We start from the raw sequence: 60,948 nt of genomic DNA on the forward strand, positions 1-60,948 counted from the left end.
CCTGGCACACTGGCGCCAGGGGACACCCACCTGGCAGCGCCCACTGCCCCGTCACCCTTCGGGAGCCGAGCGTTCCCGCAGCGCCTGTGCCGGTCCTGAACTTTGGCCGCTGACGAGCCGCGGCTCAGCCCTTCACCTTTGCCATGGGCTGGGCCGTGCAGTGGGTCACGCTGCAAATTTGGGGTCAGAAACGGGTGGTGGGGGAGATGCATGCCCGATGGTGACATGTCTGCGACCCGCTTGTCTTCCCCGTAGCTAGTTGCTAAATCGTCTCCTGCTTTCGGTCCCACCCAGTGAAGCCTGGCAGCGATCTCCACTCGGCCACCTCTGTTTTGTAAGGACTCTCGGGCTGTTTTATTGCCCGGCTTTGGGGCGAGGCGGGTGCCTGCACCCCACGCACGCACCCTGTGCAGCCTGGGGTGACGTTTCAAAGCCAGGCTGGGTCCTTTGCTGCCGGACACGGGTTTCTTGTGGCAGGAGGACCCAAAATCCTGCTTCGGAGACAGCCTGGCGGCACATCCCAGCTGTGACTCGGGTAAATCCGGGATTGTTTTCCTCCTGACGCATTGTCTGTAAGTGCAGGCAGTGGAAACCCCCTAAATTTCCTTGTTCTGTGGAAAACTTGTGTCCAGCGAGGAGGCGAGGAGCCATTGCACAGGTCAGCCCCTTTTGCCCTGTGTGGGAGCTGGCTGCACAGCACCGCTGCCGGCAGCACCCACTCCCGAGCACGGCATCGTCCCTGCCTGGCTGGACACAACCGGGACGTGGGATGCCCCAACATGATGTGCCCAAGGCGGTGACGGCCGCCAGCTCCTGTGCCGAAGCGGTGGGTGAGCGCGGCCCTACCGCCGGCATCGCAGCGGGGAGCAGAGCGGGGAGGGCAGGCAACCGGGAAACTTGCACTGCAGGTCCCTGCGCGGAGAGCGTGTCGGACGAGATTGCGTCTCGGGGAGGGAAGGAGTGGCCCAGAGTTTCAGTGAACGCCTTCCTCCCCGCCTGAAACTCCCCGGCACCCCGGCAGGGATGTGGGGGCTCATGGCCATCATGGGGGGGATGAGGGGGAAGTTGCATCCCCCTCATGCCTGCTTGGAGGGCTCAGGGAGGGGTTTTGGGTTTGGGAGCCTTGAGTTGGGTCTCCCTGTCTGCCACCAGGCCCTTCCAGGGTGACATCCACCGTCTCCTGCCAGCCCAGGTGTCACGGCAGCGTCCTTGCGTGCGATCCCCAGGCACAGCTGGCGCCCACGGGTGCCTCTCCCTCCCCTGTCATGGCTCATGCACGCCGCTGCCCCGAACACGCCTGGCGATGGGTAATCCCGGAGCGAGCCCAGGCTGAGTCAGGGAAGGTGCGTTGGGTCTGATTCAGGAGCAAGGAGACGCTCAGCAGCCGCCTCCTGCTCACGGCGTCGGGCTGCACCCATCCGGCATCCCTGGTGTGTGCCTGCTGCTGGCGGGAGCCTCCTTCGGGGGGGAGGAAAAGGGAGCAAACCGCAATGGCATCCCACATGGGCTGGGGATGCCGGTGCAGGGGGGATGCTGGGGTCTTCGCCCACGAAGCTCCTGTTCCCCACTTCTGCCAGCGGTGGCCTTGTGTGGGGCACACGTGGCTGGGCCGCTGGCTGCTGGCGCTGCCTGATTAGCGATGCAGATGGTAACGCTTGTTCCCCCTTTTTGTCGAGCGTACAAAGGCTGGGAGGGAGCGTGTGTGCAGGGGAGAGAAACCACCGAGGACAAAGAGCGCGCCGGCCGCCTGCCTCCCAGCGCCTTGGCTCTAACCAGCACCTGCCTGGCAAGCGGCTCTGCTCCTCAGGGTCCCCCGCCGTGGACCCGGGAAGGGGTCCCGGCAGGCCCCTGCCTGCCATGGGGTCAGCGCAGGGTGCTCCTGGGGGTGCAGCCCTTTCTGCATCCCCCTGGCCACGCTGCTTCAAGGATGCTCAGGCAGCTGGGGTACCGGTGGCATGTGTCACAGCGGAGGGACAGGGACGGGTGCAGGTAGTTCTCTCCCTTCCATTGTCTGCGCTGAGGCCCCGCGCCACCGCGGACGAGCCGGTGGAGAGCAGCCTCCGTGACGGTGCGGCCACGGGGCCATTTGCTGGCAGCACCTGCTGCGGGTCACGGGAAGGAGCTGTGCCATCCCCGGGCTCAGGTCAGCGGTCACCCTGCAGCTGCTGTTTCTGGGAGAGGAGAAAGGGGCTGGCTTGTTTTCATATATTTTGGGGTCCTGCCCAGCCCAGGTCCTGGCTGTGGGTCTGGGCAAAGCACTGGGTGCTGCAGAAGAGGGCAGAACAGGCAGAGCTGCGAGGCTTAGTGGTGTGGGCAGAGCCGTGGCAGCCCCTCTGGCCGCGGGCAGGAGGCTCGGAGCTGGCAATTGCAGCCCGGCCGTGCTGCATGCCTGACCTTGTCCCTCCGACTGCTTGCCCTCACCACCTCGACCATATCATGCGCCCGGGGCCGGCGCCGTGCTGTGGCTTGCAGAGCTCTGCCCTTGCCTGCCTTGTGGCTGGGACTCTCCCAGACACGTGTGCTCCTGCCGTGGCCCCAAAGGGTGGCAGGCTTCAGGCAGTCCCCTGAACCCCTGTGGCTTTGCCAAGGCATGGCCGGGTTTCCTATGTCCCACTGAGTGTGCTCAGGGGTAGCGGGGACCACGTGCCCTTGCAGGGGGGGTGCCCCAGGCAGTGGTGGTGATGCAGCACTGATGCTGTGCTGGAGCCAAGGGGCAGCTTGGCATGGCGTGGCATGGCATGGTGTGGCATCCATGCACCCCCAGGTGCCCGCAGAGCCTGCACTGCCAGGATGGGCAGCGCTGCTCATCCCCACGGGCTGCCCAAAACTCATCCCCGCACCCATTGGAGAGCTCTAAAGCAGATGCTTCGAACATGGGGAGTTTTCCTGTTGTCCTTTGTGCCGAGGTTAAGTTCCTGCGCGGCTTCCTGCCCCGTTATATATAGCTGCCAGCCCGTCCCGCGCGGTGCTGCCGGCCGGCTGCTCCAGTTTGGAGTCGTTTATCCACAGCCCGAGCACTCGATGGAAGTTAGGGGGGGGCTGATGTGTACCAGTTGTCCTGGGGGTCCCAGAGCAGCCCCACGTAGGCCGAGGCTGTGGGTGCCCCCAGTGCTGGGTGCACGTAGGGTCTTCCAGGGTGGGGCCAGGGTTTCTGTCAGTCTGCGGTTTTGCCACCGGCTGGGTGCTCCCCACCCCCCCACCCCCCCCCGCCGCGGGATGCCCGAATGAAAGAGCGACTGTTCCTGGAGGTCACCGGCAGCGTCACGAGTTTCTACGTCGCCCTGGCTAAAATTAGACGCTTATCAGTGTTTCGGAGGGATGTGATTTTACAGGTTCCTGTTTATTAGAGCAGCCTTCACTTAGAGCCGTGTTTCCGGCTCCCTCCCCGGTGGGGACACTGCCCACGGCTGTCCCCTGCAGCTTTGCAGTGGCTGGGGCCGGGACAAGCAGCAGAGAGGCCTCTGTTTCTTCGACAAGGGGCTTTTGAACAAGTGGGCGAGATGCCTGTGGTGCCACAGCCGGCAGGGATGGGCGGTTTTGCCTGGGAAATGTCCATGCCGGTGGGAACTGCTGCAAATATAACGGGGATGCCTTCCTCCCCTGCCTGCCAGTGCTGCTCTGGAACGGCTCCTGAGCTGTGGGAGATGCTGGGGGTCTTGCCCGCAGTCAGCCCCGGTGCTGGCATGGGGATGCACAGGAGCGCCAGGCTTCTGGGCTTCTTCCAGGGCATCCCTGGGGGTACAGGGCCACCCTTATTGCATCCCTGGGGCTTGGTGCCAGCCAGGACAAGGGCACAGTGACCGGGGCAGTCTGAGAGCCCCACGGTGCTGCTGTCCTGGGGAGGGTGGCAACACTGGGACATGACCCCTGGGGCTGGGGGTGGCTGCTGGGTTGACCAGTGGCAGTGGCTGCTGGGGCGGCATGAGGGGTGGTGTAGTGGGTGTTGAGAGGGGTGGTGGGGTGGGTGTTGACTGTGCTGCTGTCTGATGAGACCCTTGCCTGTCTGTCCTTCTGCAGGCAGGTGGCCGTGCTGTGACCAGCACCCTGACCCAGCGCCCTGCCGTGGGGGCGAGTGCGCCCCAAGCTCCCTTCCACCATGTTCAACCTGATGAAGAAGGACAAAGAGAAGGATGGGGGCCGAAAGGAGAAGAAGGAAAAGAAGGAGAAGAAGGAGCGGATGTCGGCAGCTGAGCTCAAGAGCCTGGAGGAGATGAGCATGCGCCGGGGCTTCTTCAACCTCAACCGTGCCTCCAAGCGGGACTCCAAGACCCGCTTGGAGATCTCCAACCCCATCCCCATCAAGGTCGCCAGCGGCTCCGATCTGCACCTCACGGACATCGACTCCGACAGCAACCGGGGCAGCGTCATCTTGGACTCGGGCCACCTGAGCACGGCCAGCTCCAGTGACGATCTCAAGGTGGACGATGCCAACTTCAAGGGCTCGGTGCTGCAGCGGGCGGCCAAGTTCGGCTCGTTGGCCAAGCAGAACTCCCAGATGATCGTCAAACGCTTCTCCTTTTCCCAGAAGAGCCGGGACGAGAGCACTTCGGAAACGTCCACCCCCTCTGAGCACTCGGCAGCCCCCTCCCCGCAGGTGGAGGTGCGCACGCTCGAGACCCAGCTCGCCAAGCAAGGGCTCCCCCTAGGACACCCCTGCACCCCTCCCGCCACCTCCCTGCGTGCCAGAGTGCCGGAGCTCGTCGGCAAGAGGTTCCCCGCCGAGCTGCGGCTGCCCGCCTTGGTACCCCCACAGCCCCCTACCCCACGGCAGCTGGAGCTGCAGAGGCGCAACACCGGTGATTTCGGCTTCTCCCTACGCCGCACCACCATGCTGGACCGGGCACCCGACGGGCAGGTGTACCGGCGCGTTGTGCACTTTGCCGAACCTGGAGCCGGCACCAAAGACTTGGCGTTGGGGTTGGTGCCGGGTGACCGGTTGGTGGAGATCAACGGGCGAAACGTGGAGAACAAATCCCGAGATGAGATCGTGGAGATGATCCGGCAGTCAGGGGAGACGGTGCAGCTGAAGGTGCAGCCCATCCTGGAGCTGAGCGAGCTGAGCCGCTGCTGGCTGCGGGGCGGCCAGGGGACACGCCGTGCTGCCTGGGATGTGAGTAACACCGTCCCTGCCACGGGCCTGGTGCCCTGGGTTTCTGCTGGCCGCCAGCATCCTCGTGGTGGATGTTTGGGTTGGGAGGGGCAGTGGGAACTGGTGGGTGCCGGGGCTGCTCCAGCTGTGCCTGATGCACGGGGAGGAGCGGGAGGCTGTGGCTGGGATGCAGGGACGATGCCTGCCCGTGCCCTGGGACAGCAGAGTGGCTGCGAGGGCAGGTTTTGCATCAGGGCTTGTAAACTGGGACCGGTTGGTTTTGCCCCCCAAAATGCTCAGATGCTGCTGGGTTTGGTCTTGCTTCTGCTGGAGGGGCTCCGGAAGAGCCCAGCTCTCTGTCACCTGGGGGAGGTCTGTCCCCATCCGGTCACTGAGGCAGCACGGTCCAGCAGGGAAAGGAGCTTTGCACCTCGCTGCTGGGAAATCCCTAACGCTGCTTTGCAGGAGGGGTGCTGCCTGCCCCTCTGCCCGCCTCAGCCTCCCCATGTTGGGATCCCTCCCTGGGGACCAGGGAGGGCAGCGTGGCGTGTAGAGGGGACGGGAGCTGCTGACGGCGTGCGCAGCCCTGCGTGTGCGGCTGGCGCTGTATAAATAGAAACTTAATGGCTGGGTGACCCACATCTCTTGCGCAAGCTGCCCAGCGCTGCTGACCCTGCCGCAGGCTAACCAGCACCCTGGCCGGCTGGCGTCCCAGCGGAGGCCCCCCCAAATGCCGACAGCCTGCAGGGATGGACTCCCTCCGTGGTGGCAGCGGGGTGCAGCAGCGTGGCGTTGGTTTGGCTTATAACTGGGCTTGTTTAGTGTACTTTTAAGCCTTCCTTATGGAGAGGAGGGTGCCTGTGTCTGCGGAGCAGGTCGCCTGCACTAGAGGAAGCTGTGCTGAGCGTGGTGGGGCCCTGTTCTCATGGGGTGTTGACTGGAACGGAGCGAGGGTGGCCGCGGTGAGGCCATGGTGGTGGCCGTGGGGTTCCATGTGCTCCCCGAGCAGACGCCGGGGCTGCGGGGTGGAGTCTGCGTCGAGCTGGAGCTCTGGCTTTCCAGCAGCTCCTCCCCAGAGCCCGGCAGCGTCACCGGGCAATGCCGGCTGTGCTGCCGGGATAACCCCATGCCGGATAACCCTGTGGGGCTGGGGAGCACGGCTGCCGCCCTTGCTGCAGCACGCCGGCATGGGGCAGGTGCGTGTTCGATGACAGCACGTGGGGGCCGGCGAGGGGCTTGTGCCCACCAAGAGCACGGTGGTGTGGCTGGGAAAGGGGAAGAGGAGACGCCGATGTCCTTGGGGCTGCGGGGGAGAGGCCGCCGCATACGGTCTGGTGTGGTTAGATGGCATCAGCTGGAGGAAACCAGCCAGAGGGGTGGCAGCGACCGTGTTTGTGGCATCTTTGGGTGCCACTGCAGCACGAGCACCTCCCGGCACGGGATGCTGTCCTCCTCCTGCATGGTGCAAGGGTGCACCAGGAGCACGTGCTGCCGCTTTGCTGGTGCTGGGGAGCCGAGGCTGTGGTGCAGGGTACGGTCAGGGGTCCCTCACCCAGCGGGGCCACGCAAGGTGCCAGCGCACAGGGAGGCCCGGCTCTTCCCCAGGCCCTGCTAAGCTCCCTGGAATGTTTCTGGTCCTAATTTAAATAAAAATGATCCTTTTTGAAACAGGAAATTATAGACATATTTTGGGCCGTTGCTCTGGAAGCCCCTCCCCGGCTGGAGCAGGGATGGTGCTGGGCTCCCTGCGTACTGCAGGGGGTTTAACCCCCTCGGCGGGGTCTGTGCCAAACCACCCTCGTCCCTGTGGACCCTCACCACAGCTGGGCAGGGGCAGCACCCGCCGCATCTGGGAGGGGGTCTCAGCTCGGTGCTGTGGGGTGCATGGGGGGCCAGCTGGCAGCACGGTGTGGCTGGGCATCAGGGACTGGGTGAAACCACCCCACCATGTCCCAGCCTTGCTCCTGGCGTGGGGCAGCCGGACTGGCTCAGCTCCATGCTTGTATTTATTTATTTACCGGTGAAATTCCTCTGGCAGGGCCCAGGCATGCGTTGGCCGGACAGAAATATTCCGGAAACGCCTCCGGCTGCTCCAGCGCTTCGGTGGGACCACAGGCATTCCGCAGCCGCGCTGGCAGACCCCATGGGCCATGCTTGCCTGCTGGCCATGGGCACCCTGGTCCCCAGAGGTTGCTGTCCCCAGGGTGCAAGGTCACCATGCCATGGTGTGGCTGGGTGCCGGCTCTTTGCCATGCCCCACGTCCCACAGGGGGCTCCATGGGGACGTTGGAGGTCATGGGGTGGGGGCTGTGGGACTCCCATCGTGCCAGAGGCAGAGGTGTGTTCTCCTTTTGTCCATGCTTCCTCCAGGGGAAGTTCTTGGCTTGTCTCTTCCTCTGCCCTCACCGTAGGGATGGTGCTGTTGGGGTGTCCCCAGTGTGGGCGTCCCTGAGGGGCTGGAAGGCTCACCCGCCGGGTTGGTGCATCTCCACCGAAGTTCCCGGTGGAGGAATGAGAGGAATCTGCTGGCCAGGCAGAAACACTGCCTTGACTCCAAGGCCGTGTCCGGTGGAGATGGTCTGCGAGAGCCAGGCTCCTCCCCAGCTCCGTGCCCTGCCTCGGGGATGCTGGGGACCCCCTGGAAGGCAGGACCACTTGCATCGCCTGGGTCTGTGAAGGTTTGGCTCGCCGTGGAGGGGGCTGTGGTGGCTCTGCATGCCGGGGCTGGGCTGGTGCCGTCACCGAAGCCTCTTGTTCCTGCTGTCAGGGGATGTGACTGCACCTTTTTGCTAACAACCCAGTGGCTGCTGCCAGCGCGACCTGGGGACACTGCGGGGACCCTTGACTGCGTCGTGCCAGCCCTGCCAAGGGTGTTTGCCGTAGCCTCTCCCTGGTGTGTCCCTGGTGCGGAGAGAGGCGCTGGGGCTGCTGTGTAGTGCCAGCCCCAGGGTTGTGCTGCGAAACCTGGCCCTAACTTGGGCCGGGAGGGACGTGACCCGATGCCGGCGTCCCCAGCATGAGGTTTTGCAGCCTGCCATTGGCACAGCCCTCCCCATCAGGCTGAGACCTCCTGCTCCTTCCAGGAGTGTTTTTTGGCTCTGGGAACATCTGTGTCCCTGGGGTCGAGCAGGGATCTGCTTGGGTGCCGGCTGGGGTGCCCGCCATGCCGGTGCCCAGGCGGTCACTGCCTCTCCTCCACGCCGCTGGCTCCCCGCCACCGGCCTCCTCCCGGCAGCCCCCGCGCGGGGAGGCCCCCGGCCCCTCACCCTCCGCCCCGCTCCCACTGTTTCCAGGGAGACCTTGGACCTCCAGAGGCAGCTTTGCGGTGAAAGTGGCTTTACCGTGGGCTGCCATGCTGGGCCGGGGGGCTGCTGGGCCGGCACGCATCCGTGGTGTGCCAGCCCTCACCTTGGGATGGGGGGCTGTCCGTCCCCAGCAGCGTTTTGGGGGGGCTGTTGTGTTCATGAGAAAGCAAAAGGAGGAGCAAGCGGTGTCAGAGCTGCACCGCCCCGCACGATGCCGGACACCCCGCTCCGACACCAGGCACCCCGCCGTGGGACCCCGGGGTGTGGGAGCATGCAACCCCATTCCTTGCGGTGCAGGATCCCCCCCTGGTTCCCCCCAGCCCCACAGCTACGCTTGGCCTAGGGGTGTCTTTTCCTGCTCCCCCCGGGGCTGGCGGTGGGACGGAGGCCGAGCAGTTCCCCCCGCGGCAGCCCGTGAGCCCACATCACTTCCTCCGGCGGCGGCAGCGGCGGCGGCGGTGGTGGCGGTGGTGGCGAGGCCTCGCTGCCTGTGTGTGTCCCCCCCAGCGCTCCCTCCAACTGCTGCGCGCGCCGGCGGGGCCCTCGCATTCCTTGGCTATTTTTAGGGTGGCCCTATCAGCCCAGCTGTCCCCGCGCCGCCGGCTGCCGCCCCGTTAGTGCCTTTCCCACCGCGCTGTGCCACGCTCGCCCCGGCGGAAACTCCGCTCCCGGCTCACCCCAACCCGGCGGTAAGGTGGGGACCCCCCGGCGTGACCAGCACGGCATGGGGGAGCACGAGGGGGGCACGTGGGAGACAGTCCCGGCACCGGGGTCAGGGGCCATGAGGCCCCTGGGGTGCTTTGGCGATCAGGGGCTGTTTCTTGCAGCCCACCGAGGACCCCAATGCCGATGCTCTTGGGGGACCTTTGGGGTAGTGCCAAGCTGTGTGGAGGTGGGAGCGCCGTGGGCAGAGAGTTTGGGGGCTCTGACCCACAGGCAGGTTCGTCTCCGGACCCCCATGCCCAGCCTGTACTCTGGGTGCTGACGTTTCAAATGTGGTGACGGGGGGGTACAGGGGACCCCTCGGGGCTGGGGCAGTGTAACCCCAGAAAGGCGGGTTAGTTCAGTGGCTGGGTGCTCCTCTGCACCGTGCCTGGCCCTGGGAGGGGGAGTACTCCCCAATGGCCCTGGGCATGACCCCCCCGGATTTCAGAGTGCGGCGCTAGCTGGGGCGGTGGGTCCCCACCAGGGCTGCCCAGTCACTGGCACAGGCTCAGGCTCAGAATAAACCCTGGCTGTCCAGGCAAGCATGGTCCTCGGGGCAGAAAATATCCCTTCCCTCACCCTGGCATTTGCTTACTGCAGCGGGCTGGCCCGCCCAGGGGAGGAAACTGGGGCACGGTCCTGTGGCCTGACTAAAGGGGCTTTTTTTTGCACGATGAGTTTTGTTGGGTCTCAGCCTGGCCACCTGCCTGTCCCCAGGGCCCTTCCTATAGGCACTGCCTGTTCATATGCTGAACGGGGCCAGGTGGGCTCAGACCCCCATTCCTGAGGGTCCTGGGTTCCCAGGGCCAGTGGGGAAGGGCATGTGCTTGTACACTGTGCCGTGGTTTAGCATGCTGGCCCCGGCCCGTCTCACCTCTCCCTCTCTCCCCAGCCAGGGCTGCGGCTCCATGAGACATCGCCATGGCGTTTTCATCCCGGTTTGCATTCTGGGAGCAGAAGGGAAGTCTCTTGCACGTTTGCCCTCACCCCGCATTTGGGTCACGCTGCCGCAGGCTGCCATCCAGCTCCCCCAGTTTGCCCAGTGCCAGCACCACGTTCGGAGCGGTGCTTCCCGCCTCTCGCTGCGCTGCCACGCCGGAGGCTTGCGCTGAGCAAATGGGGACCTGCCCCGTGCCCCACTGCAGCATGGCTGTGGTCACCGACGCGGCCACGCGTGCGATTGCTAACGCCGTCACTAACGACCGCTTTGCGAGTGGCTGGTGCAGCCTCTAACACGGTGTGAGCCGCGTCGGTGCTGCTGGCCAGCCCCGAGCGCTTGCAGGAGCTGTGGGATGGCGAGTTGTGTGGCCACGGCTGAGCCTTGGAGCTCAGAGGCATGGCCCAGGGCAGGGGAGGGTTTCGCTGCCCACCGCCTCCAAGACCCCTGGTCGCCCAGCTCAGCAGGGAGCTGGCATGTCCCGTGGTGTGGCTGCCACAGAGATTAGCTGGTGACACTTAAAACGTGCTGTGACGCCCGGCGGGGTGACGTGCAGAAAGGCAGAGCCCCCGCAGAGAGCGGTGATGGGGCTCTCTGTACCAGCTGCATGCGAGGAGGGGGCCTGGGCCAGGCGGGCAGAGTGCTTTCCTCTCCCACCTTTGGGGTTTGCGATAACCAGGGCACAGCTCTGTGCTTCCCTCCCTTTTTTTGGCTGCTGGGAAGCCTGGAAGGACACATGTCCTCATCCCTGGGGCAGCAACGGGCTGCAAATTTGGGCTGTTTCATGCAGAAGCCTCCTGCCCCCCTAACACGGAGTGCTGGCCCCGGTGGCTTTTCCCAGTCCCTGTGGCTTTTCTGGCAGCATGGCCCCGCGGTGGGCTGAAACACGTTCCTCTTGTTTGTCTGACCCTCAGGTCAAGGACGAGGACAAATCCTTAGCTGTGAAAAGACCCGGGAAGGAGGATGGGGCTGTAAGTGTCGCAGGGCACGGGCAGGGTGGAGCTGTGTCGTGGATGGGGCTCACCCTTGGTGGGGACAGACCCTGTGCCAGGGCTTGGGGACATCACAGAGGGTCGTGGCCTCAGCATCTTCCCCCTGCCCGGCACCCGCCCTGGTCCCTGGGGAGTGCTGGTGGCCACTCCAGGACAACGTGTGGAGGGTGATGGGTGTTTTTGGTAGGGGTGCCTGGCTGTCGGCACACGGCGATCTCTCCCCCTCCATCTCCCTGGGGCTTGTCCCTGCCTTGCCCACCCCGGCAGGATGGTGGGTCGGTGCCTGCCCCACGGTTACAGTGGCATCTGCCCACCAAAGCTGTTGGTGGAGGAAATCTTGCGGCTCGCCCTGCACGTTGCAGAGAGGCTGCTGGTGCACCGAGTGCTGAGTTTTACCCTCGTACTGGCAGCTCAAGGGTCAACGGGCCCCTGCGTGCGCGCCTGGGGAGGTCACCATTGCTCCCTGCCCTGGGGTCTGGTGGGGGGCTGTAGGCTGGCTGGGGAAGGGGACTGGGTGCTGCATCCCTCGGTGTCGGGGTCAGGCTGGGAGCTGCCCTCCCGTGGCCGGGCACGAAGCCTCGGGCACCGCCATGTCCCAAGCAGCGGGTGCTTGCGGTGGCAGGCACCGCACCGCTGGACTTCCACTCACACCAGTTTCGTTGTGGCTGCAGTCAGAGAGCCCGAAGGATGGGGCATCTGCACCCCCGAATCCTGAACCCCCGAATCCTGAGCCCCCGAAGAGCCCCGAGCCTCCCCCTGGGCGAGGGAAGAGCCCAGAGCCAGTGCTGAATGGGGCAGCCGTGAACGGGCTGGAGGGCCCAACTGCCGAGGCTCAGGGGGACGATGGCCAGGGGCTGTCCCGCCGCAAGGTGGTCCGGGTAGTGCGCAAGGTGGTCCGCAAAGTCCTGCCAGGGGAGGACACTGGCAGTGCCAAGGAGCTGGGGCGAGATGCCAAGTCTCCCGAGCCGGTGCCACCTCCCAGGAAGGAAGAGACGGGCCGTCCCGCCATCCCAGCTCCTCCCGCAGCGCCGCCTCCCCCTGCTGTGCCGGCAGCCCCCGCCAAGCCGGAGCCCAAGGATGAGATCTCAGCGGGGCTTAAAACCCTCATGGCAAAGGGCAAAACCAAAGAGCACCGGCTCCGGCTCCGGCCAGGGGACAGGCGGGAGGAGAAGTCCCCCGAGCCGGCTGGGAGGGACACGAAGCTGTCCCTGTCCCCGGGCACTGAAGCCAAGGCAGAGCCGCTGGTGCAGCCTTCGGGAGGGAAAGTGGAGCCGGCAAAGGTGGCCGCTCCGAAACCCACCGCCCTGGAGAGGCACAAGGTACCGGTGTGTGCACGGTGGGGGATGCTGTAATACGGCAGCGGGGTTGTGCCGCCCGGCACAGCATGGTGTGAGCTCACCCGCATGGTTTGCAGTGGTTTTGGGGTTTGCGGTGCTGGGGCGGGGGGTCACTTCTCAGGGCACTTGTGTGCGCTGTGGCCACCCCGTCACACTGCTCCTTGTCTTCCTCCCCCCGGCTCATGTGGAGAAGAAGCTGCAGCCTGGCGAGAAGCGGTCAACCGCCGCGAAAACCACCCCGGCACCCCCCCAGCAGGTGTGTGGGAGCAGGGACCCACGTCCTCGGGCATTAGGGGTTATGCACCGGTATCCCGGCTGTGCCAGCCTTGGCACCGGTGGGTCTGTGCCAGCCTTTGCCCTGGTACCCACCCTGAGCGCCGGGGGGCTGCAGGGCTGGGAAAGCCTTTGCGATAGCCCCTCTGGCACCTGCGTGTTGCAAGCGCTGGGGGCTGCGGGACGGCCCTCCTGGTGCTAACGGTGCTCTGCCTCCAGGCTGCCCCCGGCCCCGCGTCCCAGCTGAGCCCGTCGGAGGAGGCACAGCGCCGGCTGGAGAGGATCTTCACCGCTTCTGTAATTCCAGGGGCGTTGGTGCTCGCGTGCCACCCACCCGGGGACAGGGAGGCATGGGCAGCGTGCGGCTGCCCTGGCCGTGCCATCTGCTCCGCGTGGGGTGATTGTACCCCTGTGCCTGGCCACCAGCCCTGTGGTCCCTCTCTGGGTGGCACCAGGAGCAGGGGTTGGATGACCGGGGCTGCTGGTGGGTTTGGGGTTGCCATCTGGACCCGCGTGCCTAGCTTTGGGGAGCTGAGAGGCCCAGCAGCCCCCACTGGTGGGGCGATGCCCAGGTGGTGCCGTGGGGATTGTGGCCAAGCCGGGGCCCTGCGATGCGTCAGGGTGCTGCTGCTGCTGCTCTCTGCCTCTCACCCCCTCTCTTCTCCTTTCTCTCCTCCTTCCTCGCTGCTGTTAGCTGGACCCCGCCGCCTCTGCCTCGGCACCCAGCCAGGTACCGTACCCCCGTCCTCAGGAGCCCTCTGCCTCCGCCGGCGACCCCCCGCCGTCCTCTGTCTGCCGCTGGGCTGGCGTCTGTGCCCGCGCCTCATGCTGGAGTGTAAGGCTTTCCCCGTCCTGCCCTGCTCTGTGGGCTGTCGCGTCACCCACCGGGCTGGAGGGTGCCTCTCCCCAGTGGGGCCCTGCCGGGGAGCTGGGCATCCCAGGAGGGTGCTCTTGGTGGAGGTGTTACGGCTGGGGTGGGCAGGGGTGCGGAGCAGGATGGAAAGGTGGAGGGCACCCGGCGTAGGCAGGATGCATGGCTCGTGCCGAAGCAGCCGTGGCGCGCGGTGCTGGCAGAGCTCACAGTGGGTTGGCGCAGTGGCCCCCAGTCCCAGGGCTTTGGTGGCACAGCCTCGTGGCTGACGTCCTTCTCGGCTTCATGTGTCCCCAGCGTCGCGCTGGACCTGCCACTCCGCTGGCTGCAGCGGTGGCCGCGGCACCGGGAGTGCCCGCAGGATTTGGCACAGCGGCGCTTTGCCCCTGCTCGCTTCCCCACGCCGCTTTCTGTGCTGTCTGTGGGGCAGGGATTAAGCCTTCTCGCCTTCACCTCCGTCTCTCGGCCTCACCAGGGTCAAGCGGACGATGCCCCGGCAGCCCCCTTTGGCCCCGTCCTTGCTGCAGCTCAGGTTTGGCTTTAGGACTCGCTCTGCTCCTGGGTGATGGGGACGTCCCCGCCGTGCCGGCTGTGCCAGCCTGGCATTTCCCATGCCGCGGTACTCTGCCATCACTGTGCCATGTCCTGTGTCCCTTCATTATATCCCTTCAGTGTGTCGTGTCCTGTGTCCCTACGGCGTGTCCCTGCAGCATGTCCCACATCCCCACGGCATGCCCGGTGTCCTTGCATCCCAACACGTGGCTGGCATGGGTGCCTGCTCTCCAGGCTGCAGTTTGGGAGCTTGGCCTTTCCAGGCTTGCCCAAGGTGGCCGTGGTGAATGGGCTACCGTGACTTTATGTCTGCCCTGAGCCGTGGCAGTGCCCTGGTAGTCTCCGCAGCCCCAAGCCCACTGGGGTCCCTGGGGGCAGCGGCCAAGCTGGGGACACATGCTGGGAGGGCTTGGGGCTTGCGGCAGGTGGTTGTGGCTGCCCAGCACATGGCCCCGTAGCCAGACAGCCCGGCTCTCTCCAGCCCCAGGGATATGGGGAGGGGGTGAGATGGGGGGGCAGGTGACCACGACTGCCCCACATCCCGCCGTCCCACAGGCCAAGACGGAGGAGCAGATAGCAGCCGAGGAGGCCTGGTACGAGACTGAGAAGGTGTGGCTGGTGCACAGGGATGGCTTCTCCTTGGGTGAGTCATGGGTCAGCCCGGTGCCACCGGGACATGGGGCACCCCGTCCTTCCCGTGGCACAGCGAGCCCCTCCAGCCCGGCTGTGCTGTCCCCGGGGGGCTGCTCCACTGAGCACCCGGTGTCCCTCGCAGGCAGCCAGCTGCGGCTGGAGGAGGGCAGCCCCCTGCCTGAGGGCAAGGTGAAGGTGAAGCTGGACCACGACGGAGCCGTCCTGGAGGTGGAGGAGGACGATGTGGAGAAGGTAGGGCTGCGGGGTGGGGGATGGCGGGGCAGACCCCCCCCGTTCCCCACCTGACACTGCCCTCCACCTTGCTGTCAGGCGAACCCCCCCTCCTGTGACCGCGTGGAGGACCTGGCCAGCCTCCTCTACCTCAACGAGTCCAGCGTGCTGCACACGCTGCGGCAGCGCTACGGCGGCAACCTGCTGCACACCTACGCCGGCCCCACCATGGTCATCATCAACCCTCTGAGCTCCCCCTCCATGTACTCTGAGAAGGTGACCCTGCTGCCGGGGTGGGAAACCGGAGGGGACAGGCGTCTGGGAGCCATGCCCTGCGCAGAGGGAGCCGGTGGGGGGTGGCGGGGTGCTGACCCTCGCCCGCTTCCCCCCTTCTCCCTACCAGGTCATGCACATGTTCAAAGGGTGTCGCAGGGAGGACACATCCCCGCACATCTACGCGGTGGCCCAGGCTGCCTACCGCAGCATGCTGATGAGCCGCCAGGACCAGGCGGTCGTGCTGCTGGGCGCCAGCGGCAGCGGCAAAACCACCAACTGCCAGCACCTCGTCCAGTACCTCGCCACCATCGCCGGCAGCACCGGCAAGGTCTTCTCCGGTGAGTCCCCGGAGGGGTGCGGGGTCCCCGTGCCGCCCGTGCACGCCCCTTGCTTTGCGGTCACCGCACCCGCCAGCCGCCCGCACCCGGCATCGACCAGACACACGCCACACGGCGCACTTTCACTTTCTCACGCCGGTCCCTTTACCGCGCTCTCGAGGGCTGCCGCGGCGCGGAGCACGGCACAGGAGCAGCAGCGCTTGCCCGGCCAGCGGTGCCGGCTCCGGCCGCCCGCCGCACAGCCCCTGCACCCCACCGCCCCGCTTCTCTTCCCGCAGCGGAGAAGTGGCAGGCTCTCTACACCATCCTGGAGGCTTTTGGCAATAGCAGCACCGGCATGAACGGCAACGCCACCCGCTTCTCCCAGATCATCTCTCTGGACTTCGACCAGGCTGGGCAGGTGGCATCCGCCTCCGTACAGGTGAGGGGGCCAGGGTGGCCCCCCTTGGCACGAGAGCCAGTCCATCCTCACCGGGGCGGCTCCCCTTGGCGCAGTAGTCTGTCCATCCTCGCCAGGGTGTTTCCTTCTGGCAGCCCGGCCGTGCGCTCGGCTGCAGATCCCCGCCAGCTGCCCGGCCGTGCTCACAGTGCTCAGCAGCCAGGCATCCTGCTCTCCTCTTTGTTCACACCCAGACGTGCACAGATGAGATCGACTCCCTGGCCTTGCTGAGTTAGCCCCCGTATCAGGGTGTCTTTTTTCTGGTATGGTAACTGCAGAGCCCTTAAAATTCAAGAGAGCCTCTTCATGCTCCTGTAGTAGCAGACACCCCAGGAGAGGAGATGCTCGTGGGTTGCTTGGATGATGTTTGCATTCATACGATGCCCTGCAGTGGATGGGAGACCATCACGTCTCTGCAGGGACCCTGGGCAGGCAGCAAGGATGAGGCCAGGGTGGGCTGGAGGGGTTTCAGTGGGAGCAGGGCCCTCGGAGACAGTTCCCAACCCTCCCACCTCTGCCAGACGCTGCTGCTGGAGAAGCTGCGTGTCGCCAAGCGCCCGGCCAACGAGGCCACCTTCAACATCTTCTACTACCTGCTGGCCTGCTCTGACAGTGCCCTGCGGTGAGCTGTGGAGGGGCAAGGGCACGGCTTCTGGCCCGGGGAGCTCCAGTGTCTCCCACACAGGGCCAATCTCGGTGTTTATCCCCGCAGGACTGAGCTTCACTTCAACCACCTGGCAGAGAACAATGTCTTCGGCATCATGCCCCTCTCCAAGGTCACTGCTATGGGTCTGGGTGGGGGGCTGCCGGGGGGGAATGAGATTCCCTGGCCCATTCGGGTGCTGGGGGAGGCAGAGGTGGGCTCTCACACTGGTGGCTCCTGTTGCTCTCCGCAGCCAGAGGAAAAGCAGAAGGCAACCCAGCAGTTCAACAAGCTGCAGGCTGCCATGAAGGTGATGGGCATCTCCATCGATGAGCAGAAAGCCTTCTGGCTCGTCTTGGGGGCCATTTATCATCTAGGGGCCGCCGGGGCCACAAAAGGTAATGAGCTCGTCAGGGCTGGGAGGCATTAACGAGCCAAGGCTTGGGGCTGATGGCTCCATGGGGTCCTGGAGCGATCACCAGCACCTCAACAGCTTGCAAACAGCCCCCCTGGTGTGGCCAAGCCCTGGGTGGGTGTTGGGGGCTGTGTCAGCTGAGAGACAGTGCCCTGCCACCCTGGGCGCTCTGGGGCACCCGGCTTTGCCCCCTCGGTCAGTGTGGTCCCACTGGCTGGTGGGAATCGAACACCCCCAGACCCTGGGCTCGCCCCTGCCAACTTGGGGGACCAGGGGCCTGGCTGGGGCTGAGGGAGTTGGGGTGTGTCCCCTGTCCCCAGCGTAACATCTGTCCCCCCTGTCCTCCCCGCAGAGCCACTGGCAGACGGAGCTGGTAATCGGAGCTGCGGGGGGGCTCTGCTCTGGGTGGTACCGTGCGGTGCTGGTTTTGGGGCTGAAATGGGGGCTTGGGATGCTGCTGGTGTGCCGGGACAAACCCTGACCCCCAGCTGGGTCCCGGCAGCCTCAAATTTGCCCGCTGCCCGTCAGGATCCCCCCCACCCGTTCCTCTTGGCACCATTGGTGGCGTGAGGCAGGGCTTCCCCGGCACCCAGAGCTCACCATGGGCTGCTCTGATGGGCACCAGCTTCGCTCACTGTCCCTGGGGGTGGTGAATTCGGCTTCGTTGGGTTGCTCTTCTCCCCGTGGGTCTTTCACGGTGCTGGAAGCCCCCATGGTGCTGCACGCTGGCGGGAGGGCCTGGGCATGGCACACCCAAAATGGGCACCTGGAGATGGTGGCTGCTGCACCGAGGGAATTTGTAGCCCCCCAGGGGAAAAGATGAGTCGGGGATGGGGAGGCAGAGACTGGAGGGGTCCCGGGGGCGCAGCGGGGTGCAGTGCTGGCCCATGGGGTGTTTCGAGGCACTAGAGGGCAGCAGGACCCCGCTGCAGCCACCGCGGTGGGATGCTCGGCCACCTCGGGAGCCTCTTCATGGGGGTCTGCTGGGGGGGAACTCCAGGTCCTGCTCGGGAGGGGGAGCATCCCTGCATCCTGCTCGGGGTGAGCATCCCAGCCCCAGCTCTGTGCTGCTCGTGGTCACTGGGGATGCTCAGAGCCAGCTCAGCCCCACCAGCCCCCATTTCCTTGGCCCCTTGACACTTGTACTGGGCTGGATCCAACAGCTGCTCCCCATGCTCCGGGGCAGAGCTGAGCTGCTCCCCCCCACTGCGCACGGTGACGGCTGGGGCTCACAGGGGAAGGGCCCCCCACGTCGGGTCACGGCATCTCACTGCAGCGATGGCTGGGGGGAGAGCGGGCTTGGCATGTGCGTGGCGTGGCGGTGCCTGCGCGTGGCGTGTTTCGGCAGGAGGGCGTCCCCGTGCCGCGTGTCCGCGCTGTCACGTGCCGTTGTTTCTAACCCCTGTCTCTGTTCGCATGGTGCATGCTGCCCTTTTGCAATGCAGACGCCGACGAAGGTAAAGTCTCGTTCTCCGCCCGTGTCTCTGGCTTCCCCCTCCCATGTGCCACCGCCTTCCTGCTGCCCTGTCCCTTCATGTCACCATTAACCTGCTGCCGCCTCCCCTGTCCTCCCCCCCCCGGCATCCATGCGCTTGTGTCCGGCAGCCGCGGTCTGTCCTGCCACGTTGTGGCGGGGCTGCTCGGTGCATGTGGCCAAGCAGGGACACGTCCCCGTGCTGGGGCAGCTCAGAGTCCCGCACTGGCGCAGGCCTCAGGGGCCCCCGGGCAGTGGTGGTGAGGGGTGACCCCCACTCCCCACCCCGTGGCGTGGCTCTGAGCTCAGCCCTGCAGAGGCACCAAGCTGTTCACCCCCCATCTCCTCTAAATCAGACCCCAAAACACGGCTCTCCGGTGCCAGCCATGTGCTCCCACTGTGCACAGCATCCCCAGTCCACTTTGAGGGACCCTGAGACCATCCTATGTCTGGCTGGAAATGCCCCCCCATTTGGGGGGATGCCCCGGCCGGTGCTGAGCTCCCTTCTCCACCCTCCAGCTGGGAGGAAGCAGTTTGCACGGCACGAGTGGGCTCAGAAAGCTGCCTACCTGCTGGGCTGCAGCCTGGAGGAGCTCTCCTCCTCCATCTTCAAGCACCAGCCCAAGGGCACCCTGCAGCGATCCACCTCCTTCCGACAGGGCCCCGATGACCCCCCTCTGGGCGACGGTGGCACAGGTAGGCTGAGGGACGGTGGGGACAGTGGGTGGCCCTGGGTGATGCTGGGCTGGGGACACTCAGGGTTGCCTTGGCCAGGTCCCAAGGTGACGGCGCTGGAGTGCCTGGAGGGCATGGCGGCCGGCTTGTACTCTGAGCTCTTCACCCTCCTCATCTCCCTCCTCAACAGGTACGTGCTGGGGGGCCGGGGGGAGAGCTGGGGGGGGGGGGGGGCCTGGCAGCACCCACTCACCCCGCTGTGTCTTTTTGTCTCCCACAGGGCGCTGAAGTCGAGCCAGCACTCGGTGTGCTCGGTGACGGTGGTGGATACCCCCGGGGCGCAAAACCCCGAGCTGGCGGGGCAGAGCCGGGGGGCCACCTTCGAGGAGCTCTGCCACAACTACGCCCAGGAGCGCCTGCAGCTCCTCTTCCACCAGCGCACCTTCGCCCGCGAGCTGGAGCGCTACAAGGAGGTAACGGGGATGCCCAGGGCTGCCATCGCCTCCTGCCCTCCGCTCCCTTCTCTGTGCGAGCATCTCCTACATTCCCTGCCCTGATTTCTTACCCGGTGGTTGCTCTGGACTGATCCACCCGAAGCAGCTCTGACACGACACTCGGTGCAGCAGGTTTTTCCCCGCCGCCAGCAGTGCCTTTGCCGGCAGCTCCGGCCCCAGCCGTGTGCAGCTTGGCCTGCAAACATGCCAAGCTGGGAGGTGATGGGGTGGCTGTGGGTGGTGGTGGTTGTGGGGAAGATTGCTGTTGCTGCTCCACCTCAGCACTGACAGCCCCGGGGGACCCTTTCATGTGTCCCGGTACCCCCTCAGCACCAGGCATCACCCTGTGCAGTGCTGGTGCAGCGGAGCGGTGGGACACCGGGAAAGTCCTGCCTCCTGCCTAGATCCCATTGAGATCAACGCCCTGACCAGTTCCCAGTCCCTATTGCTGCTCCCCCGCCGCAGGGGCACTAACTGCACCCCTCTCACCCCTTGCCAGGAGAACATAGAGCTTGCCCTGGCTGATGCCGAGCCCAGCTCCTCTGGCTCTGTAGCCGCCGTCGACCAGCCCTCGCACCAGGCCCTGGTAAGCACCCGCCACGCTTCCTCCTGGCTGCACCACAGCAGCTTGTAGAGTGAGGCAGCGGCTGGGCAGCTTTCCTGGAGGTAGGTAGGGGAGGGAGAGGGGCTGTCCTGAATGCTTGGCTGTGAGAGTGTGGCTGTGAGCCTGTGTGCAGCCCACATTGCTGGTACATCCCCCCTGTGGTGTCCACTGCCACCCTGGGTGCTGCCCGTGCTGCAAGGAGCCCTTGGGTGATCCCCAGCGTTCTCCAGTTCTGTGGGGTGCACCAGTCTCCAGGGTGCTCCAGTCCTTGAGGTGTTCTGGTCCCCAGGATGCCGTGGTCACCAAGGTGCTCAGGTACCCAGGGTGCATGGGTCCTCAAGGTTCTCCAGTCCCATAGGTGCTCTGGTGCTCAGGGTGGGTCCCCAAGGTGCACCAGTCCCTGGGGTGCTCCAGTCCCTGCTGGAGGAGGCTGCAGAGATCGAGGCAGGCTGCTAGCCCCAGGCTGCCCCGAGTATTATGTACCAACTCTTTCCCTGCTGGGTCTCCATTAAACAAGGGCCCTCTCACATGGTGCTGCTTTGCCTTGCTGCTGACAGCGGCCAAGGTTGCATGCTCCCCGGGTGTCCTGGGTCTCCTGTGTCCTCCCCTCCCTGCCCTGGGGAACAGCAGCGTGCCAGGCAGGGTGCAAGCCCAGTGTCGCCCACAGGTCAGGTCGCTGGCCCGCACAGATGAAGCGCGGGGGCTGCTGTGGCTGCTGGAGGAGGAGGCGCTGCAGCCGGGCGGCAACGAGGACACTTTGCTGGAGCGGCTCTTCACCTACTATGGCCCCCAGGAAGGGGGCAAGAAAGGTCAGGGGGGGCCTCGCACCGTGGGGCCGTGTGTTGGCGAAGCGCTGATCCCGTACCCATCGGTGCCGTGTCTCCCTGCAGGGCACAACCCGCTGCTCCCCAGCGACAAGCCCCGACACTTCCTACTGGGTCACAGCTCGGGGACCAACTGGGTGGAGTACGATGCCACGGGCTGGCTCAACTACGTCAAGCACAACCCGGCTTCCCAAAACGCCTCTGTCCTGCTGCAGGAGTCGCAGAAGTGAGTGGGGTCCCAGGGCTGGGTGGAGGGAGCACAGCGGGTGGGGCAGAGGTGGTTTTGGAGGGTGACGTCCCCTCCGTGCCCTGCAGGAAGGTCATCAGCAGCCTGTTTGCCGGCCGAGGTGGGTCGGCGCTGGTGCTGTCGGGTTCGGTGGCGGGGCTGGAGGGGGGTTCTCAGCTGGCCCTGCGCCGGGCCACCAGCATGCGCAAGACCTTCACCACCGGCGTGGCCGCCGTCAAGAAGAAGTCCCTCTGCATCCAGATCAAGCTGCAAGTGGTGAGTGAGGGGGTGCCGAGGCAGGGTCCCCAGGTCCAGCTGGGGCACTGCTGCGTGTCACCGCTCACCCCGCTCTCCCGTGCCGGCAGGACGCCCTCATCGACAGCATCAAGAAGTCCAAGCTCCACTTCGTGCACTGCTTCCTGCCCAAGGCGGCGGGGGGTGGCGGGGACCCCCGGGCTCTGCCGTGCCGGCGGGTGAGCGGCAGCGAGCTGGAGCTGCCGACGGAGCACTGCGAGGCCGGGCTCATGCAGCTGGACGTGCCCCTCCTGCGCGCCCAGCTCCGCGGCTCCCGCCTGCTCGACGCCCTCCGCATGTACCGCCAAGGTGAGCCGCGCCGCCGGCACCCCTGGCACCCAGGGCGGGGGGATGCTGGGGCTGCGGTGCACGTCCCGCCGCGGGGATGGATGGCGGGGGGGTGAATCTCCTCCCTGGGGAGCCAAAGTGCCCCCCGGGAACCCCTGCAGCACATCGGCTGCCAGTCGTCCCCCCCGGACGGTCCTGTCCCCGTCGTCCCCCCTCCCCTGCAGGGCTGTTATCTGCACCAGGGACAGGCATGGCCTTAATTGGGTGTCTCGGCTGGTGCCGCCAGCTCCTGGCAGCTCTCCTGCTGGCAGCCGGCCCCTGTCCCGCTGCGGCGAGGGACTCCAGGTCGTACTCGGCAAAGCATTTATTGATACCCGTGGCCGACCTCCTGGCTGAGGTTTTATGGCCTGGAGGCCGGACCCTTCCTACTGCGATCGGAAATCGATGCCGCCTGCACACCTCCTCGATCGATGGCCACGGCCAGCTGGCTGTGCCAGGGTCAGCATCCCCATCAATATTCTATCATTAATTAAGATGTGGAGGCTCAGCGCTGCGAGCCTGATGCAGAAGTTGGCTGTGGCTCAGAGCGGGGCCTGTTTGTTTGCACAGGCAGCACACGTGTCCCTGCGCTCCCCCTGAGGCGGGATCTGGCCACTTTCTCCCCAGATCCCAGCCAAAATTGCTGGAGGACATGGCCAAGGAAAACCTCCCAGGGAGGGTCAGGGCACTCTGGCTGTGCCTGGCCCCATGGGGAGCTTGTGCCGCGTGGGGTGACCCCGTCAACTCTCCCAAAAGATGGGCCCCAGCAGGTCAGGGGCTCTCCCTGACCATCCCCCGGGCATCCTGGCTGCCCCCACAGCCCTGCTCTCCCTTGCTCCCTGCAGGGTACCCCGACCACATGGTGTTTGCGGAGTTCAGGCGGCGCTTTGACGTCCTGGCCCCGCACCTGACCAAGAAGCATGGTCGCAACTACATCGTGGTGGATGAGAAGCGGGTATGCGCCCCGTGCCAGGGCCAGTGCTGTGATCCGGGGGTCCACTGCACCCTGGGGTGCTGCCAGCCTGGCGCTGACACCTCTCCCCCGCCCACAGGCAGTGGAGGAGCTCCTGGAGTCGCTGGACCTGGAGAAGAGCAGCTACCACATGGGCTTGAGCCGGGTACGATGCCTTACACTGGCTGTGGGTGCCGGTGGCAGCACGGGCAGGGGTGGGTGGCACGGCCCGGCACGGCGCAGCAGAGCAGCACAAGGGCGGCACTGTTGGCTCCCACCTACGACATTCCTCGTGCCTGGGGAATAAAACCCGGACAGCAGGACAGGACCAGTGGCTGTAGAGGGGAGAGCCGCATCCCCACCAGTCGGTGCGGTGGGAGGGTGGCACGGCGTGGCCGGAGGGATGCCAGCACCCATTGGCATCTCACCCCGCTCCCCTCCCACAGGTGTTTTTCCGGGCCGGGTCACTGGCCAGGCTGGAGGAGCAGCGGGATGCACAGACCAGCAGGAACATCACCCTTTTCCAGGCAGCGTGCAGGGGCTTCCTGGCACGGCAGCAGTTCAAGAAGAGGAAGGTTCGTCCCAGCAGCTCTCCCCTCCCCGCTCCGCTGCACAATTTCGCCTAAAATGGGCAGCGCAGCCTTTCTGCCGCCGCCTGGGCCAGCGCCTCCTCCTCCTCCCGCCTCCCCCCCCTCACCCGCCCAGCCATGGGGAGCCGTGGGGGGCCGGGGGGAACCGGGGGGACCGGGGGAACCGGCGGGGAGGGCGCTGGGCATCGCCGTGGTGGGATGAAGCAGCATATCAGCTCCTACTTTTATTATTAAAGGGGGCGTAAAATAGGCGTTTCGGTAGCGCCTTGCCTTCTGCAAGATTAGTGTTTGGAGGGGCTGGAGAGAATCAAACAGCAGATAAACCGGGTGCAATTAGCCCAAAAGCTAATGAAGGGGAGCATGCTGGGGTGCCGACAGGGGTGCTGAGCACCCGCCCGCCCTGCTTTGCCCCGCCGGCGGCACCCCGTGCTGACACCGCACCCTGTGCTGATCCCGTGCCCCGCACAGATCCAGGATTTGGCCATCCGGTGCGTGCAGAAGAACATCAAGAAGAACAAGGGGGTGAAGGACTGGCCCTGGTGGAAGCTCTTCACCACCGTGCGGCCCCTCATCGAGGTGCAACTCACCGAGGACCAGATCCGCGGCAAAGACGTGGGTATCTCTGTGCCGGGGGATGCTGGATGGGGCAGGGCGGGCTCGGGGGAGTGTTGGTCCCACAAAGGGCCCCGCAGTGGGGTGGGAAGCAGGACTGCATGGTGCGGTGAGATGCAGGATCCCGCAGCAGGGTGGGATGCAGGATCCTGCGGCGGGGTGGGATGCAGGATCCCTCAGCAGGGTGGGATGCGGGACCCCAGGGTAGGGTGAGATGCAGGACCGTGGCTGTCCCGCACCCATCAGCGCCAGGCTCGAATTGCTCCCTAATTTGCGAATCAGCATGTCATTAGCATCCCGAGAGCCGGCTGTTGCATGAGCCCAATTACAAGGCGTGGAGAATGGAAATGAAACTGTGTGCCGAGAGGCATATGCGGGGGCTCTGCGCCGTGCTGGCAACCAGACACTCGTGCCCCTGCCGAGCCCGCCCGGCACGGAGCCGCTGCCTGGCTCAGCTTTCACCCCGACCTGCCGAGGACGAGTGCCCGGGGTGGGGGGACCTGGACACCCTCCTGCCTCCCGCAGCCTGTGCTGGGACCAGAGGGGAGACAAAGATGTGCTTGGAGCTGGCAGCTGGGCACGCCTGCCCGGTGCTGGCTGGTGGTCCCTGGGCATCCCAGTGGGCCCCCTCCCTCCCCACCTGGGTTGGGTGCACCCAAACCCTTCGTCGAGCTGCCGATGTGGGTGGGTTTGCTCCCACCCCCTCTCCCGGGGGGGCGGGGGGGGGTGTGCAGGGACCCCTCTGTGGCTTTGCTGGGGCCGCCTGGCGTTTCGACACCATTTATGGGGTTGGAGTCAGCACAGCAGCCGAGCGGGTTGGGGAAAGTCCCTGCCCAGCCCTTGGCAGGGGAGAGCGGCCCCGGCCCCGGGGAGCCCCCACCCTGCCCACCCAGCGCTGGGGGGGGGTGCTGGGGGCGTACAGAAACCTGCCAGGCTCCTGCTTGCCAACCTCTTCCCTTTGCGCCTGCCCCCTCCCTCACCGCCCGCTCTGTTGCAGGAAGAGATCCAGCAGCTGAAGAGCAAACTCGAGAAGGTGGAGAAGGAGCGTAACGAGCTCCGGCTCAACAGCGACCGCCTGGAGAGCAGGGTAGGTCCTTGCTGCCGCCGGGAGCGGGTGCGGTGCCTTGCCGCCTTGCCTCGGTGCTTGCCCCAGCCCATGGTCCCGCTCCCCCCCGCCCCCAGATCACGGAGCTGACGTCGGAGCTGACAGACGAGCGAAACACCGGCGAGTCGGCCTCCCAGCTGCTGGACGCCGAGACAGCCGAGAGGCTGCGGGCCGAGAAGGAGATGAAGGACCTGCAGGTAAACGCACCTCTCCCCAGCCTCGCAGTGTCTCCTGCCTCCCCACCCTGGCGCTCACCACGGCTGTGTCCCCTCCCAGGCCAAGTACGATGCTCTGAAGAAGCAGATGGAGTCGATGGAGATGGAGGTGATGGAGGCTCGGCTCATCCGGGCGGCCGAGCTCAACGGGGAGCTCGATGATGATGATTCAGGTACAATCCTGCCTCCAGTGCTCGTCACCGGCACACTCGGGGCGCCCCGTGGTCACAGTGCCGTGCCCCCTTCTCCATGTTGGCCCTGCACCACCCCACACACCCCCTGGGTGACCCCATTTTCTTGCGCAGGTGGTGAATGGCGGCTGAAATACGAGCGAGCGGTGCGGGAGATCGACTTCACCAAGAAACGGCTGCAGCAGGAGCTGGAGGACAAGCTGGAGGTGGAACAGCAGGGCAAGAGGCAGCTGGAGCGGAGGGTGAGTAGGGCTCTGGCCCAGGGACCCCCCCCCCCCGGTCCCCTGGACATGGGGATGGGCAGGGGGTGGGCAGCTGCTGCCTGCTCAGAGCTGAGGGAGCGTGTGGCCAAGGCAGCGGGGACGTGGTGGCTTCCCAGAGCCCTCACCACGCTGCCTGCTCCTGCCCGCAGCTGACGGACCTGCAGGCGGACAGCGAGGAGAGCCAGCGGGCGCTGCAGCAGCTGAAGAAGAAGTGCCAGCGCCTGGCCGCGGAGCTGCAGGACACCAAGCTGCACCTCGAGGGCCAGCAAGGACGCAACCACGACCTGGAGAAGAAGCAGCGGAGGTGGGGAGCGTGCGCTGGCGGAGGGGAGGACGTGGCGGGGGGGGGACACACGGCATCCTCGCCGTGCGGCGAGCCTCTTGCAAAGTGGCATTACCATTTTAGCAGGGATTTGGGCACTTCACCAGCGCCCGCTTGGCTGAGGTATCTCCAGCGGGATGGGGCTGCCCGGGTTGGATGTGTTCATTGTGGGGGGGAACCCTGATGCCCTTTTGGGGGCCCTGGAGCTGAGTAATCCCCCTGTGTGGGGCTATGCCCCATGGTGGAGGCTGCTCGTGCCCCGCAGCTCTGCTCGGCACTCGCTCTCATCCCGTCCCCTCTCCCAGCCCCAAAGTTTGCTAACGTTATTAAGCAGCAGGGACGCTTTCATCTCATTATGGTAATGATCACACACACAAATACAGCAAGAGAATCCAATCTAATTAATTTCAATTTCCGTGGATTGGAGTCTGTGCTAATGCAGCTGTTTATTACCCAGTGCGAGGGAAAACGGGGATTAGCTGCCGAGGTGTTTAATGCAGGTCACAAACTCAAGCGCAGGGTTGTTTTCCAAGCCCTGAAGGCAGTGATTTCGGAGCAAACCCGACTGATCCCATCCCAGGGGCACTGGGAGAGGCTGCCCCGGCGCTGCCTGGCTCCAGGCTCTGCTGAGTGCTCCCCCACTGGGGCTCCTGTCCCCTCCGGGGATGAGACCGGTGCCATCTCACATGGGACCTGGGCTGGAGGAGCCGAGCTGCTGCAAGAGCCCATTTCTGCTGGAGATCCCCTCGTGCATTTAAACCCCTCTGTATCCTGCAGCCCTTCCGCATCCTGCTTGGAAGGTGCGGTGTCCCCGTCTGCCTCCACGTAGCCCAGCCCTGGCCGTTGGCAGCCACGGTCCCCACTGGCACGTGCCAACCCCACAGGGTGGCCGGTGGTGCTGCTGGGGTCTGCGCTGTGGGTGCCGCGCTCTCCATTAGCCGCTGAGCGAAGGCGTCGGGAGGAGTTTCTCCAAGTGGCTCTGCGCCGCCGTGCTGGCAATTAAAGGCTCGTCAACAGCGTGTTTTGAATGAGCTCTTGGTGGCACCTTCCTGGTGGCTGCTGCCGTGGGATGGGGATGCTCAGGGCGGTGCGGGGCTGGGGACCCATCCCCGGTGCCTGTCGCGGGGTGCTGAGTGCCCACGCTGCTCTCCCCGCACAGGTTCGACAGCGAGCTCTCGCAGGCGCACGAGGAGGCGCAGAGGGAGAGGGTGCAGCGGGAGAAGCTGAGCCGTGAGAAGGATGTGCTGGTGGCCGAGGTCTTCGGCCTCAAGCAGCTGCTGGAGGTAAGCAGCACCTGGTCCTGTCCCCCGTCCCCAGCTGGTGGGCGCCCGGGTCTCACGGTGACCCCCCTCTCTCGGCAGGACAAGGACTCGGACATCGCGGGGCTGACGCAGAAGGCAGAGGCGCTGGAGGCAGAGCTGCAGGACATTTCCTCCCAGGAGTCGAAGGACGAGGCCTCCCTGGCCAAGGTGAAGAAGCAGCTGAGGGACCTGGAGGCAAAGGTCAAAGACCAGGAGGAGGAACTGGATGAGCAGGCTGGGACCATCCAGATGCTGGAACAGGTACAGCGGGGAGGGGCGAGGTTTCTGGGTGGGGTGGTTTCGTGCAGGGCTGTTATTACCTGGGCCGGGCTTGCCCGGGAAGAGGAGGCGGACGCCCTCAGCCCGGCGTCGGGCCAGGCATCGCGGCTGCCGACGCAGCTCCTGGCCCTCCGCGCCATGGCTCGGCAGGTCGCTGTGGGGCGGGCAGCCCGGCTGGCCTCGGACTGGGGGGTTTTCCGGGTGAGTGTCACCTGGGGAGCAGCATGGAGGGGTCCCCGTGTCCCCTTTGCTCTGACTGTGTCCCCCCCATTTGCAGGCCAAGCTGCGGCTGGAGATGGAGATGGAGCGGCTGCGGCAGACCCATGCCAAGGAGGTGGAGAGCCGCGATGAGGAGGTGGAGGAGATTCGGCAGTCGTGCCAGAAGAAGGTAGGGCTCGGCTGCGTCCCCTCTGTCCGGGGTGGGGGGGTGCAGGGTGCATCCCCATGCCCCAGCCAGGTGCCAGGAGCTGCCAGCTGGGTACTGTCACGCAGCGCCCGGCTCCCATGTGGCCGTGGCCCGGCTCTGCTGGCCTGGCAGGTCCAACCGGTCCCTCCGCTGCCCTGGCCAGCGTACACCGGGCTTTACGCCTCTGGCTGTGCAAACACCTGGCTGGTGGGGTCACCCAGCGTCCCCAGTATGTGGGGACATGCAAGAGGGGGGGGTCCCAGCCCCTTCCTATGCCCTGACTGGCTGCCCGGGCTGTCCACCAGCTGAAGCAGATGGAGGTGCAGCTGGAGGAGGAGTACGAGGACAAGCAGAAGGTGCTGAGAGAGAAACGGGAGCTGGAGAGCAAGTTGTCCGCTGTCAGCGAGCAGGTAGGGTGGGGGGCAGTTGGGCACATGCCTCACTTCGGGGACCCTGAGGTGGCCATGGCAGGGTGGGTGCCCCACCAGCACAGTGCCCTGACACGGTCCCCCCTGCCACAGGCCAACCAGCGGGACTTTGAGACGGAGAAGCGCCTGCGCCGGGACCTGAAGAGGACGAAAGCGCTGCTGGCTGATGCGCAGATCATGCTGGACCACCTGAAGAACAACGCGCCCAGCAAGAGGGAGATCGCCCAGCTCAAGAACCAGGTGTGCCTCCGGAACCCCCTAAAACCGCAGCCCTTGAGGGACACGGGGTGTTCACATCCCCCTGCCGGGTGCTGAGCTGTGTCCCCATAGCTGGAGGAGTCAGAGTTCACCTGCGCGGCCGCCGTCAAGGCCCGCAAGTCGATGGAGGTGGAGATTGAAGACCTCCACCTGCAGATCGACGACCTCGCCAAGGCGAAGGCAGCGGTAAGTGTTTTCGGGGTGCAAGGCACCACGATGGGGCCATGCCCCACCTGCACCCAGGTGAAGGCCCCCGCCAGCGTGGCGTGTGCCAGCAGGGTGACCCCGCGCCATTTGGGGTGGTTTTGGGGGGTGGGTGCCCCACTCCTGGGGTGCAGCGGGAGACGCAGGCGGCTCTCCCCAGCTGGAGGAGCAGCTGAGCCGGCTGCAGCGGGAGAAGAACGAGGTGCAGAGTCGGCTGGAGGAGGACCAGGAGGACATGAATGAGCTGATGAAGAAGCACAAAGCGGCTGTGGCCCAGGTGAGGGGGCAACAGCACCCCCGCCCCCCCCGTAAAGTCCCTCTCAGAGCCAGTCCCTGCTGATGGCCCCGGTGTGTCCCGCAGGCGTCCCGGGACCTGGCGCAGATGAACGACCTCCAGGCGCAGCTGGAGGAGGTCAGCAAGGAGAAGCAGGAGCTGCAGGAGAAGGTGGGGAGCACCGACATCGGGCACGGGCAATGCGCCCCGAGTGAAGCTGGGGGGACAGGGGGGCACCCAGAGACCTGGTGTCCACACTATGTGGGGAGGGGAACCCTGCACCCTTTCGGGTGCAGAGCAGTCCCATGGGGAGCTCTCCATTGGGATGGGAGCAGCGTGGCCAGAGGCTCTGCTCCAGAGCAGCACAGTGGGGGGCCAGGGAGGTTGAGGTCGAGGCTGAGGCTGTGCCCCCCGCCGCCCCCAGCTGCAAGGCCTGCAGAGCCAGCTGGAGTTCCTGGAGCAATCCATGGTGGACAAGTCGCTGGTGAGCCGGCAAGAGGCCAAGATCCGAGAGCTGGAGACCAGGCTGGAGTTCGAGCGGACGCAAGTCAAGCGCCTGGAGGTAGGTGCTGGGCTCTCCCTCTGCTCTGGCCGGGACCGGGATGCAACAGGATGATGCGAAGCTGCCCGAGGGGCCCACTGAGCACATCCCCAATGTCCCTTCCCTGGGACCCCCCACGCTGCAGCCCATCCCTGCTGGCAGCCTGTCCCCGTCCCTGCAGGGAAAGCTCCCTGCAAGCGCCGATAACAGTAATCCACCACCCAGCTCGGCAAAGTGCTGCTCTTTCCCTGCATTGACTTAGGGAAATTATAGACTCTCCTGGCCCCGCTAAACGCAGCCTGCTTTATATTCTGCCTTTGCAGCTCTGCCGGGGGAGCAGAGCAGCTTAGCTCTCCTCTTAATATTTTCCTAGCTGTTATTTCCCTTCCCCACTCTCTCTGCCGGGGCCATAAATATGCAGCGGCTGGCTCAGCGGCTGGGGGAGAATGGGAGCTATTTTTTCCCTACGTTACACGCTGTAATTACTTCACACACAGTTAAATCTATTTTTCCAATTCGACAAAGCCCCTGCGGTTGTTCTGCCCCATTCCTGGCCCTGGGGGGAGTTTCTCGTCCATCTCCTTGTGTAAATTCATGGGAATGGGATCCGTCCTTGCGTGAGCCCTTGGTGGGTGTTGCTGCAGGGTGAGGGGTCCGTGGGGGGCTCTGGGGTGACCCCACACCCGCTGCTCCGCAGAGCCTGGCCACGCGGCTCAAGGAGAACATGGAGAAGCTGACGGAGGAGCGGGATCAGCGCGCGGCCGCCGAGAACCGGGAGAAGGAGCAGAACAAGCGGCTGCAGCGACAGCTCCGCGATGTCAAGGAGGAGATGGGCGAGCTGGCCAAGAAGGAGGCGGAGGCCAGCCGCAAGAAGCATGAGCTGGTGAGGCACTCACGACGGGGCCGGGCAGGGGGACAGGAGCAGTTTCCCTGGGGTACCAGGCTCACCCCACTCCCTCCCCGCAGGAGATGGACCTGGAGAGCTTGGAAGCTGCCAACCAGAGTCTGCAGTCAGACCTGAAGCTGGCCTTCAAGCGCATCGGGGACCTGCAGGCGGCCATCGAGGATGAAATGGAGAGTGACAGCAACGAGGACCTCATCAACAGGTGAGAGCGCCTGGGCTTGGCTCCCGCGCAGGGCACGTCACCGGGGCTCACCGCTTCTCCTTGCCACTTCTGAAATGCCACGGGGACCCCTCGGCTCTGCCTGGCCCTGGCAGGATGCCGTCTGTCCATCCATCCATCCATGCATCGTGCACTCGTGCATCCATCCATCCATGCATCGTGCACATGTGCGTCTGTCCGTGCACCCGTGCACACGTGCATCAGTCCGTGCATCTGTGCATCCATCCCTCCCTCTGCCCACAGCCCCGGTGCAGCTTCACCCGCTTGTGGAGGTGCCTGAAGTGCAGCCAGGGCCGGGCTGGCTGGCTGGAAACAGCCCGGGGAGCCCCAGGAGCCAGGGCAGTGCAGCTGGCAGGAGGTCTGGGGTGCTGGGATCCAGTCCAGCCTGGAACACTGGGATCCAGTCCAACCTGGGACACTGGGATCCAGCCCAGCCCAGGATAGAATCACAGAGCCATTTAGGTTGGAAAAGACCTTTAAGATCATTGAGTCCAACTGTAAACCCAACAGTGCCAAGTCCACCTCTAAACCATGTCCCCAAGTGCCACATCCACACGGCTTTTAAACACCTCCAGGGCTGGTGACTCCACCACTGCCCTGGGCAGCCTGTTCCAGGGCTTGACAACCCTTTCGGTGAAGAAATTTTCCCTCATGTCCAATCTAAACCTCCCCTGGCACAACGTGAGGCCGTTTCCTCTCGTCCTATCACTTGTTACTTGGGAGAAGAGACCGACCCCCACCTCACCACAACCTCCTTTCAGGCAGTTGTAGAGAGCGATCAGGTCTCTCCTCAGCCTCCTCTTCTCCAGGCTGAACAACCCCCGTTCCCTCAGCTGCTCCTCATAGGACTTCTCTAGACCCTTCACCAGCTTCATTGCCCTTCTCTGGATGTGCTCCAGCACCTGACTGGGGATGCTGGGATCCAGCCCGGGATGCTGGGATCCAGCCCGGGATGCTGGGATCCAGCCCTACGCCAGGGGTGCCGGGCAGCCACACCTCCCTCCCCTGACCCTTCCCCACCATTTAATTTGCCCCTGATTTGTTCCCCACCCACTTGGTCTTTTTTGTTTGGGGTTTTTTTTTTTTTCCTTTCATTTGATTTCCTTTCTGTTGTGTTTCTCCCGCCTTTCCGACCCCCTCCCCCCCCAACCCCTCCCAGTTTGCAGGACATGGTGGCAAAGTATCAGAAAAGAAAGAGTAAACTGTGAGGAGCTTCTCTTTCCTTCCTCCCCTCCCCTAACCCTCACCTCACCCCCGCGGGCCGGGGTCCCGCATGCCACTGGCCCACCTCCGCATGCCCTAACAGCACCCGCGGCACGGCACATAACCGCATCCCACGCAGGGGGCGGGGGGGACACAGGGGATGAGCCCCCGGGCCGGGGTGGGGGGTGACGCTCTGCCGTGGCTAACGCCGAGCGTGTCAGCGTGGAGTGGTGAGGGAGCCCCGCTGCCACGCACCACGGCCCCCGCCGTGGTCGCTCCCCCGCGACCCGGCTCCTGCTTGACTAACGGCACGCTCGCCCGGACGTGAACTGCGTTTGATGCGGAGGTTAATTCTGCCGGTGATAAAACCTCAGCTGCCCCAGGGTTTGTTTACGGGGCTTGTTGGGGTTTTTTTTGTTGTTGTCGTTCTGCGTTTTTGGTTTTTTTTTTTTTTTTTCCAAGCTGAGCGTTGCCTGGGTGTATTGCAGGGGAGGGAGACGTGCGTGATGGAGTGTGGCTCGTTGCTTTGAATTTAATGAGGAGGATTCATAGACAGGGTCTATCCCAGCCCGTCCCCTGTGCCGTCTGCTGCTGTCCCCAGGCAGGGAATAAGCCCAAAGCTGGGTGGATAAAACAGCCGTTTAAGATAATATGATATATCCCTTCACCAGCAATGGCTCGGTGGGAGCCCTCACCTCTCGCCGGCCGGCAGCGGGGTGAGGAGAGAGGGGGCTGTGCCACTTCGATTTCCTTATAGATCCCGCCGGTACTGCCATAACCCTAATGAAAGCAGTAAGCAGTTAGGTATTAAGGGAGATTTATGCAGGGATGCTTTTAACGTGGAGGAATGGATTTTGCAATGCACACGGCATCTTCTTTCTAAAGGCAATCAATATGGTTACGAACGGCCGTTATAAATTAGATGGTTTAAGCTAGATAGGGCTTTTTTTACGCCGGGACGTAAATCAGGAGCTCTCTGGCACGGCAGGGCTGTAAATCTGCCCACCACGCTTCTGCGCCCGCCTTGCCGGAGTCATTTCTGTTCTGCCTGCTAAACTCCTGTTTACCCAGGGCCATCAACATCGCTCTTCCTCACTGTAATTTTGCACTCAACGGTGGCCTATAAAACGAACCCACTTATTTCCTTCCCAGCCCCGGAGCTGGAAATCTCCCGTGTCTCTGGAGCTGTGCCCTGCCTGCTGCCCCTCACTGCCCCGACGCCGGCCCCGTGTCTTACCCTTCCAGCCCTGGAGCCGTGCAGTGGCAGGGGAGGACGTTGGGCAGAGGGTGCAGGAGCCCCTTGGCCAGGCAGGGGGGGCGGTTTGGGGGTTCGGGGGGTGCGTGGCAGGGCTGTGCTTCGAGGAGCCTCTAGCATGCAGGTTGAGCTGTGTGCATGCACGTTGCGCCCCAGAAGGTGGAGCGGGACCACGGGAGGGGGTTTCGCCCATACTGGGGTAGGCAGGCAGCGGGTGCTGGGGCGGTTTGGCACCCGCCGGCGCCATTTTGCCTCCCCAGCACCCAAAATCTCACCACCCCATGCTCACCTCTTGCTTTCTCCCACCTCGACCCGCTCCTCCGGCAGCGACGGCGACTCAGATGTGGACTCAGAGCTGGAGGAGCGCGTGGACGGGGTGAAGTCCTGGCTCTCCAAGAACAAAGGCTCGTCCAAAGCGCTCTCGGATGACGGCAGCCTGAAGGGCAGCAGGTGGGTGCAGGGCTGGCTGGCAGAGGACAGGGTGAGCTGTGCCGGGTGCCCCCACGGTGCAGGGCCAGCTTGGGGCTGGGGCAGGCAGCCCCGCTCCCGTTCCCCAGAGAAAGCGCTCGGCTGCTGAGCTCAGATTGCTTTTATCCAAGCCCAGTTTCCTAGCAGGGCTCCAGGAGTCCCGAGGGGCTCCTCCCGCTCTGCTGAGCAGGGGGGAAAGATCTGAGCCGGTTTTTCTTAATTGGTTTAATTTATTCAGCAGTGCAGATGTAAAACATTTTGTTATTGGAGATAATTCCACCTTTTCTGAAGTCAGGAATCAAACGCAGCGGCTCCAGGTAGCCAACAATGAAATAAATTGAACGCAGCACTTTAAAGGCAAATCAAAGTGCCAGGCTAGAACAATTCCCCCATTTACACGACTTTTTTCCACAATGCTATTTCCCGCTGACGCAAATTACCGAGGCTGCCTTGCCGCCCACCCCCTGCCTGCTCATCTCCGTCTCTCTCTTGTCTCCCCGGTGCGTGCGCGGGGCCGCGGTGCCGCCGGCACAGGTCAGCCCCGCCGGACGGTCCCGAGGCCGAGGAGCGGCCGGTGTCGGTGTTGAGCTGCCTCAGCTATAGGAAGCGGCCGGGCCTCAAGGACTCCATAGGTGGCCAAGGGGACGAGCAGACGCTCTTCAGCGCGCTCGGCGAGCGAACGCCTTCCCCCGAGCGGGCTGCCCGCCGGGCGGCCCGGGGCGGCGAGCCTGAGGACCGGGCGGCCGTCATCGCCCGCGCCTTCGCCGACGCCAGCGGCCGAGCCCGGCGAGGGCTGGGCAAGCGTTGGTCCCTCTCGGCTGCCGACAGCGAGAAAGCCTCCGTCGCCTCCGCCCCGGTGAGCCGGGCCTCCTCCGCCTCCTGGCGCGGGCTGGAGGATGGGGATGAGGGAGACGAGGGGTGCTCGGTGCTGAGCTTCGCCCTCTCCAGCCCCGGGAGCTTGCGGAGCCGGCGCGGGGGGCCAGAGGGTCGCCCCGACTCGCGGCTCTCCCTGACCCGCAGCCGCCTGGAGGAGGCGGACGAGGGGTCCCGCGGGCAGCCCCCCCTGGGACGCAGCTTCTCCGTGCCCCCCCGGCCCCGCAGCGCCGCCTCCGAGGAGGGGGGTCCCAGGGACGCCCGCCCCGTGGGGCACCGCTCTTACCTTGACCCCGACCTGGAAGCCGCCATCCAGGAGGTGCTGAGCTACCGCCCGCTGCAGGCCGGGGGCTGCTCCAGCCCCGAGGCCGACTCGGGGGATGACGGCCGGAGCGTGAGGAGCGTGCGGAGCGCGGCCCCCCTGGGTGCCGCCGACCGCCCCGCCGGCAGCCTCCGTCGCTCCGCATCTGCCCTCGACTTCTCCCGGCGTGCCGGCCGGCGCCGCAGCAGCTCAGGCTCCTCCGAGGAAGAGGAGGGGCGGAAGAAGAAGAGTGCCAAGAAGCGCACCAAGAAGGCCAAGAAGAAATCCAAGAAGAAGAAGAAGAAGCAGCAGCAATCGTCATCTGACTCGGATTCCTCCTCCGATTCCTCCTCCGATTCCTCCTCTGGCTCCACCAGCTCCTACCGGAGCACCTCCAGCGTCAAGAAGGGCCCGCAGGCAGCGGGGGCCGAGGAGCCAGGACGTCCTGGCCGGGGCAAGAAGGAGGAGAAGCAGCGGAAGAAGCAGGTCGACAGCCTGATGATGAAGTACTTGTACCGGCCCGAGAGCGACTGAGGCAGGAGGTGGGAGCAGTGTGTGCTGTGCAGCATGAACCTCCCCGTGTGCCACTAACCGCTCGCCCTAACCCTCGCCCGGCTCTCGGCACGGAGCCCACCTCCACCGGGCACCCCGGGATGGGGCACCCCGCTGCACCCGCAGCAGCCCTTCTTTTGGGGCGTCCCTTGCGCATCTCCAGCTGTGGGGAACATCCCCGGCATGGCCGCAGCGGGACCGGCAGCTGCCCGTGCTGCCAGGACGCAGTTTAGGATTAGCAGTTTTGGGACGGCGGGAAGCGCTAATCCGTCCCCGGCTCCCAGGACGCAGCTGAATTTATTCCTTCAGGAAATTTAAGGGCTCGCCGGGCGGCACAGCATCCCTGCTCACCCCGGGGGATTCGCCACCCCGGGGACGGCAGTGGGTCCCGAAGGCGGTGGGGAGGAGCGGGACGGGTACTAACACGCACCCACTGCAGTGTGTGAGCGCGGTGGGGAGGCAGCGCCCGCGGGTGGGGAGCCGGGGTGGGCGGTTGGAGCTCGGAGGTGTTTCTCAGGGTGGTCACATCCTGCTGCCCTGCGCCGTGTAGGGTGCCTGTGATGGGGAATCGGGGTGAGAACGGCTTCACTCTGCAGGGCTTTGGGGCTCTGCACCCTGTTTGATGGCAGAGGAGAGGGTGCGTGGGCTCTCCGGCAGCGATTTCGGAGGGGGTTTGATCCTTCCTGATCGTCTGAATAGGAGAAGGGCGGGAGGAAGGGAAAAGAGCCTTTTTGGAAACGTTGCAGTCAGGCTGCCTGCTGCCTGTCCGGGGCCAGGGAAAGCATCACGGGGTGGCGCAGGGGGAGAAACACCCCCAGCACCCAGCCATGGGCTCTGGTGCAACCAGGACCCTCCATCGGTGACGTCTGTGAGCGCTGGCGCTTGCATCCGTGGCCTCGTGCCTTTTTCTGAGCGTGTGGTGCTGGGTGCCCGTGGTGGGTGGCAGCCACCGGGCAGGTTCGGCTTGGCCCCACCGCAGTTCAGCTCAGCGCAGCGAGGAGTCAGGCACCGTGGAGCGTGCCCCAAATATCTCGGAAGTAATAAAAAAAGGTGGCGATCGAGGCTCCATCCAGTTGGCTGCCAGTGTGCCGGCTCACCCCGGCTGCCGGTGCAGCCGGAGGGGAGATGTGCCCAGCAGCCGAGCCCTGCTGTGGCATGGCAGCGTGCTGGGGGCATGGAGCCCCCCCACTGTGACCCCCACTAACTCTGCTCTCTCCCGCACAGCCCCCCGAGCTCCCGACACCCCTTCACCTACGACAGATGGGACGAAGAGGAGCAGGACACCGGGGAAAGCACACGCCGCGCCTCCCGCAGCTCCCCCAGCGAGGCGGAGAGCCGGGCCGCCGAGACCCCCGCCTAGCCCCACACCCACCCCCCCCCTCATTTCTCATCGCCCCACAAACACTCGGCTCCACGGGGCCACCCCGGGCAGCCGGTATTTCTTCTGCACGGGGCGAGGGGCCACACGCAGCTGCCCCCCGGCCCCGGCCATGGGGGGAGCAGCCCGGCCGGCTCGCTGGCTGCAGCCCCCACGTCGCCCCCACCCTCCCACCTCCCGTCTGTCCTCGGCGGCCGAGCTGGCAGCTCCGGCACCCCGGGTTTATTCCTCAGTGCCTGCTGGCTCCTTATTTTATAACTTAAACTGCCCCTCCCTGCCTCCCCGGGCACCCCGCCGTCCTCTTAAGCCCCTTTTAGTTGAGCCAAAGACGTCTCTCGCTGGCCGGGCCCTGGGGAGCAGCCGCCCCACAGCTGGGAAGGGGACATGGGGACGGGGTTCCACGCACCCCCCCCTCCGGGTTGTCGTCACCCCCCCAGCCCTGGCCCCCCACCCCTGCCTGGTTGTTTTGCACTAGCCCAGCTGTGCGTCTCCCCCCTACCGACCCCCTTTACTTTCAGTATGAAAATAAATGTCATTTCTGGCTGGTGACACCGGCTGCTGTCTGCTCCGCATGCCAGGGGGAGGGTCACCCCCTTTTGGGGTGGGGGGTGTCTGCATGGTGGCGGGGTCTGGCGGGATGCATCCAGCCCTGGCGAGGATGCATGGAGGGGCCAAGCCTGGCCCCTTTCCCGAGCCTGCTGCACCCACGGGTGATGGGGAGGGGGGAGACAGTCCTCATGGGTGCTGGCACTGAATCATTTATCAATCTTCATAAATATGCAGATGAGCAGCAGGGATGGGAGTCCTCTGCCTACCGGCGTTAATTATTTAGCACGGAGGAGATGATGATGTGCATTGCCGGCTGCCTGCATGACACACAGCTTGGCCTCGGCTCCAGCACTCGCTGGCCGGGGCTGGGTGCTGCCCCCTGGCCCCCCCTCCCAGCCCCAGGGACCCCCCCCACCCTCCCGCAACCCCAGCAAACCGGGTCGTTTGATCCCTTTCCCCACCATCTCTAGGAAACAAATGGGCCGAGCTCGGCGCTCGCTGCCATAAAGCCACACTGCGCTAATGCGCTTTCATTAAGTGGGAGCGATCTAATGATAATAAAATGGCACATTTAACATTAAAACATTTAACTTGACTCCTAAGCGAGTGTGTCTCTCCTCGCTGTTCCAGCTCCATCTTCATGAGGCTGACAAAGCTCCTTAATTTGTTTCCGGGGAGCGGGTGCTCGGCAGAGACAGCTTGGCACCGCGCGGGCATGGGGGATGCTGGGATGCAGGGATATAGGGATGCTGCGGTGTGGGGAGGCAGGGTACCAGGATGCTGGGATGCAGGCATAGGGGGATGCAGGGATGCAATGTGTGCTGGGGTGTGGGGATGCTGGGCTGTCAGGGTGCAGGGGTACGGGGGGAAGCAGGGGTGCTGGGATGTGGGAATGCAGGGATAGGGGGAAGCAGGGGTGCTGGAGTGTGGGGATGCAGGGATAGGGGAAAGCAGGGGTGCTAGGGTGTGGGAATGCAGGGATAGGGGCATGCAGGGATGCTGGAGTGTGGGGATGCAGGGATGGAGGGGTACCGGGATGCTGGGTGCTGGGATGGTGGAGGCACAAGGGTGCAGAGAGATGGAGATGGTGGCACATGGGGATGCAGGGATGCGGGGATGCTGGCACGCTGGGGTGTGAGGATGCCACACCACAGGGGCACAGCTGCAGGCCATGCGATGCCGTGCAGGCACGGCCAGGACCCCGCACCTACAGTGCAGCCTGGAGCACGCCAGGGAAGCGGGTGATGGCGAAGGGGGCCGTGCTGTGGGACGGCTCCTCACCCAGGCTCAGCTCGCACAGCAGCTTCCCCACCACTGGTGCCAGCTTGAACCCATGGCCTGCAGGAAGGAGGGGGTGTGGGAGCGGGTCACAGCCACCCCTATGGCCCTGGCCAGCGCTGGGGTGCTGGGGAGGGGGGCTGGGTGCCCTCACCTACCTGAGAAGCCGGCCCCAATGATGATGTTGCTGAACTTGGGGTGCCGGTCCAGGATGAAGTCTTCATCCGGGGTGTTCTGGGGGAGCCATGGTGTGAGGGTGTGGGGGCCAGGGTGCTCTCCTGGACCCAAGGTTGGGGCAGGAGGGGATGGCAAGGTCCACCTTGGGGTGGAGGAGGGATTGGGACCCCGGAGGCTTGGGTCCTGCTCCTGGGGGGCATCTCACCGTGTAGAGGCAGGTCTCCACCACGGCTGGCTGGGGCTCCAGCCCGGGCAGGTAGCTGCTGATGAAGCTGCTCAGGAGGGCAATGTTGGGACGGGGGGAACCTGGGGGGACCCGGTCCCGCTCCTCCGGGTCAGTGGGGCTGCCATGGTGGTAGCAGACCTGGGGGGAAGCCAGTCAGGGGGGGCTGGCCAAGGGATCCCCCTGCCACCGCCGTGCCCTGCTCACCTTGACCAGCCCTGGGTACTCGAGGGCAGGCAGCCCATAGATGCCGTGGGGGGCTCGGCTCAGCCCCATGGCCATGAAGCAGGGTCCGGCTCTGCCTGTTCCGGGGCTCCCTGGCTCCTTCTCTCTCCAGTAGCAGACGTCGATGCGCAGGGGCTGGGGTCACCGCGTTAGCCCTGACCGCGGCCAGGCCACCCCGCGGTGCTGCCAACCCTTACCTGCAGCGGCAGGCGGAGACCCAAGGGTGCCACGAGGGCACCTGTCCAAGCTCCGGCTGTGATGATGAGCCGGGGGGCTCGGTAGACCCCGGCAGTGGTGGTGACGGTGAGCACAGCCCCAGGTTCAATGCGCAGCACCTTCTCCCCGTCTCGCAGGGTGCCCCCGTGCCGGCGAAAGACGTCCTGGGTGGCGATGGTGATGGGAGGCGGCTGCAGGGACAGAGCTGGGGAATCCCCATCCCGTCCCCTCAGCAGCAGCACCCACCTGCACCGCCCGCAATGCCCGGTCGGCGAAGAGCACCCCGCCGGTGCCATCCCACACGGCCACCTCGCCGGTGTGGAGCCGGAGGCCAGGGAAGCGCTGAGCCAGCGCCGTGGTGTCGAGGACCTCGCCGGCACCCAGGCTGCGCCGGCAGCCCTCCAGCTTCGGGTTGCCTGCTGGCCCCAGCAGCACCAGCCCCGTCTGCCTGCACCCCGCCAGCCACGTCAGCTCTTCCCTTGCCCCCTCCCCGCACAGACACACCCCCCTCCTTGCTTTGCCCCTGGGGGAAACTGAGGCACGGTGGCACCGAGGATGGTTGGGATGTACTGCTCCCTGGTGCCACGGTGGGATCACAGAATGGTTTGGGTTGGAAGGGACCTTAAATATCATTTAGTTCCAACCCCGTGCCATGGGCAGGGACACCTCCCGCTAGACCAGGTGGCTCCAAGCCCCATCCAACCTGGCCTTGAGCACTGCCAGGGAGGGGGATGCTGGGCGATACGGGCAGGGCACACGGGGTGATGCATGGGGAGGGTCCAGCCTCCGGCATCGCACTGGCCCCCCCAAATACAGCAAGCGCCATCAGCCCTGACCCCAGCAGCGGGGGATCGTTTAGATGCTCATTCCCTTAACGGCGCTTCCTTTCCGGAGCCCCATAAATCAGCCGGAGCTGACGGCTGCCTGCCAGGATGGCCTCATCCTGCCCAGCGCTGAGCCCCGATGAGGCAGCAGCGGCCACAGCCCCCAGCCCGGCCCCGTGGGGAGGGGACGGTGCCCGGCGGGGGGGCTTTGTCCCCATCCCCATCACCTGTAGAGCCTGGTGCCGGCCTCGGCCTCCAGCCGCTGCCAGAGGTGGAAGCTGTCGGGCATCATGCGGGCATAGTGCGCCTGGGTGTAGGCGCTGCGGGTGATGCGGCTCTGCCCGTGCGAGCTGCCCCGAGAGTGGGGCAGGATGAACTGCGGGGCAAGGGGGACATGGGGGTGACCCCAGCCACCGACAGCCCCCAGCCCCACCGGCCCCACATGCGCTGGAGCTGTGCTGTGGTGACACAGCCTGTCCTGCCAGCTGCGGCGCTGGGAAACAGCAGGGAACAGGAGCCCTGGCACTGGGGGATGTGAGGGTCCTGGCACTGGGGCCACGGGGGTCCTGGCACTGGAGACGCCAAGGTCCTGGCACTGGGGACACAAGGGTCCTGGTGCTGGGGATATGGGGTAGTGCTGGCACTGGGGACACCAAGGTCCTGGCACTGGGGACATGGAGATCCTGACAGTGGGGACATGGGGGTCTTGGCACTGGCGTCATGGGGGTCCTGGCACTGGGGACACGGGGGTCCTGGCACAGGAGATATGGGGATCCTGGCACTGGGATCCTGGCACTGGGGACACAGGGGTGTGGGCACCGGGGACACAGGGGTCCTGGCTCTGGGGACACGGGGTTGCTGGCACCAGGGACCATGGGTGCCAGCAGCGGCTCTGCTCCATGCTGTGGCAAATGGCAGCCAGGTCTGCAGGCGCCCACCCCAGCGTGTTGGGGCTGGGGAAGGGGTGGGACAGGGACACAGCAGCGCTGGGGACATGGCAGGGCTGGGGACACCGGTACCTGCTCCAGCAGTAGGGTGTCCCTGTGGCGCTGGGCCAGGTGGTAGGCGGCAAAGGAGCCCTGGATGCCAGCCCCGATGACGATGGCATTGTAGGTGGCTTGGTGGGACTGGCTCAGGGCAGCCATGTCCGTCCTCGTCCTCGTCCCCGTCCCCGCAGGCAGCCGGGAGCTGAGCCAAGGGGAGGGACGGGGCAGAGTCCGGCCAAGCCAAGCGGGTGGCGGAGCCTTGGCCACCCTCCAGTCGGTGGGGGACTCTGAGGACACGTGGGGGCCGCAGCCTGCCCACCCCTCGGGGCTGGCGGGGCAGGAACATCCCCATTTCCCCACCAACGCCGGCGCCTGGTCCCGGCAGCAGTGACACCGCCAGCAGCGACACCGCCAGCAGCGTCAGGGTTCGGCCCCCCCTTCCCCAGCTGCCCCCGCACCGCTGCCAATGGGTATTTTTATCCCTTCTTGGCCCATGGCACACGGCACCCTCCGCTCACCCTGGTGCCACCACGGCGCAGGGACCACCAGCACCAGCCCCCACCATCACCTTCACCCCCCCCCACAGCGGGGCCCCCCCCAGCACCACCAGTGAGATCAGAGCGAATGGGTGGGATAAACGTGGTGGAAAACCATTCCCAACAAATCCCCCTCTCCCTCCCCAACGGTCGCTGCCGGCTCCGGCTGTGGCGGGACGTGGGGCTCGGTACCGCTCCCACTTGTGTGCCGATGGGAAAGCCCCGCTTCCTTCAAGGCAAACAGATTTGGTTTTTTCCTCCGTCACAATTTATTATGGCCATAAACTATTTTGTTGCCATCTTTCATTGTTTTTTTGAACGGGAGATAGGCGTGATTTAGGGCTCACCAGAGCAGCTGGGATGCAGCATGGAGCCCCGTGTCCTGCTGGTGGTGGTGGATTTCGCAAGCTTGCAAAATTTTGGGGGGGATGATTTGGGGTTTGGGGACACTCAACGATGCCTTGGTGCGGGGGATAACGCAGGCAGGGGCTGCCAGCTTTGCCCACTGCCACCACTGCCCTGTGCTGCCTGACAGCTAATTAGGGGGATTAATTTACTCTGGCTTCCGTGGTGTAAAAGGCATTATTTACTGGTTAATTGTCGTTATTACGAAATGTTAAATATCATTATTTATTTTGCCGCTTGCCTCCAGTGATGGATGAAGCATCGTGGAGCGTGGGAGGCCCACGCTAGGCCTGGGGCAGGGAGGGGGCTGGATTCCCAGCCCCCCTCAACCGTGGTGCCCAGACAGGCCATGGGGACACCCCGACAACGTGCAAAGGCAGAACCAGCAGGTAACGGCGATGCAGAGGCGCAAGGAGGTGGATGAGGAGCTCAGGTAAAGGCCGGGCTCCCCTCAGGCCCCTCATCCGCGCCGCTGCCTGGGACCACTAATGCAATGAGTGCGCGCCGGCCTCAGCACCACCGCGACGCCCAGGGCTCTGCACCGCGCGGTGCCCCATTAAATCAGCACATCCTCCCTCGCCTTTGATGTTACAAATAATTCACCAATTTCCCCAGGTTTCAGCTTGCTCTTTTTTTCTTGCTTTGAACAGCCCCTCTACCTGCTCTTCCTTTTTTGCTGGGAAGATGAAGAATAATTAATTATCCGTGAAACGTTAAACGGCCAAAATGAACTCCTCTCCCGCTAACGGCGTGTTAATAGATCGGGCTGGAAAAGCCTCACTCGTGCCGCTACAAAGCTGGGGAGGCTGTCGGTGGGGTGTAGGGATGGTTGCTGGTGCTGGAGGGGACGGCCATGCCCGGGCACGGCCGTCCCCTCCAGCACTGGTGACTGTCCCCAGGGCTCTGCAGGACACCTCAAGCCATTGTTTTGATTGCACAGATGACCCTAACCAGGACTGGACCCAGATATTGGGAAAATCTGCACCCCCAGACCCCAAAAAGCAGCTACATGGCCTCATCTTGCCTTGAGGTGAGTTTTTCGGGGCCCAGCCCCCCCCTCCCCCTGCCCTGCACTCAGTCTCTGGCATCATCCTCTTGACCCGGGTTTAAATTAACCGGAGGTGGCAGGAAGAAATCCATTTCTCAAAGCAGCCGGCGTGGGTCAGGAGAGCTGCGCCGAGGGCAGAGGAAAAATGAAATGTTCCCTGCGTGGGCTGGGTGGGTGGGTGGATGGAAAAACCTCAGGGCTGGCACCAGCACGGAGAGGGGTGACGGGGGCTTGGGGACCAGCCTGGTGCAGGGTGCGGGAGCCACCCCGGCTCAGATCCATGTGGGGCTGGAGAAAGTGGGAACGAGGAGCTTTGGCCGAGGCCAGGTGGGTCTCAGCAGCAGCCTCTGTACCTGCTGCACCCACTGCACCCGCTGCACCCACTGCACGCTGGCACAGCGGCTGGTTTCCCAAAAGCCCATCACCAGCCGTGCAAGCGCTTCGGGCCGGGCTGTGCCGGCCTCATCCTCCAGCGAGCGCAAACCAGACCTTCAAAAAAAAAAAAAGGATTAGGGAGCAACGTCGCTCCCCGGGGAGCCGAGGCCGGGTGGCGGCGGGGAGCGCAGTGGTCTCCCCGCCTGGCCACAGCGCGCCGGCTCTGGCTCCATTTGCCTCCCCGGCCCTCGCCATCGCCGGCACTTTGAAGGCGTCTGCAAAGGGCTTGTTTGCTTTGTGTCAAAACCAACAGCCGCCGAAGGCAGCCCCTCATTAGCAGTCCAGGTACGTGCCTGGGGAAGCGTCAGGCGGATTAGAATTATTTAAATATCATAATATTAGAAACTTCCATTTGGCCTCAAAATGCTCATCTTCCAAGCCCTACCAGGGCTTTGGTGCATTAAACATTGATGGAGCTACCGGCGGATCAAAGTTTCGGGTTTAGCGTTAAAAGTGCTTTGCGGGAGCGCCGGCTGCCCCCCACCGGCCCCTCAGCCCCCCCCCCCCAACCCGGGGTGAGAAGGACCACGGCGTCGCTGCCTGCCCCGCTCCCACTGCGGCCGTGGGGCTGGCGGCACACGGCATATGCCACGGGGTTGGTGGCTCTTTGCTGCCCGTGGCGAGCTGTGCAGCGTGCGGGTTTGCCATCCTCCGTGGCAGGAGCGGTGCGTGTCGGCAAAGCAAGGGCCGAGGATTAAAAATAACCCCCCCGCCCGGCAATGGTTGTGTGGGCCGTGTTTGCAGCCGGGGCTGGCCGGGCTGCGGGGGATCCGTGTGGCGCACGGCGTCAGCGCGGAGAGGCAAAGCCATCTGGGCTTTCGCGGAGATGGGGAGGGGGTTATTAGACAAAGAGCTGGGGTTTTTTTTTTTATTATTATTATTTTTTTAATTTATTTTTAACACACGCTAGAACCGTCCAGCAGCCAGCGCGGAGCTGCTCGGCGCTGGTGCCAACACCATCTGCCTGCTGCAGGGCCGGCTGCTCCCCGGCGTGCCCGGGCGAGCGGGACCCCGACTCAGGGGATGGGGAGCGGGTGTCAGTCCCTCGCCGTGGGGAATAAGGGGCCTCCCCGTCTCTGTGCCGTGCCCAGCTGCCAGGGCTGCCCTGGGCCCAGGTTTCCCTGCTTGTGGGATGATGAGCCCGGTCCCAGTTGGGGCTATTTAGGGATGGGGAAGGGCAGCTTGGGGGGTGTCCCTGGGGTTGGGGGGGGGGTCGTGTGTGGCTGAGGTGAGCGACCTGGAGGGTGCAGCACGGGGGTGGGGAGGCAGGATATGATGGAGTGGGCAACGAGGACCTTTCCCGTGGCTCCCCAGCCCGGGGGGTCGCCGCCGGTATTCGGGGGGGGGGGGTGGGGTGGGGGTGGTTACGAGATCCCCCATCCCCCATCCTTCAGCTCTCAGCATTTTCAGGCGCCGCACTCGGTGAGTTACGGCGCGGGGGAGGGGGGCAGGGAGGAGCCCCCCCCCCCCCCCCCCCCCCCCCCCTCCCCAGCCGGCAGGATTGGCGGGCGCCGCGCTCGGAGCGTTACGGCGGAAAAGACGGGGGGGGGGGGGGGGGGGGGGGGCGGGGCGGGTAGGGGCCCCCCCCCGCCTCCTCGGCCCTGGGATTGGCGGGCGCCTCACTCGGAGCATTACGGCGGGGGGGGGGGGGGGGGGAGGAGGCGGGGCGGGGCGGGGGCGGGGAGAGGCGCCCCCCCCCCCCCCCGTTCCCCGGGATTGGCGGGCGCCGCGCTCGGAGCGTTACGGCGCGGCGCGGCCGTGCCCGCAGCGCGGAGCTGTCCGCGGTGCTGACCGCCGCCGGCCATGGGCTCGCCGCCGCCCGCCCTCCTCCTGCCGCTCCTCGCCGCGCTGCTCCGCGCACCGGCCCACGGTAAGCACCGAGACCGGCACCCCCCCTCCCTCACCCCCCCTCCACCCCCCACCCCAGTACACACCGACCCACCACCTCCGCTACCGGTAGCACCAGCCCCGCTCCGTCGCTGGCAAACTTTACCAACTTGCTCTCGCCCCCCGGTGTGGCGGGGGCGCTCCCTCCGTCTCCCCCCCCCCCCGGTGAAGGGAGAATCCGCGCCCCCCCCACCCCCCCACCCCCCCCCAACCCGCCACCGCCGGGGGCGCGCAGAGAGGTTTGCAGCCGGGCTGGTGCAACGCCGCCTCCGGCGGGTTCTGGCGACAGCCCCTCTGCCGGTATTACCGGCGATGGAGGGGCGGCGGGGGTGGGGAGCAGCGCTGCACCGCGGGGTGGGCAGGCACAGCAGCACCCGGTGGGACCCGCTCGCCTGGCCGCCGAGCCCTTCGAGCCACCCTCCCCGGCTGGCTATGCCCGGCAGCGGGCTGCGAGCCGGTCCCCACCATGGGGCTTGGGGGGGGGGATCGGGGACCGGTGGTCTCCCCTCCCCGCCCTGGTTGGGGTGACCCTTCAGGCACCGAGGAGGGCGTAGGGGAGAGGCAGGGATGGCGGGTGTTGGTCCTTCCCAAGGAGAACAGCCAACACCCAGCTCGGCACGTTGGCTCTGCCACCCATGGGGCATGGGCAGCCTCGACGCCTTGCAGCTCTGCTGCCCCAAAAAACAGGATTGGGGACCTACCAGGGCTTGGAGGGGACTCACTGAGGTGCCTCGGTCCACTGTGGCCATGCTGGTGGTGGGCAGCGTGCACGGGGTGAGGAGCTGGTGGGGGTCCCGTGGGATGCAGGCAGCGGGATGCAGGATGCCCGTGTGGCTCGGACGAGCCGCAGGCAGCAGCCGTGCGGGGAGTTACATAAACTCCCCATCTGGCAGCCGGGGAAGGGCGCCGTGGCCCTGTGCCCGCTGCTATTCCTGTCTTGCTCTGCCGCCCGGGGCTGCTGCCACAGCCTTCTTGCTTGGGGGGGATGTACGGGAGACCCTCCGCAGGGCAGCCAGTAGGGCAAGGCCATGGCATTCCCCCATCTCCTGCCCTGCCAGGGGTGCAGTGAGGCTGGAAGGGGGTCTGTGTCCCTGTTTCTGTCCTGGGAGCAGGGCCCTGGGCAGGGCAGGCATTCCCTGAGGGAGTCTGGCGCTTACCATGTCAGTTTTAATGATTTCTAATGAGCAATTACCTCTAGTCAGTCCCCTAATTTCTGAATATCAATAAAGTTAATTAAACTCTGCATGTGCGTTTTCCAGAGTGTTAGAGGTAGGGATGCCCTGGGAGGTGCTGAGCTCTTCCCAAGGCTGGGAGCCACAGGGTCCCATCCACCCTGTACCCTGCCCATGTACTGGGAGCTCCCTGCAGTGCTCACCCACCCACACCCTGTCCCCCAACAGGCAGGACTTCCAGCCCAGAACCCCAATTTCCATGCAGCACCACCATGCTCAGTGTCACCGTGGCCTTGACTTGGCATCAATAGGCGGGTGTGTGGTGGGGAAGTGCGATGGGTCTGGGGGATATGGGGATGGGGGTCTCGGACCCCTCACTCAGGCCGGGGGGATTGGCAATGCCCCTGGGCCGTGGCAATGCAGGGCCTCATCCTGTCTCTCTCCCACCATCCTGCGCAGCGACCTGCAGGTCTGTCCCAGCCATGGGGCAGCACTGGTGCCCACAGGGATTTACCCCAGTGGAAAGTGGGGTCTGGGCCCCACAGTGCTGGCACAGCCAGCGGGGAAGGTGCCAGGCACAGCTCCATCCACCCTGCCCAACCACACCCCCCCCTCTCCAGCTCTTCCCGTGGCAGGCTTGGATTTTTTCGTGGGGTTGTCTTCGCCACACTGAAGGGAGCTCCTTGTAATTTGGGGTCCTGGCAGCCTGGGGTAATGGGAAGCAGCATGGGTCATGGCGGGGGGCACAGGGCCTGGCTGTGACCCCGTGAGCTGTGCTGCACCGTCCAGTGTCACACAGACGCACGGTGCCCACAGGGACAATGCATGTGGGGGACACGACATCCCTGAGGATGTGGGTGCTGTTTGGGGTCTCAGTGCAAGGAGGGGGCCAGGGAAGGAAGCAGGCGCTCGCTACAGTAATTAACGGCGTGCGTGCTCGTCCCCTGTGTGCCTCGGAGGAGTTCATCGCCGCCACGCTGCTGTGCCGCCAGGCCAGGATTATCTGGATAATGCTCTTAAGCCAGAGGGTGGGAGGGCAGGGCTGCCCCATGGGGACACAGGGTGCAGGGTGGGCCAACTGCCTCCACTGTCCCCCTGGGAGCCTGGTCACCGCAGGACCGGCTGTGGGTTAGAGCTGGCAGGGGTGAATTTGGCACGCGGTGCTGTGCCGGGTAGGGCTGCCAGCCCCAGGCTTTGTGCAGCCATTGGGCAGAGCCAGAGCAGTGGGACCACGGAGGGGAAAATGGGGTGCAAAGAAGCCTGGGCAAGGGCAAGGCAAGGGCACCCACGGGCCTGGTGTGGAGCTGTGGGGGGGCCCCCCCCTTGTGCCGCCGGTGGGATCCCCAGACCAGCACGGGGTTTGCCAGGGCTGCATCTCCCCGTGGGCAGCCCTGTGCCAGGGTTGGGGGCTGGGGCTGACCCCGGGCTGTCGGGCCCCCCACGAGCACAGGCAGGCCCGGGGGGAGGCGGATGAAGTTGTGTCTCTGGCAGCTCCGGCGGGAGAGGATAATTTCGCCTCTAATCAATTCTTTAAATGCACACAATTGAAAGATTGCCTTTGAAAGCTGCCTATAACCAGGGAGGTAATGGATTCCCTCCAGTCGCAGGCAGCAGCTTGGGAGCGGCAGCATTCCTTCCTCAGGCTGCTGGGGAGATGGGGCCAGCAAGGAACCAGCACCTCTCCCGCTGTGGGCATCCTTGGGTGGGCAAAGGGGCTGCCTGGACCCGTGAGAGGCAACGGGGGGTGTCTCCACCTGCCTGGCTCCCTCACCACCCTGCCCTGCGCTGAGACCTGGCACCATTCGTCGCATCCTCTGAGGTGTTGGAGGGTCCGATTTGCTGAGCTTGGGGATGGAGTGCATCCCCAGCCTGCAGGAGAAGCGGCAGGAGCTGGCCCGCACACTCGCCGTGCCAGCAGGGGTTATTACATATATAATTTAAATGCGGTAACGAGCTGTGCTGAAAGGATCAAATATTAATCAGCCGCGAGAGCGCCGCTGTGACCCTGCGAAAATGGAAAGAGGTGTTTGAAATGCCAGATCAGCCGGCGCTGGGCGATGTGAGGGGTCGATGCCCGGGCAGGGTGGGCTCCGGTGCTCCCCAGCTGCCCTCGGGGCTGGCAGCAGAGGTGGGGAGAGGTAGCCATAGCATCAGCCCTTGGTGGCTTCCAGAACTGGATGGGTTATCCTACACGAAGAGCAGTGCCGGGGCAGGGTGTGGGGTCTGCTGGCCGAGGGGATGCTCCCGTTGAATTTCTGGGATGTCAGCAATGCTCCGTGCTTCCCGCCCACTGGGAGGGAATGGTGTCTGCAGGGAAGATGACATGGCTGAGCAGCCCAACACGGAGACCGACAAGCAGCTCTCGCTCGCCTCCCGCAACCAGATTTCAATTACTGTTGCTGGCAGCGGGCGGAGGGAAGGGGAGCTGGGAGGGCAACCTGGCTCTGCTCTCCCTGTGTGCCTCCAGCCCCACACGGAGCAGGCACCCCCAGCACCCAGGTGTGCCCTGCAGGCTGGGTGTCCCCTCTGCCACCCTGGATGTGCCGGGGGAGTGAGCTGTGCTGGGTCCCAGAGCTAGCACAGAGCCCCACGGGGGGCTGGCACCCATGCCATGGGCACCCCGGGATGGCACAGAGCGGGTGCTGCCCAGCAGTAGGAGCTCCAACGCAGCGATGTAGGGCTAGGGGGGCTGATTTGGGCACTGCCAGCACAGGGAGGGGGGACATGGCACCACGTGGCTCCAGCGCTCGGGTCCAAAATAGCAGCAGACATGCAATTTATCATCGCCGCCGCTCAGGGAAATTGCTGTACAAATGCATTAGCTCCACAGGGAGAGCGAGGGAAGCAGGATTACACGGGCCGTGGGCGGCGAGGAGGGGACAGGGGCGCCGCCGGCACGCCACGGAAACCCACCGGGTGGGGAGGGAGGAAAGCCCCAGGGATGGGCACCCTGGTGCCCGCCAGGCTCTGCCCTCACGCCCACCCGGTGTCGGTGATGCTCGGGGCTCGGCACTTGGTATGTCAGCCGGCGCTTGGCCACCGCCGCCGCGATGCTCCAGGGAACCGGTTGCGGCGACATGTGACATGTGTCAGCGGGTAAATGACTGTTCAATTCAAGGAGAATCGCAAAACATACAAGGTCAAACGCTTCCCCGCCAGCGCTGCCATGAATATTAAAGCTGGGCTCCTCCGGCAGCCGCCGGGGCTGGTGGCCATACTTGTCTGCTGTGGCATCAGGGCAGCACCTTGGGTCCCCCCACCAGCTGCTCTGGCAGCCTTGGCTTGGCCGTGGTCATCTGGGCTCACTGGCCATGCTGGGGTGGAGGAGGCCATGGGGCAGCAGGACGTGGGTGCCAGTGTAGGTACTGATGGGGTGCCAGCTGGTGCCGATGGGGTGCCATGCTTGGTGCCAGCGGGTTGGTTGCATGGCAGTGGTGGGTGGCACGGGGAGCGGGGCTGGGCAGTGGGGAGCCGGCTGTACAGCCGGGAGCCGGCTGTACAGCCCTGCCCGCGCTCACCCACCCCTGCCTGCACCCTCACACTGTCTGTGTGCGCCTGCCTGCGCTCACCCACCCACTCTTGCTCGCACCTATCTGCCCACCCGCTGCCTGCACCCACCCACCCACCCCTGCCTGTGCTCTTACATCACCCACCCACTGTCTACACCACCCACCCGCTGTCTACACCACCCACCCGCTGTCTGTGCCCACCCACCCATCCCTGCCTGTGCTCCTACACCACCCACCCACGCCCGCCTGCATCTTGACGCTGCCTGCACCCTCACGCTGCCTACACCTGCCCACCCAACGCCCACGCCCACCCAACGCCCACACCCACCCTCATTCCCTGCCTGCTCCTTCCCAGTTGGAGGCAGACAGGAGGGTGCGCCCTCCCTGCCGGGGGTCCTCGTCCCCCAGGGCCACCGGGGCAGGGGGCAGAGATGAGGGTACGGCATCAACCGGGCACGTCCTCCCCTCCTGTGCCCACTGTGGGGGCTGGCTGGGGGGGGGCTGGGGACCATGTGTGGGGGAGCATGGCGCCGGCTGCTTGACAGCTCATTCATCACGGCTGCCGGCCCCGGCCGCGGGGGCAAAGCCAGATTGGATTTTAAATTGGAAAATAAACCTGGATTCCTGCGAGCCCCAATTCCTGCCATCCCCCTGTGCCAGGGACGTGGCTACCCGCACTTCCAGCCTGCCCAGGCTGCCTACAGATGGGGAAACTGAGGCACAGAGCATCATGCCACGGGGCCACGATGCTCCTGGGGCAGCTGAGGGCCCTGCCCTGTCCCCCTCCGCTGAGCCGAGTGCGGTGGTGTTGCTTTCTTGGCGGGCAGCATCGATCGGTGCTCCCCGGGTGGCCACGTGCCGCCTTATTTATTTATTTGTGACAGCAGGCGGCATCGATTCTCGCCGGGGGGGCAGCCGCCCGCCGCAGCCGGATTAGGCTCCGACGTCTCCCTGGCTGCCGTTAATAGACTCCTGCCCAGCAAAGCCGATGTGAGGGATTAGGACCCCAGCCTGGCTGCAGCCACGGGCTCATGCCACGCATGCCAAGGGTCCCCGGTGGCCACCCGGCTGGTGGGGACTTCACGGCCCCTTTGTGGGGGTCTATGCCCACCCTGAGGCCTGAGGGTGTCCCTGCTGGGTGTCAGGGCCTGGAGGGGTGGGTGCTGGGTAGCCGGGGTCCCTGTCAGCAGCCCCTGGTCACCTTGGGGACACTGAAGGGACACAGTTGTGGCACAGTCACTGGAGATAAGCTGCTTAGAGACATCTGTGGAGGAGGAGGCTCTAATCCGGCGGTGCTCAAGGGGCACGGGTGGCAACATCTGGGCACCCACTGCCTTCCCACGGTGCTCCAAGCACCCTGCATCCCCCAAGGGCCAAGAGCATCCCCAGTCCTGAGCATCCCCCAGTGCCAGGAGCATCCTGTGGTACTCAGGGCATCCTGTGGTACCCAGAGCATCCCCTGGAGACAGGAGCATCCCGTGGTACCCAGAGCATTCCATGGTACCCAGAGCATCCTCTGGTGCCAGGAGCATGCTGTGGTACCCCGAGCACCACGCAGAGCCCAGGAGAGCACCCAGTGCCCAGACACTGCCCAGCCCAGGGTTCCACAGCACCCAGATGGGACCTGCTGTAGGAGACTTCTGCAGGGTCTGGCCTCACCCAGCAGCCCCAATGGGGACCACCATGCTCCCCAGCACTCCGGGCAGCTGAGATGCCACGGGCAGCGGGGTGCAGGGAGCTGGGGTGGGCATCTCTGCCCCAGCCTTCGCTGTGTGGGGCAGCCACAGCGACGCAGGGCCCGGCCCCAAGCACTAATCTGCTATTAAAGCCTAAAAGAGATTTTGGCGCCCTTCAGTATAAACTCATTAACTTTTATGTTCTAATAAATGGATCCTATTAAAAAATAATTCTGGCCTTGCTGGGGGGCAAGTGAACCTTTCAGAGCTGCGCAGCCAGGCACTCACCTCCCCACCGTGCCCAGAGCCTTATCACCATCCCAGGGCGATGGCAGGAGAGTGGTGGGGACATGGGGTGGGTGGCAGAGTGGTGGGGATGCCTGCCACTGGCTCCCCCCCACACTGCTCACCCAAGCTAATGTCTCTTAATAGTCCCTTAAAAGTGGCAGTTGCAGAGTAATTAATCTTCACGGGGCCCTGCCCTGCTACGAATCAGTATAATTACCCGGTAATTGGCAGTATCGTGTCATCAGCGCCTGTGCACGGTGGCGAGACGTGCCCACGTTCTACCGTGGCCTCACGCCCTGCACTGGGCCACGGAGGGATGCTGGGTGCCACTGTGGCATCCCCTCTGCCATGGCACGGTGGGGCTGGGGAGCTGAGCCCCCTGGGAAGGGGGACTGTGCGGTGCCAGATCCGGCAGGGAAGGTGCTGGGTGGCTCATTAGAGCTGATTAATTTTTTTTTTTTTTTTTAATTTTTTTTTTTTGTCTAAAGGCTGTAAACGGCTGGGCTGGGCGTGCCAGGGATTTGCTCAGGGATTAATGCACAGGAGGAGGGGGCGGGCTGTGGTGGGGATGCCCCTATGGCTTCGGGTGGGAGGTGGGGAGCGTCGGTGGGGAGGGGATCCCCAGCAGATTGATGTTGCCCAGGGACAACCTGGCTGGCAGGTGGATGGAGAGAAGCTGAGCTCTCGCGGACTCATTGCACTGGTGGCCTGGAGCAAGGCCCCAGTGTTCAAGCTCCGGTGGCATCCCCGGTGCAGCCAGTCACATGTCAATCACCTGCGTGTCTGCACCATGGGGGTGCGGGGTCCTGGGGGACCCTCGACATGGGACGGCCACCTCTGTGGAGAGGGACAGGGTGTGACCAGGGACACCTGACCCCAGAGCTGTCCCCAGTAGGGCTGGGTCATGGGAGGGGTTGGCATCCCTTAACGTGGTACAAGCTGCAGCTGTGCATTAATTAACCAGGGCTTAATTGCCGGGGCTGCCCTGGTGACGGGTATGCTGGGGTGAGGCGCAGCAGGATCCCACTGCATGTGGTCGATGTGCAGTTTGCCGTCCCGGTTTTGGTGCCGCACTGGTGTGCAGGAAAGCGTCAGTCCTCTGGGCAGCACTGACCCACGGTGAAGCTTTGGTCCCTGGTGAAGCTTTGGTCTATGGTGAAATGTTGGGCCCTGGTGCATCATCGGTCCCTGGCGCAGCACAGGTCTGTGACATTGCACCAGCATCACTCCCCGGTGTGGTATCAGTCCCCAGTGCTGCAGCCACACCTGGCGCAGCGTCAGTCTGCATCCAAGGGTTGGTCCTGGGTGCCACGTTGGGCACGGTGTTGGTATGTGACGAAGCATCGGTCTCTGCTGCATCCCCGGTCCCCAGTGCTGCATCAGTCCCCGATGCAGCATTGGTCTGTGGTGCATCGCTGGTCCAGAATGATGCGTCGGTCCCCGGTGCAGCATCCGTCTACGATGCAGCATCGGTCCACAGGTCCCCAGCACCCCACGCTCTCTCCTCCCCCCAGGCTTCAATGGGCTGTCGAGGAAAGCTGGGGAGAGCGCTGAAGCTGAGGCGGAGCCGACGGTGCTGCCCACACCGGCGGAGCGGGAGGCAGAGGCTCGCTTCGTGAGCACGGCGCCCACGCTGAAGCTCCTCAACCACCACCCGCTGCTGGAGGATCTGCTGCACGAAGCCTTCCTGAAGAAGGACTACCTGGGCCAAGCACCCTTCCTGCCTGCTGGCCCTGGCCCCCTCCTGCCCGCCAGTGCCCTCCAGCCAGACCCTGGCCCCCCAGCCCCCGAGCCCCCGCCACGCACCCCTGCCCTGCCCAGGGCTGCCTTCCCCACTGACCCGCTGACCACACCAGCGGAGCGCCCGGGGCCATGGGGGGAGGCGTGGGGGACCGTGCTGGGTGCCGACACCTCGTGGTCCCCCACCAGGGTGCCAGAGTCAGGCCCCGCGTCTCCCAGCCAGGCACCCACCACCCTCAGCACATCCCTGGGACCCCACACTGGGGCCGCCGTGGTCCCCAGGGATGAGGAGGGGACCACCACCACCTCCACCATCACCACCACCACTGTCATCACGCTGCAGGGGCCAGGTGAGCACCCGGGAGGGAGCTGGGGGGAGCCAGCGTGAAGCGAGGCTGAGACGGGGTCTCCTCTGTTGCCAGCCCCCTGCAACCGGACGCTGGCGGGCCCCGAGGGCTGGCTGGTGTCCCCAGAGCCAGCCGCTGTCCCCTACGATGGCAGCATGGACTGCACCTACACCATCTCCGTCTACCCCGGCTATGGCGTGGAGCTCAAGGTGAGCTGGGGGCTGCAGGTGGGATGGGGTGCCCGGTGTCCGCAGGCGAGCCTGGCATGTCCCCTGCTCCGCGCTGCGGCTGCGTGGCCACGCGCAATGCGGCAAACAGGCGGTCCTGTCCTCACCCCTGTCCCTGAGCCAGGAGAGCTGGTTCAGGGCATCACCCACCCTTGGGCGCTGGGGCGGGGATGCAGGCATGTGGGCTGGTGGGAGTCCTGCATCCCATCACAGAAGAAACGATGCAGGATGTAATTCCCAAAGCGCTGATGGAAAAGGCGTAAGCAACGCCGGTGGGCGCGACGCCGCGGTGCAGAGCCAGGAAAACCCGGCACCCATCTGCCAGGAGCAGAGGCTGGCGGCAGGTCCCGCGGTGCCGAGGCCGTGTGCTGCTCCTGTCGGCGGCACGTGGCCGTGTGTCCCCACCGCTGCCCAGCCCACCGTCGGAGTCGCCGCGGGGCAGCACCGTGGCACGCCAAAAGCTGGCGGCGAGTGGGAGGCAGCAGCTCCGTGGTCAGCCCCCGGCTCCTCCAGCTCGCACAGCAGCGCTCGCCAGTGCCGCTGCTCGTCGCCACACAGCGCTGCTTAATTAACATCATTAATAACAAATTGCTCCAGAGGGCTGGAAGCGCACGCCTGGCTGTCGGTGGGGCTGTCGGCGTGGGCCTGGCTGTGCCGTGGCGCTCTGGCAGAGCCACCATCTGGGCCCTGCCGCTCTTGGTGCAGCAGGATGATTTATGGCGCCGCTAACCGTGTTTGAAAGGCGCTGCCCTGCGCAGACAAGCTCCGGCGTGCTATCGACCGCGGGCAAGCCGCCCGAGGACCAGCTCCGAGCCAGGTGATGCCGGGGTGATGCCGGGACGGTGATGCCTGGCTGTCCCTCCGCAGGTGCAGAACATCAGCCTGGTGGAAGGGGAGACGCTGACAGTGGAGAGCATGGGGGGCCTGGAGCCCACCCTCCTGGCCAACGAGTCCTTCCTGCTGCGGGGCCAGGTCATCCGCAGCCCCGCCAACGTCCTCACCCTCCGCTTCCAGAGCCCCCGGCCCCCCAGCCCCGGCTCCTACCGCTTCCACTACCAAGGTATGGGGCAAAGCCCACCACCGGCATGGACCCCCGGTACCTCCTCAGGGGGTCCCCCATTGGCACGGTGATAATTTGGAGCATGGCGATGTGCGCCGGAGTTAATTTGTGCCGCTGGCTGGTGGGTTAAGCGGGCACCAACGAGGGAAGAATGCTAATGGAAAGCTAATTGGCGTCGGCAATTACGGGCTCATTTAGCATCATTACCGCCAGCCATAGGCACCGTGTCACCCAGCCCTGCAGCACCCAGGTGCTCCAGGGGGGCTGAGGAGGCGGGTACTGGGTGAAGGGTGGGCTGGGGTCCTGGAGGCAGTTGTCATCCCACCCCGTAATGCTGCCATCTGCCCCCAGCCTACCTGCTGAGCTGCCCCTTCCCCGCGCGGCCGGCTTTCGGGGAGGTCTCGGTCAGCAGCCTGCACCCCGGTGGGGACGCCCGCTTCCGCTGTGCCGCTGGCTACCAGCTGCAGGGTGCCCACCGGCTCGCCTGCCGCAATGCCACCCGCCCCTTCTGGAGCGCCCGTGAGCCCCTCTGCCTCGGTAAGCACCAGCACCAGGGGGGGGCCGTGGCACAGCCGGTGTGGCACAGCCAGCCACTGACAATCCCTCCCCGGCAGCGGCGTGTGGCGGGGTGGTCCGGAATGCCACGGTGGGACGCATCGTCTCGCCTGGCTTCCCTGGGAACTACAGCAACAACCTGACATGCCACTGGCTGCTGGAGGCGCCCGCCAGCCACCGCCTGCACCTCCACTTTGAGAAGGTCTCGCTGGCAGAAGATGATGACAGGTTTGGCCCCAGGGCAAGGGGGGGATGGCAGGGGGACACCCCTGGGGCAGCTCCACACCAGGCAGAGGGCCCTGTTCAGGATGGGGATGGGGGCTGTTGGCCACATTCAAGGATGGGTGCCATTGGCCAGATCCAAGGATAGGTGCTGCTCGCTGCGTTCAAGGACGGGTGTTATTTGCCATACCCAAGTGTGGGCACTGTTGGCCATTGGCCACGGTCAAGGATAGGTGCTGTTGGCCATGTTCAAGGAAGATACCATTGGCCATGGCCAAGGGTGGGTGCTGTTGGCCATGGCTGGGGCTGGGTGCTATGGTCCATGCCCGAAGATGGGTGCTGTTGGCCATGGCCGGCGCAGCACTCTGCCCTTGCTGTGCCTCGGCAGGCTCATCATCCGCAATGGCAACAACGTGGAGGCGCCACCAGTGTACGACTCCTACGAGGTGGAGTACCTGCCCATCGAGGGGCTGCTCAGCACCGGGCGCCACTTCTTCGTGGAGCTCACCACCGACAGCAGCGGGGCCGCTGCAGGCATGGCGCTGCGCTACGAGGGTACGGGACCGGGGCATAGGGGGCCACCTGGGCATCCCCGCACCCTCCTGGCCCCCGCAGACCTTCACCCTTGTGCCTGCAGCCTTTGAGCAGGGGCATTGCTACGAGCCCTTCGTCAAGTATGGGAACTTCACGGCCAGCGACCCCCGGTACCCCGTGGGCACCACGGTGGAGTTCAGCTGTGACCCCGGCTACACGCTGGAGCAGGGCTCCACCATCATCGAGTGCGTCGACCCCAGTGACCCACAGTGGAACGAGACAGAGCCGGCGTGCCGCGGTGGGCGCCGGGGTTGGGGGGGCTGGGCAGGCTGGAGCTGGGGGTTCAGTGGGTGCTGGAGTTGGGGGTGCTGTGGGTGCTGGAGCTGGGGATGGCCCACGATGGATGCTGGAGCTACTGACGTGTGTGTGCTGGAGCTGAGGGACACAGTGGGAGCCATAGCCAACAGGGATGGTGGGTGCTGGAGCTGGGGTGCTGAAGTGGGTGCCGGAGCTGGGGGGGGGGGGGGTGTGTCTGTGGATGCTGGAGCTGGGGGATGGGCCACAATGGATGCTGGAGCCACCGTGCCATGGTGGGTGCTGGAGCTGAGGGGCACAGTGGGAGCTGGAGCCGACAGAGATGGTGGGTGCTGGAGCTGGGAGGCAGTAGTGGGTGCTGGGACACTGGGCGGAGGATGCTGGTAGGTACCGCTGCGGTGCCGAGCCTGGTGTGTGCCCGCAGCGGTGTGCAGTGGCGAGCTGACGGACACGGCCGGCGTGGTGCTGTCACCCAACTGGCCAGAGGCGTACGGCAAGGGCCAGGACTGCATCTGGGGGCTGCACGTGGAGGAGGACAAGCGCATCATGCTGGACGTCCGTGTGTGAGTGCGGGGACGGTCGCGGGACAGGGGCGGCGGGATGGGGGGATCCACGCGCCACTCACCTCACGGCCCCGCTGCCCCAGGCTGCGGCTGGGCACAGGGGATGTGCTGACCTTCTACGACGGGGACGACCTGACGGCACGCATCCTGGGCCAGTACACGGGCGCCCGCGGCCGCTTCAAGCTCTACGCCTCCACTGCCGATGTCACTGTCCAGTTCCAGTCTGACCCTGGTGCTGGCGCCTTCGCCTATCGGCAGGGCTTTGTCATCCACTTTTCCGGTGAGTCCCACGATGGGATGGCATCATCAGTGTCCCCGGTGTCCCTGCTGCCCTGCTCACCCCAGGCTGTCCCCACAGAGGTCCCCCGTAATGACACCTGCCCCGAGCTGCCGGACATTGCCAATGGTTGGAAGACATCCTCACAGCCGGAGCTCCTCCACGGCACCGTGGTCACCTACCATTGCTACCCCGGCTTCCAGCTGGCCGGCACCGACCTCCTGATGTGCCACTGGGACCTGACGTGGAGTGGCGACCTGCCCTCCTGCGAGCGGGGTAAGCGGTGCCCGCCAGCATCCCGCCTGCCTCATGGCATGTCACCGGTGGCCACTGTCACCACCGGTCCCTCCCATCCACAGTGACCTCCTGCCGTGACCCCGGGGATGCCGAGCACAGCCGCAGGGTGGTCTCCAGCCCCAAATTCCCAGTGGGAGCCACTGTGCAGTACGTCTGTGACAAGGGCTACATCCTGGCGGGCGCCGGGACCCTCACCTGCCACGACCGTGCCGCGGGGGGACCCAAGTGGAGTGACCGTCTTCCCAAGTGCATCCGTGAGTTGGGTACCCCCTCCCATGGCACATCCCCTGAACCGGCAGTGGACACTGATGCCGCCGTGCCCCTGCCCCACAGCGGAGACGTACGAGCCTTGCCACAACCCCGGTGTGCCGGCGGGAGGGCGGCAGAGCCCCGAGAGGCGGCTGTACCCAGCGGGAACCACCTTACGCTTCTCCTGCACCGCCGGACGGGTGCTGCTGGGTGAGGGCAGCCTGCGCTGCCTGCCCGGGCACCCTTCGCGCTGGAGCGGCTCGCCTCCCATCTGCAAGGCGGGTGAGAGCACCCCCTCCTCACCCCAGCACCCCGCCGGCACCGCTTGGCACCCTGCTTCTCACCGCTGATGCTGGCTTCTTTCTTCCACCCCCTCCAGCCTCCTACGATGAGTTTTACAGCAACCGCAACCTGGACGGTAAGGGCAAGGGCTTGGCGGGGCAGCCTGGGGTGCAGATGGGCACCCAGGGGTGCAGCCGATGTGGGGTGCCCCCTCGGTAAGCCCCCAACTCTCCTGGGCAGCCGTGGCCAAGGCCGTGCCCTCGGGGACGGCGCTGGAGGGCACCAACGTTGCCATTGCTGTCTTCCTGCCCGTGCTGGTGGTCGCCCTGCTCATCGGGGGCATTTACCTCTATTTCTCCAAGTGAGTGGCCAGGTGGTCTCCCCTGTCACCCCATGGGGTCCCCATGGCCCCCCTGCTCCCCGCCTCAGCTGCCCTCTCCCCACAGGTTCCAGGGGAAGCCAGCCCTGCAGCTGCCCCTCACCGGCTCCCACCCCTACGACCACATCACCGTGGAGTCGGCTTTTGACAACCCCACCTACGAGACAGGAGTAAGTACTGACCCCCGTGGTGCCCCCAGCCCAGGGCTGGGCACCCCGGGCACCCTGCATCACATGGGCCATCTGTGCCAGGGGCTGTGCGTGGGGTGGGACAGGCGTGGGATGGGGTTGTGCATTCCAGGGACCATGCATTAGATAGGACATCCATCCAGGGACCACACATGGGATGGAATATCCATCCAGGGACCATTCACAGGATGGGACATCCATCTAGGGACCACACACAGGATGGGACATGCATCCAGAGAACACCCATCAGCTGGGGCATCCATCCAGGACCCACGCACGAGATGGGACATCCATCTAGGGACCACACATCAGCTGGGCCAACCATCCAGGGATCATGCATGGGATGGGACATTCACCCAAGGACCACACATCATCTGGGACATCCATCCAGGGACCACACATGGGATGGGACATGCAGCCCCAGGGCCATCTGTGATCTGAAGTCCCCCCCCTCCCAGGGCCCTATGGGGTGGGAGATGTCCCTGTCCCAGGCACCCCGTCACACCACCGAGTGTCCAACCCCTCGCAGTCTGTTTTCTTTGCAGGAGACGAGGGAATATGAGGTGTCCATCTAGGCGTGGGCAGCGTGGAGCTGGGCGCCGCAGCCACCCCTCCCGGGCCCCCCCGTGCCCACCGGCCCCCGGCACGGGCCAGGCACACCTCTCCCAAGGAGACTCAAACCGAGCGCTCGATGGGAGCGAGCTGGGCGCCCGCCTCCCCCCTGCCACCCCCAACCCATCCGGACCCCCGTGGGGTCTGCCCGAGCCCCGCTCTCACCCGACCCCCTGCCCTGGGCTCATGGGGTGCTGAGCCAACGGGGGTCTCAGGGCCCCATCCTGTCCTCCGGCCCCCCACAGGGGCACAGCTGCCCCCCAGCCCCCGTGATGGAGAAGGAACCCGGGCAGGGGGGCTGTGGGGACCCCCCACATACGGACAGGGCTCCCCGGGGCTGCAGTGGGGAGGGGGCAGCGGGACGCCCTGCAAAGCCCCGGGGGGAGGGGTGGGAAGGGTTTGGGCCATGGGGGTGCCCCCTCACTCCCCGCTCACCCCCAGAACAGGGCCTGCCCCCCCCCCCCCCGTACCCCCACCTCGCCCACCACCGCCACGCAGGGACATGTCCCCCACCCCCCCCCCCCCCGTGCCCTGAGCATGCTGTGCCCCCGGCCCCCCGCTTGCTTCGCCCTCCCCGGGGCGTCCCCTCCGCCACTGGCGTGTCCCCCCGCCCCTCAC

The 60,948-nt window shown here is 65.2% G+C and overlaps 3 protein-coding genes across 7 annotated transcripts; 2 read left to right on the plus strand and 1 right to left on the minus strand.

The window, feature by feature from the left end:
• Positions 1–4,096: 4,096 nt before the first annotated feature.
• On the plus strand, positions 4,097–37,031 carry MYO18A (myosin XVIIIA). 5 transcript variants are annotated; one of them, XM_086475340.1, is made up of 46 exons: positions 4,097–5,110; positions 12,559–12,621; positions 12,858–12,935; positions 13,333–13,473; positions 13,985–14,041; positions 14,617–14,704; positions 14,837–14,946; positions 15,025–15,201; positions 15,329–15,539; positions 15,818–15,960; positions 16,500–16,600; positions 16,691–16,754; positions 16,875–17,019; positions 17,389–17,409; positions 18,482–18,493; positions 19,030–19,206; positions 19,285–19,375; positions 19,466–19,658; positions 20,179–20,265; positions 20,951–21,092; positions 21,174–21,333; positions 21,423–21,609; positions 21,699–21,936; positions 22,800–22,909; positions 23,007–23,072; positions 23,353–23,481; positions 23,965–24,108; positions 25,106–25,195; positions 25,291–25,410; positions 25,490–25,601; positions 25,734–25,861; positions 26,032–26,186; positions 27,364–27,487; positions 27,566–27,766; positions 28,062–28,172; positions 28,496–28,600; positions 28,712–28,858; positions 28,949–29,062; positions 29,241–29,357; positions 29,442–29,525; positions 29,779–29,916; positions 30,593–30,778; positions 30,862–31,001; positions 32,179–32,223; positions 33,805–33,927; positions 34,480–35,653. In XM_086475340.1, exons 1-46 carry the CDS (start codon positions 4,097–4,099, stop codon positions 35,651–35,653), a joined length of 7,563 nt encoding a protein of 2,520 aa, XP_086331466.1. The 5 variants fall into 5 exon arrangements, with proteins under 5 accessions (XP_086331466.1, XP_086331468.1, XP_086331470.1 ...); XM_086475342.1 differs by lacking the exons at positions 12,559–12,621; positions 12,858–12,935; XM_086475344.1 differs by lacking the exons at positions 12,559–12,621; positions 12,858–12,935; positions 17,389–17,409; positions 34,480–35,653 and adding an exon at positions 36,896–37,031.
• Positions 37,032–38,805: 1,774 nt separating this feature from the next.
• On the minus strand, positions 38,806–41,695 carry PIPOX (pipecolic acid and sarcosine oxidase). Its single transcript, XM_086475297.1, has 8 exons — positions 41,561–41,695; positions 40,769–40,917; positions 39,964–40,165; positions 39,699–39,881; positions 39,484–39,636; positions 39,259–39,417; positions 39,035–39,110; positions 38,806–38,936 (listed from the first exon to the last, which is right to left on the minus strand). The coding sequence occupies exons 1-8, from the start codon at positions 41,684–41,686 to the stop codon at positions 38,806–38,808; spliced, it is 1,179 nt and encodes a 392-aa protein (XP_086331423.1). The 5' UTR covers positions 41,687–41,695.
• A 4,059-nt stretch (positions 41,696–45,754) lies between these two features.
• Positions 45,755–60,280, plus strand: SEZ6 (seizure related 6 homolog). The gene is made up of 17 exons (XM_086475088.1): positions 45,755–45,821; positions 53,998–54,573; positions 54,646–54,779; positions 55,665–55,857; positions 56,209–56,394; positions 56,472–56,640; positions 57,023–57,189; positions 57,272–57,466; positions 57,908–58,046; positions 58,130–58,326; positions 58,405–58,599; positions 58,683–58,874; positions 58,954–59,151; positions 59,249–59,287; positions 59,392–59,512; positions 59,598–59,700; positions 60,248–60,280. The coding sequence occupies exons 1-17, from the start codon at positions 45,755–45,757 to the stop codon at positions 60,278–60,280; spliced, it is 2,904 nt and encodes a 967-aa protein (XP_086331214.1).
• Positions 60,281–60,948: the final 668 nt, after the last annotated feature.

Source organism: Leptosomus discolor, chromosome 18, assembly GCF_034619465.1.
Source record: "Leptosomus discolor isolate bLepDis1 chromosome 18, bLepDis1.hap2, whole genome shotgun sequence".
NCBI classification, from domain to species: domain Eukaryota; kingdom Metazoa; phylum Chordata; class Aves; order Leptosomiformes; family Leptosomidae; genus Leptosomus; species Leptosomus discolor.

Coding starts and splice junctions, on each gene's coding strand:
- PIPOX (XM_086475297.1), bottom strand. CDS start 41,686: ATGGCTGCCCTGAGCCAGTCCCACCAAGCCACCTACAATGCCATCGTC. Junction 39,418..39,483: donor AGTACCCAGGGCTGGTCAAG/GTGAGCAGGGCA, acceptor GCTTCCCCCCAG/GTCTGCTACCACCATGGCAG. Junction 38,937..39,034: donor CATTGGGGCCGGCTTCTCAG/GTAGGTGAGGGC, acceptor TCCTTCCTGCAG/GCCATGGGTTCAAGCTGGCA.
- SEZ6 (XM_086475088.1), top strand. CDS start 45,755: ATGGGCTCGCCGCCGCCCGCCCTCCTCCTGCCGCTCCTCGCCGCGCTG. Junction 56,641..57,022: donor CTGGCAGAAGATGATGACAG/GTTTGGCCCCAG, acceptor GTGCCTCGGCAG/GCTCATCATCCGCAATGGCA. Junction 59,701..60,247: donor ACCCCACCTACGAGACAGGA/GTAAGTACTGAC, acceptor AACCCCTCGCAG/TCTGTTTTCTTTGCAGGAGA.
- MYO18A (XM_086475340.1), top strand. CDS start 4,097: ATGTTCAACCTGATGAAGAAGGACAAAGAGAAGGATGGGGGCCGAAAG. Junction 15,202..15,328: donor CCTCCATGTACTCTGAGAAG/GTGACCCTGCTG, acceptor TCTCCCTACCAG/GTCATGCACATGTTCAAAGG. Junction 21,093..21,173: donor CCAGGAAGGGGGCAAGAAAG/GTCAGGGGGGGC, acceptor GTCTCCCTGCAG/GGCACAACCCGCTGCTCCCC.